Source organism: Chiloscyllium plagiosum, unplaced genomic scaffold (assembly GCF_037043375.1).
Source record: "Chiloscyllium plagiosum isolate Xiang-an unplaced genomic scaffold, Cpla_swu_hap1 HiC_scaffold_27, whole genome shotgun sequence".
Lineage (NCBI taxonomy): Eukaryota > Metazoa > Chordata > Chondrichthyes > Orectolobiformes > Hemiscylliidae > Chiloscyllium > Chiloscyllium plagiosum.
Genome location: NW_028270165.1, coordinates 80613603 through 80685691, shown reverse-complemented (window position 1 = coordinate 80685691; position 72089 = coordinate 80613603). Strand labels below are relative to the sequence as shown.

Here is a 72089-nt window from a genome sequence, read left to right as displayed (position 1 = left end):
CCTTCCTATTGTTCTCTCTCTGAGCTGGCGGCAAACACAGCAATGTACATCGGAGACTCTGAGCCAGCTGAAACTTGCTCAGTGTGAAGTACATTCCACGTTGCTGCAAGAATTGCAAGCAGCAAAGCGTTTCCAGAACATCTGCTTGTCATTCTGTCCCCGGGGCAGAATGCCCACTTTGTCTCATCCCCAGGAACTGGACTACCTCCACTGGTGGATAATTAAACCATTTCATTTCTACTTGCACGTTGTTTTGGGGGATGGGACGGGGTTTAGGGCGGGGGGCGGGTAGAGTCCATTCGCTCTTCTGCTCTCTCTATCTCTGAAACCCTTGGGGTGAGAGGTCTCAGTTACGTTAATGCGGGGAACATGAACAACTTTGATTGTGAACTTTCTCCAAGGGTCTGTTATCGGAGAGATAGAAAGATGCTGTGCTGGCAGGACAGAAAGAAATGGACACCGAGGACTCTTCACCCACGTAAATTCACATTGTTGTGCAGCCTTCTTGGTGTTCAGAAATCGTCTTCACGCAGCAATCTTACGGAAAGTCTATTGCAAAGTGGGCATCGCTTTCTTTGCTGCGACCGCGCAGCAGTTAACATCTGAGCCCCAAGTGTCCCAGATGAAGAGAATCCGAGTGAAACCTTCACTCACTGAGAGTCATCCCCACGGCTCTGAGCTGAGGGACTGCAGGCAGTCCAACACGGAAGGGACGGTTAAAAATGAACCAGTTTTGCCCCCTCAGCCTCTCCGTCCCAGAGACAGGCAGTGGGACGGCATAAACACGTAGCATCATTCTCGCGCAGACAGAAGCCGTTCAGCCCATCGAATCCACGGCGACTGTCTGTCACTTGTCTCTCTCTCTGAGGTTATTCACAATCAGTGGTATCCGTCCTATTAGTAGGGGACTATGTCTGAGTCGTGATGCGGTTTCTGACATGCTTGTCATTCTCGTCTGGACCAGAGTGGTGAATTACTGCAAGGAATGGACGAAACCGCAAGGCATGTGTTTCACCTTTACCAGCTGATTGGCATCGCAGAGAACTGGGTTTGCGATTCAGTTCAGAGGAAACAGACGAAGTACAAAATACCACTGAGACCTCTAAAATCATGCCACTTGAATTGAGTGGATTTGGTGAGTGCATCGATATGCGACATTTGGACACTCGGAAAGTAGACGCAAAGGCAGCTTGCAGAAGAGAGCACCGATCCAAAGGAAAACAGCTCGAGGTGACACTAAACAATAGCAGAAGATGGTTTCGATCCATCGACCTCTGGGTTATGGGCCCAGCACGCTCCCGCTGCGCCACTCTGCTGCTGCACGCGCCGCCCCTTCCACAGAACACTTCAGGTTTCCGTCTGGCACGCGGCAGGCACGTTCGAGCCTCATGTCAAAGACCTCCACTGCTGCCGTGTAAGATGCTGTTTCGCAGACGTATGGAGGCTGTGTAAATATAAACTTATTTCTAAATTCCCACATTCTGTTGGTCGAACTGTGATTTCACACTGAATCACAACATGTGTCACAGCGCAGACGGAGGCCATGCGGCCCACCTTCGCTCTGCTGGTTCTACACTTAAGTAAACGTGTGTCTCTATTCGTTTCATTCTCTCGCCTTCTCAGCGTAAATCTGCACATCTGAACGTGACCACCGAATTCCCTTTTGTGTCTATTGAATCTTCCTCTTTGTCAATGACAGACAGGGACTTACTGACCCTACCACTCCCTGTACGAAAACGTTCTTCCGAATGTCACTTTTACTTCTTTTCATTGTGACTTTAAAATTCTGCCGAATTTTTGAGGTAGAGGTAAACAGCCAAAGATAATCACCGTCACTGCTTTCCTTCCATCGATCCAACTTTGTGAAACAGTATCTTTCACTGGCAAATAAAACACCTTTGTCCTCAGGTGCCTGCCTCATTTCGACCACGACTTCATGCCCCTCACTGTTCTCGTCTCATTTCCAAACACTTGGCTCATATCCTCAAAAGCAGCTCTGCGGATATCTGTTTGTTCCACCCTGACAGGCAGTGGGTTGCAGATTCCCGACCAGTCCCAATGTGATTGAAATATTTCAACCCCTCCACTGGTTTGCATCTTTAAAAAAGCCGTGGAACAATCTCCCTTTCCTTTTGACGACAGTTCTCAACTGTAGTCGGCAGGGTTCACACCTGCGTGGGGAACCCGCAATGGATTTCATGTCCATCGCATTCACCTCTCAGCCCACCAATACAGAACCACACTGACAGCTTCATTTCCCAGGTCTCTCTGCCCGTGGAGCTGAGAAAGAGTGAATCATTGCAGAGTTTGTTTGAATCCAATCATTTCACAGGTTTCGAAAGGGTTAAATATCTGCAAATGGCGAGTCTGAAAGATGAAATGGACGTTCAGTTAAAAAGAAATACAGAAATTGCAGGAGCAACTCAGCATGTCAAGCAGCATCTGTAGAAAGAGAATCAGAGACAACATTTCAGAACTTTTTTTTTCCTCATCCAGGTACAGCCAAACCTACTGAGTTGCTCCAGCAGTTTCGCTTTCTGTCTCGGACTGTCAGCATCCGCATTCCTTTACGTTAGAAATTCAATCAATTCAGAAACCCCTTTGTGCTTCCTCAGTGGAAAAGATTTCCGTTTGGGAAACATTTTCCTGACACCATTAAAACGCGCAACTTTGCGGTCAAGAAAGCGGTTGGAGCGTGAACAACAAACACGCCGGCCTTGCGTAGTCTGGAACCATGAACAGTGCATTTACGAGCCGAGCGCGCTGACCAATTGCGCCACAGAGACAGGTCCGAGCATCACTCGCACAGTCTCGTTGAGGAAGCTACTATTCAATTCATAATTCAACCTGCCCCGCCCAGAATTACCATTGTCTTCTCTCAGTTCAAACACAGCGAATACTGCAGAAAGCCAACGGGTCGAGCTGCATCTGTGGGAAGGTAAACAGAGCCGACGTTTTGAGTGTGTTACGGTTTTTGTTCAGAACTCAGTGTTTTGCCTCTTCCCGAAGTTGGTCCAGGTCTGTGTCTCAATTGGCAAACACATGGCAAGTGCAGTGCCGCAATGTGAAGTTATCGCCTTGGCTGTTTTAAACAAAAGCAGTGCATTGTTTAAATGGTGATATATTGGAATGTGGAGAAAGTGAGGACTAGAGGTGAAAGTCGAAAAATGTGGCACTGAAAAAGCAGAACAGGTCAGGTAGCATCTGAGGAGCAGGACAGTGAACGTTTCGGACACAAGCCCTTCATCAGGAATGATGTATTGATGTACAAAGGGGTCTCAGAGTCCCCCCACACCAGTCAATGCCAGTTGTCGGGCAGATGCAGCAGGCAATGAGCGAGGCAAGTGGTATATTACGAAGAGGAATTCAGTTCAGAAGTGGGGTCATTGAACATATTCAAGGCTAAATTCATCTGAGTTTTGAACAACAAAGAAGTGGATGGTTATGGGGTGGAGGTAAGAAAATGGTTTTAAGACCAGTACAGGTCGGTCACAGAGTATGACAGCACTGAACAGACCCTTCATCCAACTCGTCCATGCTGAGTATGTTCTCAAACTAAACTCGTCGCACCTACCAGTGTTTGGCCCATAAACCTTCGAACCTTTCATATTCATGTACTTATCCAAATGTCTTTTAAACGTTGTAACTGTACGTGTATAAAATCATGAGGGGTATGGATAGGATAAATAGACAAAGTCTTTTCCCAGGGGTGGGGGAGTCCAGAACGAGAGGGCATGGGTTTAGCATAAGAGGGGAAAGATACAAAAGAGATCTAAGGGGCAACGTTTTCACGCAGAGGATTGTACGTTTATTGAATGAACTGCCAGAGGAAGTGGTGAAGTCTAGTACGATTGCAACATTTAAAAGGCATTTGGTTAGGTATATGAATAGGAAGGGTTTGGAGGGATATGGGGCCGTGTGCTGTCAGGTGGGACGAGATTGGGTTGGGATAGTTGGTCGGCATGGACAAGTTGGACCAAACAGTCTGTTTCTGTGCTGTACATCTCTGTGACTCTATGACTTCTTCTGGACGTTCATTCTGCACTCAGACCACTCTCTTAAAAACGATCCTTGTTCTGTCTTTATAAAATCTTTCTCTACTCACCTCAAAATATTTGCTCCCTGATCCTGAAACCCCCAGCTGAGGGAAAGGACACCTGTTGTTCACCTCATCCGTATCCCTCATGATTTTATAATCCTCTATATGCAGTGTGTAGTGGCTCATTGAAATAATGTCCTGATGCAGCTTCGTTTGTGGGTGTTGGGATGATTGCTTCGGTGGTTAAGCACTTGGTTTGCGTGTGTTGTTTTTCTGTAGACGCTAGTGTGAAGTTCCCTATTGACTGTTCGCTCTACTGTGACATCTAAGAATGGCACTTTGTTGTTGTTCTCCTCCTCTTCAAACCAGGAGCCCCCCTCAGGCCATAGTCTCACTACTTGGAACACCAATATACAGACTAGTCAAAGGCCTCCACTGAAGACTAAAACACCAAGTCGAAGATTCACGCCACTCCATTTATTCCATCCAAGAATTCCTGAAGACCAAAGACACTAAGTTAGAAGAGGATGGAATAATGATGTCCTTTGACATAACAGCCCTGTTCACATCCATTAACATCAACGTGGCCAAAGAAAACTGAAGACACTACTCGAAGAACCAAAGACACAAATACAGCACCAACTTCATCAGCAAAGATAGCACTATCCACCTTGTGGAACTGTGCCTTAACCACCCACTTCATATTCAGTAACAAGCCTCAAACAACTCAACGAAACACCCATGAAACCACCAGTATCAGGATTCCTAGCAGAAGCAATAATGCAGAGTCTCAAACCAACAGCCCTTCCAACGATCCAACCCAAACTTTGTGTCCGCCACAGTGATGACACTTTTGTCATCAAAAAATGAAGCAAATTAGAGGAAACCTACAACACCATCAATAATATCCTTACTGGCATAAAATTCACAAAAGAGGAGAACAACAACAAAGTGCCATTTCGAGATGTCACAGTAGAGCGAACAGTCAATGGTAAATTCAAAACAGCGTCTACAGGAAAACAACACACACGAACCAAGTACTTAGCTACAGAAGCAATGATCCCTACACATACAAACAAGCCTGAATCAGGACACTATTTCAACGAGGCAATACACACTGCAGTAGCCAGTCACGACGAAGACCAAGAAGGAACTGCACAGCGCATTTAAGGAGAATGGGTAGGCAAAGGATCCACTGAGAAATACTTCCCTGACCGGGAATCGAACCCGGGCCGCAGCGGTGAAAGCGCCGAATCCTAACCACTCGACCACCAGGGAGACAGCGGTACTCCCTCACAGCTCTAATGTAAATTGCTTCCCTGCCCGGAAATCGAACCTGGGCCACGATCGTGAGAAGGCTTCCACCAATGTCATTGCTTGTATCCATTGCTCCCGATGCGGTCTCCTCTACATTGGGGAGACTGGAGACTCCTCGCAGAGTCAAGTCACAGCGCTTGAGGGAACATCTCCAGGACACCCGCACCAATCAACTCCATCACCCTCTGGCCCAACATTTCAACCCCCCTCCCACTCTGCCGAGAACATGCAGGTCCTGGGCCTCCTCCATCGCCGCTCACTCCCCACCCGATGCCTGAAGGAAGAACGCCCCACCTTTCGCCTCTGATAAATTCAACCCCAGGACATCAATGTGGACTTCACCAGTTTCCTCATTTCCCCTCCCCCCACCATACCTCAGTTCCAACCTTCCAGCTCAGCGCTGTCCTCATGACCTGTCCTACCTGCCAATCTCCCTTCTCAACTGTTCGCTCCACCCTCCTCTCTGACCAGTCACCTCCATCCCCACCCCCATTCACCTATTGTACTCTTTGCTACCTTCGGCCCAGCACCCCCCAATTTATCTCGCCATCCCTGGAAGGATCCTGCCTCTATTCCTGAGGAAGGGCTTAAGCCCGAAATGTCGATTTTCCTGCTTCTCGGAAGCTGTCTGACCTGCTGTGCTTTTCCAGTACCATTCTGATCTAAACTCTGGTTTCCAGCATCTGCAGTCCCCACTTTTGCCTACCCAATAAACCCAGTGTGACGATTTCACATCAACAAACTGACACTAGCAGACACAACGTCTGCAGAAACCCTAGCCACATTACTTTACATTAAAGACATCTGTGAAATGATTTCCAGATAACTCAACTCTCTCAGCATTAAACAACGGCTAGTGAACCTTAAATACAAACAACCCGCGAACGAATGTTATTTACAAAATACCATACAAGGAAATTTATACATGAACTCTGCCGCACAGTTCTTTGTGGCAAGAAATGCTGGGATGAGAGAAGGAAGATTTTTTTTCAGCCAAAACGAATCGGCACTAACTGGACAGCCATTTAAAATCAACGCTGTCAGGCCAGGATGGAATATTGGAAGGGACAATTAGTTCTTCTTATTTCCTGAAGATTTACAAAGCTGAGACTGGGTTTTGGTGTTTGTTCCCTTTCCACTCCCAGAAGCCGCAGTGGTTGGGGCGGTGAGTTGGGGAAAGTGAAATGTGCCCGTGAGCAGCGTGTGGGGATCTTTCAGCTTCCCCTCCTCTGACAGCGCTGTGACGTGACTTTGATGTTCTCAGGGACACTTACTGACGCGAGCCAGTGAAAAGAGTCTCGTTCCTGCAGATCAGGAATTCAAACCGTATGCCGGCTTCAGGACTATGAGAAAGATTAATTGGGGTGTGTGAAGAAGCTGTGAGCTGCATTTCAAACAGGTAGGTGGAGTCAGATGCGTCATCCATTGCGCCCCTGGCACTGTGCGGACCTGACGCCGCCATGCTGCAGAGTTCTGACGTTATACGGACATGGGCAGCAATGGGAACATTCACAAGGTGAACAGCCAAAGATAATCACCGTCACTGCTTCCCTTCCATTGTACCAAATTTGTGAAGCAGTATCTTTCACTGGCAAATAAAACACCTTTGTCCTCAGGTGCCTGCCTCATTTCGACCACGACTTCATGCCCCTCACTGTTCTCGTCTCATTTCCAAACACTTGGCTCATATCCTCAAAAGCAGCTCTGTGGGTATCTGCTTGTCCCACCCTGACAGGCAGTGGGTTGCAGATTCCCGACCAGTCCCAATGTGATTGAAATATTTCAACCCCTCCACTGATTTGCATCTTTAAAAAAACCGTGGAGCAATCTCCCTTTCTTTTTGACGACAGTTCTCAACTGTAGTCGGCAGGGTTCACACCTGCGTGGGGAAACCGCAATGGATTTCATGTCCATCGCATTCACCACTCGGCCCACCAATACAGAACCACACTGACAGCTTCATTTCCCAGGTCTCTCTGCCTGTGGAGCTGAGAAAGAGTGAATCATTGCAGAGTTTGTTTGAATCCAATCACTTCACAGGTTTCGAAAGGGTTAAATATCTGCAAATGGCGATTCTAGGTGTTTCATCCCGAAAGATGAAATGGGCGTTCAGTTAAAAACAAAACCAGAAATTGCAGGAGCAACTCAGCAGGTCAGGCAGCATCTGTAGAAAGAGAATCAGAGACAACATTTCAGAACTTTTTTTTCCTCATCCAGGTACTGAGTTGCTCCAGCAGTTTCGCTTTCTGTCTCGGACTGTAAGCATCCGCAGTCCTTTACGTTAGAAAATATATCAATTCATAAACCCCTTTGTGCTTCCTCAGTGGAAAAGATTTCCGTTTGGGAAACATTTTCCAGACACCATTAAAAACGCGCATCTTTGCAGCCAAGAAAGCGGTTTGAGCGTGAACAACAAACGCGCCGTCTCGGGGTGGTCTCCAACCACCAACCTTCCGGTTAACAGCCGAACGCGCTGACCAGTTGCGCCACAGAGACAGGCCCGGCCCTTCCTGCACAGTTTCCTTGAGGAAGTTACTATTCAATTCATAATTCAACCTGCCCCGCACAGAAGTGCCATTGTCAAAGCACTGATAACATGGTAGTCTGGTGTCAGCTCGATTTCAGGTCCTGATTTCTCTGTCCTCTGGTCCCCCTGTTCCCACAGAGTAAAATGTTGTCTGTTCTCAGCTCTACTCGATTTCTGCTGAATCTTTGACCCCCTTTTACACCTTCTGGAGCAATAAAATATTCTGAGCCTCCAGGAAATGACACCTTATTTTTCCCCCTCCTGATTTTAAAAAACTATAAAGTTATCTGTCAACTTGCTAGGCTTCGTTGGAAAAATGTCCCAGCTTCTTCTTAACTCAAACCCTCCATTCCCAGCAGCACGCTGGTAAAGTAGGGAATAGGGATTTGTATCAAATCCCATAAATGTACTGTCTGAAAAAATCTGGCTGTGTTCTTGCCTGAGATATTGAGAGTGCCTGGTGTAAGTAATTACGAATGCAATTATTTTGGTCACAGAATTGAACAATCATTTTGCAACAAAGGGGTCTACTCTGATAAGGAGATAGCGGTCATTTCTAGGGTAACTGAACAGTTTGTAGATCAGGGAGATGAAGTTCCAGACACTTGGGAAAGGCAAGAAATGACTGTGATAAATAAGACAAAGAACTGTGGATGCTGGAAAACTGAAACAAAAACTGACAACACTGGAAAAACTCAGCAGGACTGGAAGCATATGTGGAGAAAAAGCAGAGTTAAGGTTTCCAGTCCAACAACTCCTCTTCAGGATTCTGAAATAGTTTGTGAGAACCTCTTAAGACTACTGCTCCGCTTTAAGACAATAATACACAGGAGCAGGATGAGGCCATTTGGCCCATCGAGTCTACTCCACCAGTCGATCATGGCTGATATATTTCTCCATCCCATTCTGCTGCCTTCTCCTCATAACCCTTGACCCCTTACTAATCAAGAACCTATCTCTGTCTTAAATGCCCTCAATGGCTTGGCATCCTCAACCCTTCTCCTAGTGGAAACATCATCTCCACATCCACACTATCCGGTAATAGAGTGGCACAGCGCTGCCTGACCCACTGTGATCTTCAGCATTTGTTGTTTTCAGGAAGGATTCCAGCATCTACAACAACGCGCTTCTAAATTTTGTACCCAGTTGGTTAGCTCTCCCTGGATCCCGTGAGATTTAACCTGACTCAACAATCCACTGTGTGGTACAATTAACAAAGTTCCCAGGCCCCACCTCCTTTTGCACACGTAAGTAGCACAATCAGTGGTGAGCACTGCTGCGTTACCGCACCAAGCACCAGCGTTCGATTCCAGCCTTGGGGCGACTGTCTGTGTGGAGTTTGCACATTCTCCCTGCCGTGTCTGCGTGGGTTTCCTCCGGCTGCTCTGGTTTCCTCCCAAAGTCTAACGATGTGCGGTTTCGGGAGAAGTGACCATACTAAATGGGCCCAGAGTGTGCAGTAAGTGTAGTGTAGTGTAGTGTAATGGGATAGGGGAAATTGTATGCATGGGTTACACTTTGGATGGTCTGCGTGGACTTGTTTGGCTGAATGGCGTGTTTCCACATTGTAGGAATTCTACGTGGCATTCCCCCAACTCCAGAGTCTCAGCACTCTTGGCTTTTCCCATGGACAGTGTTGGGGAGGGAAACAATGTTTTACACGGGAGGGAGGTTCAGCGAGTGTGAAGCTAAAAGTACACGCAGTGCATTACTTGAGCTGTTTTCCCCGGTATACCAGAGGCTGAGGGGTGACCTTACAGACGTTTATAGAGTCATGCGAGGTATGGATAGGTTAAATAGACAAAGTCATTTCCCAGGGATGGGAGAAGTCCAGAACAGGAGGGTAGTATGTTTGGCGTGAGGGAGGCAAGTGTAAGGCATGATCTGCCGGAGGAAGTAGTGGATGTAGGTCCAATTATAGCATTTAAAAGGCGTCTGGATGGATATATGAATAGGAAGAGTTCAGAGGGATATGGGCCAAGTGCTGGTAAATGAGACGAGATTAATTTAGGCTATCTGGTCGGCACGGATGAGTTGGACAGAAGGACCTGTTTTTGTGCTGTGTATCTCAATGACTCTGGCTTGCCCGTAATGTTTGCCATGCCTGTATGTTCAGTTCCTGTCTGGTGTCGGTGCCAATGCCTTGATATCTCATTTCCTCCACCTCCCCAGATGTTAACCATTCCGTGTCTGGTTGTTTCTCAAGAAGCTGCATTGAAGGTTCATCCTGAATTGGTACTTTTTTTGCTTCCCAAAATCAGACTTACTCACTGCTTCATATCGTGAAAGATACTAACTTTCAGGTGGATGTATCCAAAATTCAGAGGTGTCTGTCTTGATGTTTTCACTTTTCGGTCTCTGTAAGATCCTGAATCAGTACCATGCGGAGAATTAGTTTGAGCGGAGTGAGAATAGAGGAGTGAGAGGGGGTGGGATGGTGCTTTCAATTTTGTGGAAAAAGAAAAGAATGTTCTGCAGAAAGTAGAATTGCTTGTTTGGAATTTCTCACCTGGACTGACAGTGATGATTTTTGTAATCTCTTTTTACAGATTATTTGAAGATCTGAAGACGCAAGTTTCAATATCAATAGCTGAAGGGCTTTGCCTGAAACATTGACTCGACTGCTCCTCGGATGCTGCCTGATCTGTTGTGATTTTCCAGCATTGCACTTTGACTCTGACTCTCCAGCATTTGCTGTCCTCAATTTCACGTCAATGTCTGACAGTCACTGAATCCATCGGGACTATAACAATTTTCGACCATGATTCTGTGAGAAGGAACCAAGCGTTTTAGTTCCTGTTTCAGTACTTTTTCGGCATCAGTGAGACTGGAAGAGAGACCCTACTGTTGCAGCACTTTGGTTGTGGAGCCAGTAAATGTTATACAGACTGGGAAGAGGAATTCACGGCAGAGAGGTGCTGTACACGCGTTTGTGTGCAGGTGAAGCTTCGGTCATGGAGAAACCTAAGGAATCCCGTCCCGTGGAGAAACCGTGGAAGTATGGCGACTGTGGGAAAGGCTTCCGTTTCCCATCTGACCTGGAGACTCATGGGCGCAGTCACACCGGGGAGAGACTGTTCTCCTGCTCTGAGTGCGGAAAGGGCTTCAGCAATTCCTCCCGCCTGCTGAGCCATCAGCGGGTCCACATTAGGGAGAGACCCTTCAGCTGCCCTGAGTGCGGGAAGACCTTCAGCATTTCCTCTGTCCTGCAGAGGTAGCAGCGGGTCACACAAGCGAGAGGCCATTCTCCTGCCCCGAATGCGGGAAGGCCTTCAGCTATTCCTCCGTCCTGCTGACCCACCGCCGGGTCCACATATTGGAGAAGCCCTTCAGCTGCTCCAAGAGCGGGAAGGCCTTCAACGATACCTCTGCCCTGCTGAGGCACCAGCGGGTCCACACCGGGGAGAGCCCGTTCTCCTGCCTCAAGTGCGGTAAGGGCTTTAACCAGGCATCCCACCTTCGGGTCCATACCGGGGAGAGGCCCTTCCCCTGCCCAGTGCGGGAAGGCCTTCAGCAATTCCTCCCACCTGATGAGGCACAGGCGGGGCCATACCGGGGAGAGGCCGTTCACCTGCCCCGAGTGCAGGCGGAGGTTCTCATCATTCTGCACCTTGCAGAAGCACCAGCGGGCACACCAGTGCTCCCAACAATCTGATTCTGCTGGTGAAACTGCTGTGGGTCACTGCCAGGACTGAACCCCTGCCCATTCTGACAGTGCTTATAGCGGGAGAGTCGGTCGGATTTTTTTGTTTTATGCCGTCGTGCTCCCCACCCCCGCAACTTTGCTTCCAGTGGGCACTGCTGCTCGTTGAGACCAGGAGCTGTTCTCTCTAGTGTTTTCTGTCCAGTTAAAGAATTATTTGCTCTGTCTGGGAACGAGCCCCAGTCTGTAAGAAATAGCTGAATACTTCAGGGTGTCCATTCACATTCAGCAGTGACTTTGAAATTAAATTTACGGTTATGTGCCTGTGAAAAACTCATCATCGAAGAATTGCCCAACGGGTTGGCAATCCATTGTTGGGAATTGATTGCTTCAATTGATAATTTAAAAAATTCTCTTCCATAATTTACCCCTTAATTTTGTGTCTATGGGATGGTGGAGGACTTGATCATAACGCTTAAATCATCGCTATTAACTGGATTATCTTGTTTAACTTTGCCCTAGTAAATTTGCGGTATTCATAATTGTTTGTTCTTGTTTAAATTATAATTCTGGTGTGCAAGATGTGTTCATCAAGTGTGGTCCTCTTGATGAAACTGCTGTGGGTCACTCCCAGGACTGAGCCCCTGTGCATTCTGACAGTGTGTTTGTGCAGTGGGAGAGTCAGTGGGCTTTTTTGTTTTATGCCCTTGCCCCGCCCTGTCCCGCCGCCAACTTTGCTTCCATTGGGCGTTGCTGCTTGTTGAGCCCAGGAGCTGTTCTCTCTAGATTCTACTGTCCATTTAAAGAATTGTTGGCACTTTCTGGGAATGAGTCCCAGCCTGTAAGAAATAGCTGAATACTTTGGGGTGTCTATTCACATTCAGCAGTGACTTTTAAATTGGATTTACAGTTACGTGTCTGTGAAACACTCATAGTCCAAGTATTGCACAAAGGCTTGGCAATACATTGTTGGAAACTGTTTGTTTGAATTGGTAAGTTTTTAAAAAAAATTCTTTCTTAACTTGCCGCTGAAATTTCTATTTCTGAGATGATGGGGGACTTGATCAAAGGGTTTAATTCATTGCTATTAATTAGATTATCTACTTAACTTTGGCCTAGAAAAGTTGCCGTATTTATAATTGTTGGTTTTTGTTTAAATTATAATGTTGATGTGCAAGATCTGTTCTTCATCAAGTCTGGTTAGGAACAGTTGAGAAATTGAGGGACATTGCATGTTTTAATTTCACTGTGTTGTGAATCTGGTGAGAGTGACATTCATTTGTATTTGGTTGCTTACCCTTAGTTGTAATGTCTTTCACCCCAACTATTCACTATAGGAGTGAGTTCCACAGTCTCACCACACTCTGAGGTTTTTCATGAAATCTTTAGTCCAGAATTGGAAGGGAAAATGTTGACGAGGGCAGAATATAGGGTCTTAAATGCAAAAGCCAGGAAGTCATTCGACAAAGTAAAACCATGACAATGTAGGGACAAATAAGGAACTTTGACAGCAATGAAGAGGTCACACGTCAGATTTCAAGATAATGGTCGTGACAAAAAGAAAAAGTACTCTGCTGATATTGGATATTGTAATTAAGCAAGTTTCGAGATGCTGCAGTTGGTTGAATATGATGGCGTAAGCGATAAAATAACCAAAACCACGAATGTAATTTGATGCCGGTAACCATAAAGCAAGAGTATACTGTTGCTTGATATAGGTCAATTGCGTGCAAGTAGGCCATTCAGCCCATCGAGTCAACATTGACTGACCGTCCCACCCAAAACCAGTTCGTTACTCTATCTCTGTAACACTGCATCTCCCATGGTCAATCTACAGTCACCTGCACATCCTTTGGACTGTGGTAGGAGGCCAGAGAACCAGAGGAAACCAACGCAGACACAAGGGGAGAATGTGCAAACTCCTCACAAAGGGTGGGTTCAAACTCAGATCACTGATGCCGTGAGGCAGCAGTGCTACCCACCGTGCCACCACCACATGCTGCTTTCTAAAGAAGTGAATTTCAAAGACTTGGGAACACTTGAGAGAAAAACAAAACTCTCCTATCTTAAATGAGAGGCTAGTCTCTGGCTAGAAATGAGTGGACATTACATTTACATTCAGTCCTCTCCAGATGTTATACAGCTTCATCAGATCATCTGTTTCTTCTAAACGCAAATTGATACAAGCCCAGCCTGACATCTCCTTGTCCCCGATTATAAGTTGAGTAAATCAGCGACCCTCGACCTCACTGGCATGACACAGGATGCCCTCAATCCAAGTTGACCTTAATTGTCTAACCTCTTGACGCCCACGCCACCATGTGGTCAGCCGCAACTCAGCCCTGAACGAGAGCAGAGGAACTGAATAGACAGCAGTGAGGTGGACATTGCATTCCCAGAGAATATTGTTCAAGTGAGAAAGTTGTTCAGCTCACATTCAGATCATTGCAGGGATCATATCTCCTCTCATTTAAATATCTTAGATCCCAATAACGGTCTAGTTTTGTTGTACATTGTGTGTGTTTTACCTGATTTTCTGTTGCTGCCATTCCCTTTGGGTGTGTGAATTCAGTACCAGATAATAGGCTCAGTTCTGAATTATCCTTGAGGATTGGTGTAGAACGTACAAAGTGTCAGTCATAATGGAAGAAGCTCTACTGTTCATTTAACCCTTTGCTGTCATTGTCCAGGGACTGAATGAATGGGGAAGTATAGAGGGAGTTTTACTCTGTATCTAACCCAATGCTCTCTCTGTCTTGACAGTGTTTGTTGGGGACAGTGTTGAGGTAGCTTCACTTTCAATTTAAGGGTAGAGGAAGCTTTATTCTGATTGTAATCCCATGCTGTCCTTTTCCTGGGAGTGTGAGATGGCATCTGTAATTGAAGTGAATGCAGACTTGCTGTGGGAGTGGAGGGTACTTCTACCTGAGCACACCCATCTTTGAGATTGCTGTGCTAATCAAGACAATCTCAGACACCTTCATTCACTTTTCCAACCAACCACAGGGTGGTTAAGGATGGTATAAATGCAAGCATTGCCAGCGATGCCCACACACCATGCATGAATAAATACTTTTTGTTTAAAAGTTACATTCACGTTTCAAACCCTCTAATGTATGATTACTTACATGGAAAATTCCTGTCAGTTTGGAATATCATTTTAAAACATAGGAATGTGTCAACCATGTAGAAATATAACAAGAACAACAAATGGAGAAGTTAACAGGTAATGAGCAGGACCAGAATGCTGAGTCAGTCTGACCTCCATGGCTGAGAGAGTTCTCCCAGATGTTGAAGTTACACCAGTGCCTTTTACTCTTGCAGCTTGCCAAAAGTTTGTCCCCGATGTAAGATCATTCAATGAACCGAAGAACTAACTGTTTTTATCTCCATAGCTGCTGCCAGACTTGCTGAGTAATTCCATCCCTTCTGTTTTATTCTTTTATCGGATTTGAGCTTCCCTAAGTCAGTGTAATGAAGAACTGCAATGCTGGAGATCTGAAACACAAAAATGCACCAATTGCTGGAGAAACTCAATAGGACTGGAAGCACAAGTGGAGAGAGAAGCAGAGTTAGCATTTCAAGTGCTGTGACCCTTCTTCACAACTGTTCTGGGCGCATGCCAGGATATTGACTCTGTTTCTTTCTCTCTCTCTCCACCGGTGTTGCCAGACTGGCTGAGTTTCTCCAGCACTTTCTGTTCTGACACTTTCACAAGGTTGATGGTGTATATCCATCCCTAAGTGCAAGGTGTCTTGCTTATGCCAATTCAGAGGGCAATTTAAGAGTCAACCACATTGCTGTGTGTCTGGAGTCACATGTAAGCCAGACCAGGTAAGCATGGCAGTTTCCCTCCTGAAAGGACATTGGTGAACATGGGCTTTTATGACAATTGACGTCAGTGCCATCGATACCATACTGAGACTAATTTTGTGTTCCCCATTTATGATTTGAATTATTCACATCTCACCTCTTGCTGTGGTGGGATTTGAACTCATGTTCCCTGGATTACTCATCCTGTGACATTATGTCCACACTGTTGTTTCCCATCTTTTGCTATTTTGTGTTTGCTCTTTACGTCTTTATCCTCAGATGTTTGGAAAATTGAACCTGTTTAAAAGATTGCCCTAAACCTGCCCCTTTGACCAAGTCTTTGGTCACCTGTCCTAATCTGTGCTCCACTCTTGTGATTTTTAAAGGAATTTTCATTACGTTCACGTGAAGCACTTTGAGATAGTTAACTGTACCACAGGTATTATTTGAATGCAGCTTGTATCCCTATCTTAATATCTGAAAATAGAGGGTCATATTTTAAAAGTAGAAGACAAAAATGAGGATGATTTTTTTTCTTTCTCATGGTTGTGTGTCTTCCTCAAAAGGCAGTGAATTCAAAATCTTTAAGGCAGAGGTAGATAGGTTCTTGCTAACCAAGTGGGTGACAGATTGTCGGGGATGTGGAGGAATGTAGAGCTGAGGTTGTATTCAGATCAGCCATGATCTTATTGAATGTTGCAGCAGGCTCGTAGGGCCTAGTGGCCTACTCCCGCCCTTTGTATCAAGCAGTCTGTGTCTCCCCTCTTATAGCTATGAACTGGATAATTCCTTTCCAATATTGCGCCTTGCAGACAGTTAAGTGAACACCAGATGGTCTCCTATTGGGAGCAGGCATATTGTAGCAATTGCAATATTTCTTGTGTTAATTTTGTTGCTTCTTACTCAGTATTGCTGAGAATCATCTAAATAAAAACCAAAACACTTCTATAATTATCGCACCAATGGAAGTGTTGGTTTGGATGTAACATTATTGAATTAGCCATTCCCATCTTTTCCAGAATTCTATATTTAAAGCCCTCGAGTCTGGTTTCTAGCCCTGAAACAGTTCTTATCAAGGTCATATTTGACATCCTTTGTAACGGTGACAGGGATGAACATTCCCTCGTCGACCTGCGGACAGCCTTGATCAGGGTTAATGACAGTACTGACCCTCTCCAACATCGCTGTATCCTCTGGGAGAGTCTGCTTTTAGCGTCTTCCGTTCTTATTTGTTTAACCGTAGCTGCTGGTGTTGGCATCTATACTGATGATATCCAACTGTGCCTGAACACCACTTCTCTCCCGACTCCTCTGTCATTCATAATTTATCAATAATTTCATCTGAATGCCTGCCCAATTTCCAGCATTGGATAACCATAAACATTCCCTTAGTTAAATATTGTGAAGTGTGAAGCCATTGTTTTAGTCCCCAAGTTCGACCTGAGCACCCCCCGCCCCTCCCCCAACCCCAGTAACTCTGTTGACATCCTTCTTGTCACATTTAAAACTAGGATCGATAGATTCGTGATCAGTCGGGGGATGAACAGTTACAGGGAAAGGGCAGGAAAGTGGATGTGGGGAATGCCAGATCAGCCACGATCCTACTGAATGGAGGAGCAGGCTCAAGAGGCTGAATGGCGTATTGCTGTTCCTATTTCTTGTGGATCCCGAGCCCTTACCTCTGATACAGGACACTGACTTCAGTTTGTGCCATTACTGAGAGTGCTGATGTTCCCTTGTGTAATATCAACAACTTAGCAGCTGCTGAAACCTCTTGCTCCTTTGTTACCTCTGAACACAATAAGCCAATGTGTTCAGGGGAGGCGATGGCCACTTTATTGTCACCAGACCATTCACCCAGGTAATGTTCACGGGATTTGGGTTCAAAACCTGCCACGGCAGATGGTGGAATCTGAATTCAATATAAATCTGGAATTAAGAGTCAAATGATGAAATCGTTGTGGTTTGTTGTAAAAACTTATCTGGTTTCCTGCTGTCCAAACCTGGTCTGATCTACATGTGATTCAGATCCACTGTCAGCTGGTTGAATCTTCACTGCACTTTCAATCAAAACCTCCAGGCGGAAGTTCACTATAACCTCCCTACTTTTATATTCCATTGAAAGGCCAATCTCCCTTTTGCCTTCCCGATTACTCACTGAACTTGGATGAAGAGTTCATGTCATCCTCACCACCTGCATTCTAATCAACTGTCTCTACTGCAGTCCTGGCAATAGTACATTCACTTTACTTATCCAAGTAATTCATATAAATATAGTAAATAATTTTGTGCCCCAGCACTGATCCCTGTGGAACGTTGCTAGTTATAAGTTGCGATCCTGAGCATGCCCCTTATCCCTTCTGTATCATTGGTTAGCCAATCATCTATCCATGCGATTAGACTGTTTCCAATATCATGTGCATATCATTGGCTCTGCCAGCAAGTCTTCCCAAACTGTCCTTGAAAAAGTGGTGGTGAGCTGCCTCTTAAATTACTTCACAAATATGATGTGGTTTATAATAAAGGTTCAGGAGCGAGTTCCAGGATTTTGATCAATAACATCGAAGCAATGCGTATATGTCACAGTTGGAATGTTGTGTTCACACTTATCTCCTCTTGCTGGTTGAAGTGATAGAGTGGAAGTTGCTCTTGAAGAGCCGCCACTCATATAATCAAGCCAGACAGATCAATTGTGGCCAGAGACACTGCCATTTTGACTTCTCATCAATCTACATTCTTTCCATCCAAGTTTTAGTCACATCAAACTGCCTCGCAATGCTGTATGGCCACAGTAAACTATAATAACGTGAAGATCGCTGGGATGATTTTCTACATCCGACTGCAATATAATCACAAAGCATTGTTTCCAGTTTTGGTGGAACAAACGACATCGTATTGGTGGATAATTACAGTTAGTGCAAACATAGCTATCCATCGATATATAGTAATTCTGATCACTTCAATGGCCAAATTTCAATTCAGAAACCAAGTGCACTCGGCTGCTTGTAACACAGACAACATGACAAAATGGCTCATAGGAGGAGAAATGGGACATTCAGGAGGAGTGTAATGTTTGCTTTTGGTCACCTCCACAATTGTTAGAAAAACAGGTTGAAAGGATTCTTAAAAGGTGGCTGAAGTAATAATGTGGCATAACACTTCAGACAGCGCAAAGTGGAAGATCACTTTCTAGTGGAAGAATAAGACATATCTTATTTCTGAAAGAACTGGGAAACAGAAGAGGGAATGAAATCTGACTTGGGAGCCATTTCCTAATTGTTGAGAATGTTGTTTCATCACAGTCTTGGTTTAGAGCATAAGCTCTTCATCAGGAATAAAGGGTGGCCCAAGGGGGCTGAGAGGTAAATGGGAAGGAAGTGGGGCTGGATGAATGGCAGCTGGGAATGCAATAGGTAGATGGAGGTAGGGATTGATGGTAATAGGTCAGAGATGAGGGTGGAGCAAATAGGTGAGAAGCAAGGTGGACAGGTATGACAGGTCAAGAGGTTGGTGTCGAATTGGAAGGTTGGATCTGGGACAAGGTAGGGGAGAGGAATGAGGAAACTGATGAAATCTACATTGATACCATGTGGTTGGAGGGTCCCAAGTCAGAAGGTGAGGTGTTTTTCTTACAAGCGTCGGGTAGCAAGAGTTTGGCAGTGGAGGCGGCCCAGGACTTGCATGTCCTTGGCGGAATGGGAGGGCGAGTTAAAGCGTTCAGCCACAGGGCGTCGGTCGTTTAGTTTTAGTGTCCCAGAGCTGTTCCCTGAAACGTTCCGCGAGTTGGCGTCCAGTTTCCCCAATGTGGATGAGACCATATTGCAAGCAATGGACATAATCTTATAAATAGATTGCATAAATCTTAGCCTGCCAGAGCTCTTTTCTTTAATTAAATTAAAGAAAATTTTAACTAAATTGGGTGACTGCATGAAACGGTTTGTTGGTCAGATTTGAATCATCACTCCCAAATGAGACAATGCCATGAATATCAGTGAACTGCTCTTTTTATTAAAAACCACAAGTTCTTGATGTATTTTCACAACTTACTGGTATTCACATCTGCACATTCAATGTCAAACTCTGACATCAGAAATGAAATTACACCATTAATTTTGACTTTCAATATTCGAAGAAGCAAATTAATAGCACACAGTCAATACCCAGTCTGAATAATATGAAATTAAATTTGACCAAAAAAACATAAAACCAAGCTGGGAGATAAGAAATGGGGGAAGGGCATAAAGCAAGAAATGCAGCATCATAGAAGGTGCTCCTCCAGGGAGTGTATTTTACCAACTACCGCTGCTAAATATAAACACTCTGATATGATCCTCCGGTTTTAATGTAAACCATAGCCCCATACAGTAGGTACCATTTAAATGAGTTAAAATAACAAGCCTTGAGCAAATCCAGCCTCCAGCCTTACCCCCCGCTTCTTGGAGCTTGGACCTTCCTCAAGCTCCGGCGGGTCGTTGAACTCCTGGGCTCCAGCTGCCACTCCTCCACTGAAGAAGCTTTGGGAAGCAGATGCAAAGGCAAGATACAGAACAGAGCACCTTTGTAAATGAAAGCAGCTTACGGAGACATTGGGCAATAGCATCACATGGTTTTTACCCATCGACCTCTGGGTTATGTGCCCAGCACACTCACGCAGCACTACTCTGCTTCTGGGCTCCCAGTAGCTGGATTGTGGATCAGTTTAAAGTAGGTCCTATATCTCTGACAACATCGGTACACAAGGCAGTGAAGAAAGATTTCAGCACACTGGCCTTCATCAATTAGGGAATTGAGTATAGATGTTGGCAAGTTATGTTGTAGTTATACAGGACGTTGATGAGGTTGCACCTGGAATATTGTGATCAGTTTTGGTCCCCTTGGTGTTCTGACTTCTTCAACTCTGGGTTTGTGTTGAACTTGATGGGATACTTTGTCCAACTTAGCATGTTTAAACAGTATCGCTCAGATGATTGATTTGAAACTTTTCAGGAAGTGAGCTCAATAAGATTGAACTATTCAAAGTTACTTGGACCCTATTTTAAAATTACATCAGGACCAGTAGTCAAAGACACGTACAGCATGGAAACAGACCCTTCGGTCCAACTTGTCCATGCTGACCTGATATCCTAAATTAATCTAGTCCCATTTGACAGCACCTGACCCATATATTCTGGCAGCTCATTTCATATATGTACCACCCCCTGCATGAAGACGTTGTCCCTTTAATATATTTCGCCTCTCACCCTAAACCTATGCCCTCTAGTTCTGGACTCCCCCACCCCTGAGAAAAGACCTTGTCTATTACCCTGTCCATGCCCCTCATGATTTTGTAACCTCTATTAGGTCACTCCTCTGCCTCCGATGCTCCAGGTAAAACAGCTCCAGCCTTTTCAGCCTCTCCCTGGAGCTCAAACCCTACAACCCCCAGCATCATTCCCATAAATCGTTTCTCATGGAGAAGTTAACGTTTCAGTCCTGAAGAAGGGTTAATACCCAAAACGCTGACTACTCCACATTCTGAGGTTGTATTCTCCCAACCTCCTGCTTGCAACTTCGGGTTGCAATATGTAGTGGCTCAGTGGTTACCACTGCAGCCTCACAGCGCACGGGACCCAGGTTTGACTCCAGCCTTGGATAGCTGTCTGTGAGGAGTTTGCACAATCTCCCAGTGTCTGCATGGGTTTTCTCTGGGTGATCCTGTCTTCTTACATAAACCAAAGATGTGCAGGTCATGTTGATTGGCCATGCTTAATTGCCCATAGAGTTAGGTGCATTAGTTAGAGGGAAATGGGTGTGGATGGGTTACTCTTCGGAGGGTTTGTGTGGACTTGTTGGGACAAATGGCCTGTTTCCTGTCGCTAATCTCATCTGCACTAATTTTGTCTCTAACGAATGGCAGAGTAGACTCGACGTGCCCAATGGCCTAACTTCTGCTCCGATGGTCTTGCGGTCTGAGGTTTATTTGGATCATTTCATTGGCAATGTGCAGTCCCTGGCTCAATGAGCAGCAGTGCCCCCGCTGGTGCTTCCGCAAGTTGCAAGCAAACATGAACCTCTTCCCACACTCGGGCCAGCTGAAGGGCTTCCCACTGCTGAAGAACACACAGGTGTTTCAGCAGGGTGGAGGAATTGCTGAAGGCCTTCCCGCACTCAGGTCAGCAGAATGGCCTCACCGCCCCCCCCCCCCCCCCCCGCCCCCGTGTGGACCAGCTGATGCTTCCGCAGTGTGGAGGAGCGGATAAAGCCCTTCCCACACTCGGGGCAGGAGAACGGCTTCTCCCCGGTGTGGACGGACTGGTGCCTCAGCAGGGCTGAGGAATTGCTGAAGGACTTCCTGCACTTAGGGCAACTGAACGAACACTCCCCCATGTGGACTCACCAATGGGCCAGCAGGTCGGAGGAAAGAGCAAAGCCCTTCCTACACTCGGGGCAGAAGAACGGCCTCTCCTCAGTGTGGACCCATTGGTGTCTCAGCAGGTGGGAAGAACTGCTGAAGGCCATCTCGCACTTGGGGCCGGAGAACAGCCTTCCCCGGTGTGGACCAACTGTTGCGGCAGCAAGCAGAGGAATCACTGAAGGCCTTCCCACACTCAGGGCAGCAGAAGGGCCTCTTCCCCTCTGTGGACCCACTGGTGCTTCAGAACCCTTTCAAATTTCACAGTATCCTTCTGATAGGAGACCAGAATTGCACACAATATTCCAAAACTGGTCTAACCAATGTCCTGTACAGCCACAACATAACTTCCCAACTCAAATACTCAGTCAGAGGATTGCGAAAGCTTTCAAAACCCACAAAAAACAAACAGGAAAGAATGGAGGGACAAACGAATTTTTGAAAGTCAGCTTGGAAGCATCACTGAGAAATCGGCGGACTGGGTTTATTGGAGACCCGTTCTCCTTAAATACACTATATACGTATTCCTCTTCTGCTCTTCGTAGTTTCTCTGTGCTGCAGTGTGTAGTGGCTCGTTGAAATAATGTCCTGATGCAGCAACGTTTGTGGGTGTTGGGATGATTGCTTCTGTGGTTAAGAATTTGGTTTGTGTGTGTTGTTTTTCTGTAGATGCTAGTTTGAAGTTCCCCATTGACTGTTCGCTCTACTGTGACATCTAAGAATGGGACTTTGTTGTTGTTCTCCTCTTCAAACCAGGAGCCCCCCTCAGCCCCAAAGCCTCACCATTTGGAATACCAATATACAGACTAGTCAAAGGCCTCCACTGAAAACACCAAGTCGAAGATTCACGCCACTCCATTTACTCCATCCAAGAATTCCTGAACACCAAAGACACTAAGATAGAAGAGGATGGAATAATGCTGTCCTTTGACATAACAGCCCTGTTCACATCCATTAACATCAACGTGGCCAAACAAAACTGAAGACACTACTCGAAGAACCAGAGACACAAACACAGCACCAACTTCATCAGCAAAGATAGCACTGTCAACCTCGTAGAACTGTGTCTTACCACCCACTTCATATTCAGTAACAAGCCCTCCAAACAAATCAACGAAATACCCATGAAACCACCAGTATTAGGATTCCGAGCAGAAGCAATAATGCAGAGACTCGAACAAACAGCCCTTCCAACGATCCACCCAAACTTTGGATCCACTACAATGATGACACTTTTGTCATCAAAAAATGAAACAAATTAGAGGAAACCTACAACACCATCAACAATATCCTCGCTGACATAAAATTCACAAAAGAGGAGAACAACAACAAAGTGCCATTTCTAGATGTCACAGTAGAGCGAACAGTCAATGGTAAATTCAAAACAGCGTCTACAGGAAAACAACGCACACGAACCAAGTACTGAACTACAGAAGCAATCATCCCTCCACATACAAACAAATCTGAATCAGGACACTATTTCAACGAGCCACGACACACTGCAGCACCCAGGAACGACTATAAATAATTACACAGCGCATTTAAGAAGAATGGGTAGCCTGCACCCCTGAAAATGGTTTCCCTGACCGGGAATCGAACCCGGGCCACGGCGGTGGGAGCGCCAAATCCTAACCACTAGACCACTAGGGAGATGCGGATTCCGCTTGTCAGCTCTCCTAAAAATTACTTTCCTGCCCGGAAATCGAACCTGGGCCGCGGTCGTCAGCAAGCTTTCACCTGTGCATCCAACAATGTCATTTCTTGTATCCATTGCTCCCGATGCGGTCTCCTCTACATTGGGGAGGCTGGAGACTCCTCGCAGAGTCCAGTCACGGCGCTTGAGGGGATATTTCCAGGACACCCGCAACAATCAACCCCATCGCCCTCTGGCCCAACATTTCAACACCCCCTCCCACTCTGCCGAGGACATGCAGGTCCTGGGCCTCCTCCCTCCCCACCCGATGCCTGGAGGAAGAACGCCCCATCTTACGCCTCGGATAAATTCAAACCCAGAACATTAATGTGGACTTCACCAGTTTCCTCATTTCCCCTCCCCCACCTTACTTCAGTTCCAAACTTCCAGCACAGCGCTACCCTCATGACCTGTCCTACCTGCCAATCTCCCTTCCCACCTATCCGCTCTACCCTCCTCTCTGACCTTTCACCTCCATCCCCACCCCCATTCACCTATTGTACTCTTTGCTACCTTCGGCCCAGCACACCTCCACCCCCCAATTTATCTCTCCGCCCTGGAGGCGTGCTGCTTCCATTCCTGATGAAGGGCTTTTGCCCGAAAAGTCGATTTTCCTGCTCCTCGGAAGCTGTCTGACCTGCTGTGCTTTTCCAGCACCACTCTGATCTAAACTCTGGTTTCCAGCATCTGCAATCCGCACTTTTGCCTACCCAATAAACCCAGTGTGTCGATTTCACATCAACAAACTGACACAAGCAGACACAACGTGTGCAGAAACCCTAGCCACATTACTTTACATAAAAGACATCTGGGAAATGATGTCCAGACAACTCAACGCTCTCAGCATCATGGTAGCCCACAAACCTACCAACACACTTAAACAGCGGCTAATGAACCTGGAATAGCCTATACAAACAACCCGCAAACGAATGTTATTTACAAAATACCATACAAGGAAATATATACATGAACTCTGCCGCACAGTTCTCTGTGGCAAGAAATGCTGGGATGAGATAAGGAAGATTTTTTTCAGCCAAAACGAATCGGCACTAACTGGACAGCCATTTAAAATCAACGCTGTCAGGCCAGGATGCAAGATCCAACAGGATGAACAGATTTCTTATTTCCTGAAGATTTACAAAGCTGAGACTGGGTTTTGGTGTTTGTTCCCTTTCCACTCCCAGGAGCCGCAGTGGTTGGGGAGGTGAGTTGGAGAAAGTGAAATATGTCCATGAGCAGCGTGTGGGGCGATTTCAGCTTCCCCTCCTCTGACAGCGCTGTGACGTGACTCTGATGTTCTCAGGGACACTTACTGACGCGAGACAGTGAAAAGATTCCCATTCCCGCAAATCAGGAATTCAAACCGTATGCCGGCTTCAGGACAATGAGAAAGATTAATTGGAGTGTGTGAAGAAGCTGTGAGCTGCATTTCAAACATGTAGGTGGAGTCAGATGCCTCATCCATTGCGCCCCGGCCCTGTGCGTACCTGACGCCACCATGCTGCTGAGTTCTGACGTTAACACGGACATGCGCAGCAATGGGAACATTCACAAGAGGAACAGCCAAAGATCATCACCGTCACTGCTTACCTTCCATTGTCCCAACTTGGTGAAGCAGTATCTTTCACTGGCAAATAAAACACATTCGTCCTCAGGTGCCTGCTTCATTTCGATCACGACTTCACGCCCCTCACTGTTCTCGTCTCATTTCCAAACACTTGGCTCATAGCCTCAAAAGTAGCTCTGTGGGTATCTGCTTGTTCCACCCTGACAGGCAATGGGTTGCAGATTTCCATCCCCTCCACTGATGTGAATCTTAAAGAAGAAACCGGGGAACAGTCTTCCTTTCTTTTTGACGACATTTCTCAACTGTCGTCGGCAAGGTTCACACCTGCGTGGGGAAACCGCAATCGATCTCAAATCCATCGTATTAACCACTCGACCCACGAACAAAGAACCACACTGACAGCTTTATTTCCCAGGTCTCTCTGCCTGTGGAGCTGAGAAATAGTGAGTTATTGCTGGGTTTGTTTGAATACAATCACTTCACAGGTTTCGAAAGGGTTACATATCTGCACATGGCGAGTCTGGTTGTTTCATCACGAAAGATGAAATAAACTTTCAGTTAAAAGCAAAAACAGAAATTGCAGGAGCAACTCAGCAGGTCAGGCACCATCGGTGGAAAGAGAATCAGAGACAATATTTCAGAACTCTGTTTTCTCCCACAGGTACTGCCAAACCTGCTGAGTTTCTCCAGCAGCTCCTCTTTGTGTCTCTGATTCTCAGCATCCGCAGTCCTTTACGTTAGAAATTAAATCAATTCAACCTCATGTGCAGGAATGAGAATCCTTTCAATTTCCCAAAAAATTGTCAGAGATTTCAAGGCATTTGGTAAAAAAAGTAAAAGTGACATTAGGAAGAACACTTTCTTGTCCCTGTCCGACCGTGACAAGGAGGCAGATTCAAGAACACAAAAGGGCATTCGGTGGTCATGTCCAAAGTAACAATGTGGAGATTTACAGGGCGAAGGCAAGAGAATGATACGAATAGAGACTCTCATTTACTTGCTGTGTAGAACCAGCAGAACTAATGTGGGCCTCAAATTGCGCTGTGACACGTGTTGTGATTCAGAGTGAACTCACAGTTCAATCAACAGAAGGTGGGGATTTAGAAAAGTTTATATTTATACAATCTCCTCACGTCAACGCAACAACAAAGTGGTTTAATTATCCGCCAGTGGAGAGAACCCGGTTCCTGGAGATGGGACAAAGAGCTGGCTCAGGGATATCAATCCACATTGCTCTCTTTGCCACTAGTTCAGAGGGAGAACATTGGAGGGACAAAGGAGAGAATAACGATCTGTGTCGGGTTTGATTAACTGTTCATGGCGAACAATAAGTCGTGTGTAACAGCAGACGATGTGATAACACGGCCTCGTGTGGGTGTGGTAGGGATCAAGGGCATGCGGGAGTTCGGATCCAAATAATATTGAACTCGATCTTGAAGACTGGAGGATTCCAAACGGAAAATGAGGCGCTGGTCTTCCATCTGGAGCGGAGCTTTGCTGGAACACTGCTGCATGCCTGAGACAGAGATGTTGGCCAGGGAACAGGGTGGCGTGCTAAAGAGACAGGCAACCAGACGGTCATCGCCTCTGGGTGTGCTCGAGCCACCAACCTTGCGGTTAACAGCCGAACGCGCTGACCAATTGCGCCACAGAGACAGGCGATGATATGGGTTGCGCCATCACTTAGGGGAGGCTATTAGTGAATTCATAAGTCAGCCTCCCGGCCTCGAATTCCAGTTGTCTTCTATCAGTTTTACTTTTCCATAATAAAGCCTGGGAGATTTATTGTGGAGACACCGGGGACAGGCTGGAGACACATCCATGTCAGGAGGAACGAGCTTTCTTACTCCGGGGCCGTCGCCCTTCGAGCCTTTCCCGAGTTCTCTCATTGGCTCGGAGGCGAGAAGGGGTTTGAATTCCTGATGTGCAGGAACGACAATTCTTTCAATGTCTCAGATCAATTCATGTCCCGAGAACATCAGAGTTAATCTCCCGGCCTCTTCAACAAGGGGACGGTGTCTGGACTGTCTCTACTCAGTCGGACAGTTCATCTTTCATTCTCCTCTAAATACGCTTCCCAAAGAGTTTCTAAAGATTCACAAAGCTGGAGACTGGGATTTCTGTTTTCCATTTCGTAACTGACAATATTTTGCCAAAACCTCTTCCCAATTGTACGCCATGATTCATTTCCAGAGATGAGGAATTTCCATTTTGGAGAGACATTCCCAAGGTTGGGAATGTTTGCTTTGGAGCAAAGAAGGTTAACTGGAGATTTCCTGGGGCTGTTGGTAATGATGGGAGAAGAAGCGGTGGGAATGGGCAGATTAATGATCAGAAGAATCAATTGCCACTGACCAGAGTCAGTTACCAGAGGACAGGGATTGAAGTTCTTGAATGAAAAGCAGCACTTGTGCCGATTAAACACAGAGAATACTGCAGAAAGCCAACAGGACGAGCAGCATCTGTGGAAAGGTAAACAGAGCTGACGTTGTGAGGCTGGTACGTTGTTAGTTCAGAACCCGAGGTTCCTGCATGGCAATCAATTCCCAGACATGAGAAAACGTGATTTTATCGAGACGGGTTTTGTGAAGTTTGAGCGATAATGCAGCCAACAGGAAGTCATTTAAAATCGCCAGTGAAGAAAGCATAGTCAGCAGGTTACCACCCTGGGCGGGGGAGCCCCAAAGGATCTCTACGCCAGCACCTTAAGTGTTCGGCCACAACTACTCGCCCAAAGTTGTGGTCTAAAATTTCTCATGGAATGGTTCTATCAGGAAAGGTGAGTACTGGGCTTTTCCTGTCCGCGCCATAGTCCCAACGTATTCTGTTCCCCTGGATTTGATCAGGACAGAGGAGGCTGATGGGAGATCGAACTGAACTACACACATTGATGAGTGATAGAACGGGTGGGAAGGATCCATTCCCATGCATAGAGAGATTAATAATCAGGGCCGAAAATAAGGAGCCACTTCAAGAAATTTGGGGTACATTCAGCAAAGCTAATGTGGAACTGTTCACAGAAAATTGTGATGAAAGTCTCTCGAGTTATTTTGATGAGAAGTGTTGATGATGCTCATACAATCGGTAGGATGAACGTAGATTGGTAAATGTATTTGGCGACAGTTCTGTTCTAGCCCTGTGAGCGAAACCTGGATCTGAAGGAATAAAAGGGGAATTAACAACATCGATCTGAAATTGGATACGTGACAAGAAACAGAGCCATCATTAACAGTTGGCTTTTGAACTGGAGAAGGTTTCTCGTGAAATTAGCTTGAGGCTTGAGGTATGCAAGGTCAAGATAATTTAGGTAAAACACGGAAACGCTATCCTCATTAGCAGACAGTGAAAGGATTACAAGACGCAAATTCAACATTTTCAACAAGTGATACAGGGGACTGGGAAGATAAGTATTATAAACTGTGAACAACAAAGTTCTGGAGCACAACACTTACATTCAAAGACCGAAAACATCCAGGTCCTGATTAATCAGATTGCATTGTGGTGCTTTTCTGCAAAACATCCACTTGCAATGTCCTACAAAAGAGTGACAAAACCCATCCCTGTCAGCCCAAGATAGAAAATCCGAAGGGATGAACGTTTGCTGATTTTCTGAAGATTCACAAAGCGAAGACTCGCTTTTGGTGATTGTTTCCTTTCCACTCCCAGGAGCCGCAGTGGTTGGGGCGGTGAGTTGGGGAAAGTAAAATGTGCCCGTGAGCAGCGTGTGGGGCTATTTCAGCTTCCCCTCATCTGACAGCGCTGTGACTTGACTCTGATGTTCTCGGGGACACTGACTGACGCAAGACAGTGAAAAGATTCCCATTCCCGCAGATCGGGAATTCAAACCGTATGCCGGCTTCAGGACAATGAGAAAGATTAATTGGGGTGTGTGAAGAAGCTGTGAGCTGCATTTCAAACAGGTAGGTGGAGTCAGATGCGTCATCCATTGCGCCCCGGCCCTGTGCGCATCTAACCATGCTGCATAGTTCTAACGTTAACACGGACATGCGCAGCAATGGGAACCTTCACAAGGTGAACAAAGATAATCACCGTCACTGCCTCCCTTCCACAGGCCCAACTTTGTGAAGCAGTATCTTTCACTGGCAAAGGAAACACCCTTGTCCTCAGGTGTCTGCTTCATTTCGATCACGATTTCAAGCCCCTCACTGTTCTAATCTCATTTCCAAACACTTTGCTCACGGCCTCAAACGAAGCTCTGCGGGCACCTGCTTGTTCCACCCGAACAGGCAGTGGGTTGCAGATTCCCGACCAGCCCCAATGTGAGTGAAATATTTTTCCCCCTCCACTGATTTGAATCTGAAAGAAGAAGCCGGGGAGCAAGCTCCCTTTCTTTTCGACGACATTTCTCATTTTGTACTCGGCAGGGTTCACACCTGCGTGGGGAAACCGCAATGGATTTCAAGTCCATCGCATTAACCAGTCGGCCCACGAATACAGAACCACACTGACAACTTCACTTCCCAGGTCTGTGTGCCTGTGGAGCTGAGAAAGAGTGAATAATCGCAGAGTTTGTTTGAATCCAATCACTTCACAGTGTTTCGAAAGAGTTAAATAACTGCACACGGTGTTTGCAGATATTTAGGTGTTTCATCCCAAAAGATGAAATGAACTTTCAGTTCAAAACAAAACTAGAAATTGCAGGAGGAAATCAGCAGGTCAGGCAACATCCGTGGAAAGAGAATCAGAGGCACCATTTCAGGATTCTGTTTTCTCCGACAGGTACTGTCAAACCTGCCGGGTTTCTCTTTTTGTCTCGGCTTCTCCGCATCCGCAGTCCCTGACGTTCGAAATTAATTCAATTCAGAAACCCCTTTGTGGAGAAGATTTCCGTTTGGGGAACATTTTCCTGACCCCATCAAAAGCACACAGCTTTGAAACCAAGGAATACCAGCGAACACACCGCCCCTGGGTGGGCTCGAACCACCAACCTTTCGGTTAACAGCCGAACGCGCTGACCAATTGCCCCACAGAGACAGGGGTCAACGAGGGTTGCGCCATCGCTTTGGGGAGGCTATTAGCGAATTCGTAATTCAGCCTCCACGCCTAGAATCACAATTGTCATCTATCAGTTTTACTTTTCCATAATAAAGCCTGGGAGATTTATTGTCGAGACACCGGGGACAGTCTGAAGACACATCCATGTCAGGAGGAACTAGCTTTCTTTCTCCGGGGCCGTCGCCCTTCGAGCCTTTCCGTGTTTTGCCTGTTCCCGAGTTCTCTCATTGGCTCTGAGGCGAGAAGGGGTTTGAATTCCTGATGTGCAGGAACGACAATTCTTTCAATGTCTCAGATCAGTTCATGTCCCGAGTACATCAGAGTCAATCTCCCGGCCTCTTTCACAAGGGGACGGTGTCTGGACTGTCTCTACTCAGTCGGACAGTTCATCTTTCATTCTCCTCTAAATACGCTTCCCAAAGAGTTTCTAAAGATTCACAAAGCTGGAGACTGGGATTTCTGTTTTGATTCATGAACATTTTTCCATTTCCTAACTGACAATATTTTGCCAAAATCTTTTCCCAATTGTACCTCTTCCGTCATGTCCAGAGATGAGGAATTTCCATTTTGGAGAGACATTCTCAACGTTGGGAATGTTCGCTTTGGAGCAAAGAAGGTTAACTGGAGATTTCCTGGGGCTGTTGGTAATGATGGGAGAAGAAGCGGTGGGAATGGGCAGATTAATGATCAGAAGAATCAATTGCCACAGACCAGAGTCAGTTACCAGAGAACAGGGATTGAAGTTCTTGAATGAAAAGCAGCACTTGTGCCTAATAAACACAGAGAATACTGCAGAAAGCCAACAGGTCGAGCAGCATCTGTGGAAAGGTAAACAGAGCTGACGTTGTGAGGCTGGTACGTTGTTTGTTCAGAACCAGAGTTACCTGCATGGCAATCAATTCCCAGACATGAGAAAGCGGGACTTTATTGAGACGGGTTTAGTGAAGTTTGAGCGATAATGCAACCAACAGGAAGTCATTTAAAATCGCCAGCGAAGAAAGCATAGTCAGCAGGTTACCACCCTGGGCGGGGGAGCCCCAAAGGATCTCTACGCCAACACCTTAAGTGTTCGGCCACAACTGCACGCCCAAAGTTGTGATGTAAAATTTCTCATGGAATGGTTCTAACAGGAAAGGTGAGTACTGGGCTTGTCCTGTCCGCGCCATAGCCCCAACGTATCCTGTTCCCCTGGATTTGATCAGGACAGAGGAGGCTGATGGGAGATCGAACTGAACTACACACATGGATGAGTGATAGAGCGGGTGGGAAGGATCCATTCCCATGCGTAGAGAGATTAATAATGAGGGCCGAAAATAAGGAGCCACTTCAAGAAATTTGGGGTTCATTCAGCAAAGCTAATGTAGAACTGTTCACAGAAAATTGTGATGAAAGTCCCTCGAGTTATTTTGATGAGAAGTGTTGATGATGCTAATACAATCGGTAGGATGAACGTAGATTGGTAAATGTATTTGGTGACAGTTCTGTTCTAGCCCTGTGAGCGAAACCTGGATCTGAAGGAATAAAAGGGACATTAACAACATCGATCTGAAATTGGATACGTGACAAGAAACAGAGCCATCATTAACAGTTGGCTTTTGAACTGGAAAAGCTTTCTCGTGAAATTAGCTTGAGGCTTGAGATATGCAAGGTCAAGATAATTTAGGTCAAACACGGAAACGCTATCCTCATTAGCAGACAGTGAAAGGATTACAAGATGCAAATTAAACATTTTCGATAAGTGATACAGGGGACTGGGAAGATAAGTATTATAAACTGTGAACAACAAAGTTCTGGAGCACAACACTTACATTCAAAGACCGAAAACATCCAGGTCCTGATTAATCAGATTGCATTGTGGTGCTTTTCTGCAAAACATCCACTTGCAATGTGCTGCAAAAGAGTGACAATACACATCCCTGTCAGCCCAGGATCGAAAATCCGAAGGGATGAACCTTTGCTGATTTTCTGAAGATTCACAAAGCTAAGACTGGGTTTTGGTGATTGTTTCCTTTCCACTCCCAGGAGCCGCAGTTGTTGAAGCGGTGAGTTGGAGAAAGTAAAATGTGCCCGTGAGCAGCGTGTGGGGCTATTTCAGCTTCCCCTCATCTGACAGCGCTGTTTCTTGACTCCGATGTTCTCGGGGACACTTACTGACGTGAGACCGTGAAAAGATTCTCATGCCCGCAGATCGGGAAGTCAAACCGTATGCCGGCTTCAGGACAATGAGAAAGATTAATTGGGGTGTGTGAAGAAGCTGTGAGCTGCATTTCAAACAGGTAGGTGGAGTCAGATGCGTCATCCATTGCGCCCCGGCACTGTGCGGACCTGACGCCGCCATGCTGCACAGTTCTAACGTTCACATGGACATGCGCAGCAATGGGAACCTTCACAAGGTGAACAGCCAAAGATAATCACCGTCACTGATTCCCTTCCGCAGGCCCAACTTTGTGAAGCAGTATCTTTCACTGGCAAAGGAAACACCCTTGTCCACAGGTGCCTGCTTCATTTCGATCACGATTTCATGCCCCTCACTGTTCTAGTCTCATTTCCAAACACTTTGCTCACGGCCTCAAACGAAGCTCTGCGGGTATCTGCTTGTTCCACCCGAACAGGCAGTGGGTTGCAGATTCCCACCAGTCCCAATGTGAGTGAAATACTTTACCCCTCCACTGATTTGAATCTTAAAGAAGAAGCCAGGGAGCAAGCTCCCCTTCTTTTCGACGACATTTCTCATTTTGTACTCGGCAGGGTTCACACCTGCGTGGGGAAACCGCAATGGATTTCAAGTCCATCGCATGAACCACTCGGCCCACGAATACAGAACCACACTGACAACTTCACTTCCCAGGTCTGTCTGCCTGTGGAGCTGAGAAAGAGTGAATCATCGCAGAGTTTGTTTGAATCCAATCACTTCACAGTGTTTCGAAAGGGTTAAATATCTGCACACGGTGTTTGCAGATATTTAGGTGTTTCATCCCAAAAGATGAAATGAACTTTCAGTTAAAAACAAAACTAGAAATTGCAGGAGGAATTCAGCAGGTCAGGCAACATCCGTGGAAAGAGAATCAGAGGCAACATTTCAGGATTCCGTTTTCTCCGACAGGTACTGTCAAACCTGCCGAGTTTCTCTTTTTGTCTCGGCTTCTCCGCATCCGCAGTCCCTTACGTTAGACATTAATTCAATTCAGAAACCCCTTTGTGGAGAAGATTTCCGTTTGGGGAACATTTTCCTGACCCCATTAATAGCGTACAACTTCGAAGCCAAGGAAGACAAGCGAATACAACGCCCCTGGATGGGGTCGAACCACCAACCTTTCAGTTAACAGCCGAACGCGCTGACCAATTGCCCCACAGAGACAGGCGACGACGTGGCCTGTGCCATCGCGTAGGGGAGGCTATTAGTGAATTCATAATTCAGCCACCCCGCCTAGAATTACATTTGGCGTCTATCAGTTTTACTTTTCCATAATAACGCCTGGGAGATTTATTGTGGAGATACCGGGGACAGTCTGATCCGACTCTCTGGAGACTCATGCACGTCAGGAGGAACTAGCTTTCTTACTCCGGGGCCGTCGCCCTTCGAGCCTTTCAGTGTTTTGCCTGTTCCCGAGTTCTCTCATTGGCTCGGAGGCGAGAAGGGGTTTGAATTCCTGATGTGCAGGAACGACAATTCTTTCAATGTCTCAGATCAGTTCATGTCCCGTGAACATCAGAGTCAATCTCCCGGCCTCTTCAACAAGGGGACGGTGTCTGGACAGTCTCTACTCAATCGGACAGTTCATCTTTCATTCTCCTCTAAATACGCTTCCCAAAGAGTTTCTAAAGGTTCACAAAGCTGGAGACTGGGATTTCTGTTTTGCTTCATGAACATTTTTCCATTTCCTAACTGACAATATTTTGCCAAAATCTCTTCCCAATTGTACCCCTTGCGTCATGTCCAGAGATGAGGAATTTCCATTTTGGAGAGACATTCTCAACGTTGGGAATGTTCGCTTTGGAGCAAAGAAGGTTAACTGGAGATTTCCTGGGGCTGTTGGTAATGATGGGAGAAGAAGCGGTGGGAATGGGCAGATTAATGATCAGAAGAATCAATTGCCACTGACAAGAGTCAGTTACCAGAGAACAGGGATTGAAGTTCTTGAATGAAAAGCAGCACTTATGCCTAATAAACACAGAGAATACTGCAGAAAGCCAACAGGTCGAGCAGCATCTGTGGAAAGGTAAACAGAGCTGGCGTTATGAGGCTGGTACGTTGTTTGTTCAGAACCAGAGTTACCTGCATGGCAATCAATTCCCAGACATGAGGAAGCGGGACTTTATTGAGACGGGTTTAGTGAAGTTTGAGCGATAATGCAACCAACAGGAAGTCATTTAAAATCGCCAGCGAAGAAAGCATAGTCAGCAGGTTTCCACCTTGGGCGGGGGAGCCCCAAAGGATCTCTACGCCAACACTTAAGTGTTCGGCCACAACTGCACGCCCAAAGTTGTGATGTAAAATTTCTCATGGAATGGTTCTAACAGGAAAGGTGAGTACTGGGCTTGTCCTGTCCGCGCCATAGCCCCAACGTATCCTGTTCCCCTGGATTTGATCAGGACAGAGGAGGCTGATGGGAGATCGAACTGAACTACACACATGGATGAGTGATAGAGCGGGTGGGAAGGATCCATTCCCATGCATAGAGAGATTAATAATGAGGGCCGAAAATAAGGAGCCACTTCAAGAAATTTGGGGTTCATTCAGCAAAGCTAATGTAGAACTGTTCACAGAAAATTGTGATAAAAGTCTCTCGAGTTATTTTGATGAGAAGTGTTGATGATGCTAATACAATCGGTAGGATGAACGTAGATTGGTAAATGTATTTGGTGACAGTTCTGTTCTAGCCCTGAGAGCGAAACTTGGATCTGAAGGAATAAAAGGGACATTAACAACATCGATCTGAAATTGGATACGTGACAAGAAACAGAGCCATCATTAACAGTTGGCTTTTGAACTGGAGAAGGTTTCTCGTGAAATTAGCTTGAGGCTTGAGGTATGCAAGGTCAAGATAATTTAGGTAAAACACGGAAACGCTATCCTCATTAGCAGACAGTGAAAGGATTACAAGACGCAAATTAAACATTTTCGACACGTGATACAGTGGACTGGGAAGATAAGTATTATAAACTGTGAACAACAAAGTTGTTGAGCACAACACTTACATTCAAATACCGAAAACATCCAGGTCCTGATTAATCAGATTGCATTGTGGTGCTTTTCTGCAAAACATCCACTTGCAATGTCCTACCAAAGAGTGACAATACAAATCCCTCTCAGCCCAGGATAGAAAATCCGAAGGGATGAACGTTTGCGGATTTTCTGAAGATTCACAAAGCTAAGACTGGGTTTTGGTGATTGTTTCCTTTCCACTCCCAGGAGCCGCAGTGGTTGAAGCGGTGAGTTGGGGAAAGTAAAATGTGCCCGTGAGCAGTGTGTGGGGCTATTTCAGCTTCCCCTCATCTGACAGCGCTGTGACTTGACTCCGATGTTCTCAGGGACATTGACTGACGCAAGACAGTGAAAAGATTCTCATTCCCGCAGATCAGGAATTCAAACCGTATGCCGGCTTCAGGACAATGAGAAAGATTAATTGGGGTGTGTGAAGAAGCTGTGAGCTGCATTTCAAACAGGTAGGTGGAGTCAGATGCGTCATCCATTGCGCCCCGGCCCTGTGCGTATCTAACGCCACCATGCTGCAGAGTTCTGACGTTAATACGGACATGCGCAGCAATGGGAACCTTCATAAGGTGAACAACCAAAGATAATCACCGTCACTGATTCCCTTCCACAGGCCCAACTTTGTGAAGCAGCATCTTTCACTGGCAAAGGAAACACCCTTGTCCTCAGGTGCCTGCTTCATTTCGATCACGATTTCATGCCCGTCCCTGTTCTAATCTCATTTCCAAACACTTTCCTCACAGCCTCAAACAAATCTCTGCGGGTATCTGCTTGTTCCACCCGAACAGGCAGTGGGTTGCAGATTTCCACCAGTCCCAATGTGAGTGAAATACTTTTCCCCCTCCACTGATTTGAATCTTAAAGAAGAAACCGGGGAGCAAGCTCCCCTTCTTTTCGACGACATTTCTCATTTTGTAGTCGGCAGGATTCACACCTGCGTGGGGAAACCGCAATGGATTTCAAGTCCATCGCATGAACCACTCGGCCCACGAATACAGAACCACACTGACAACTTCACTTCCCAGGTCTGCCTGCCTGTGGAGCTGAGAAAGAGTGAATCATCGCAGAGTTTGTTTGAATCCAATCACTTCACAGTGATTCGAAAGGGTTAAATATCTACACTTGGCGAGTCGAGGTGTTTCATCCCAAAAGGTGAAATTTCCGTTAAAAACAAAACTAGAAATTGCAGGAGGAACTCAGCAGGTCAGGCAACATCTGTGGAAAGAGAATCAGAGACAACATTTCAAAATTCTGTTTTCTCCGACAGGTACTGTCAAACCTGCCGAGTTTGACTTTTTGTCTCGGCTTCTCAGCATCCGCAGTCCCTGACGTAAGACATGAATTCAATTCAGAAACCCCTTTGTGGAGAGGATTTCCGTTTGGGGAACACTTTCCTGACCCCATTAAAAGCGTGCAGCTTCGAAGCCAAGGAAGAACAGCAAACACTGCCACCCTAGTTGGGCTTGAACTACCAACCTTTCGGTTGACGGCCGAACGCGCTGAACAAATGCGCCACAGAGACAGGCGTTGGCATCCGCTGTGCCATCGCTGAGGGGAGGCTATTAGTGAATTCATAATTCAGCCACCCCGCCGAGAATTACTGTTGTTGTCTCCCGCGCAGTCTGGCGAGAGATCCCGGCTTTCTTAACTTGACTTGTGCAAAAATGCCCGATTAAACTTCTCAAAAAGAACCTTCGTGAAACGAGGCTGGGCTCCCTGGAGTACGAATGGGACAGGAAGTGAAATGATTGGAGATAGCATTGAACAGGTTGACGTGTTTACTTCCCTAATTTTCTTATCCCTGTGCCAATTGGCACGTGACTTGGGAAGTAATGTTATTACACATACTGGAGCAGTGGGATTTGAACCTGAGCCTCAGGGCTCTATGGGTGACTACAGCTGCACCACAAAAAAAAACCTCTAGTAAATAGGTCCTCTTTTGTTGAATGAGAGGAAACAGCTTCCTCCTCAACATGAGACACGACCAGTGTACCCTCCGTGCCCATTACAATAAATTGAGCCGCCTCCTGTTGAATGAATGAGTGGGAACCCCTCTCCGAGCTCCAAGAAGCGGGGGGCCCGGCTGGAGGCTGGATTTGCTCAAGGCTGGTATCTATTAACTTATTTAAATGGTACCTACTGTATGGGAGTATGGTTTACATTAAAACCGGAGGATCATGTCAGAGTGTTTGTTTATATTGAGCAGTTGTAGTTGGTAAAATACATTCCCTGGTGGAGCACCTTCTATGATGCTGCATTTCCTGCCTTCTGCCCTTCCCCCATTTGTTATCTCTCATCTCGATTTTACATTTTCAGTCAAATTTAATTTCACATTAATCAGCCTTGGTATTCACTGTGTATTATTAATTAATCTGTTGGACTTTTGTAAAACAAAATTAATGATGTAATTTCATTTATGTTGTCTGAGTTTGACATTGAATGTGCAGGTGTGAATGCCAGTAAGTTGTAAAAACAAATCAAGAACTTGTGCTTTTTAAACAAAAAGACGAGTTCAATGGTATTACTGGCATTGTCTCCTTTGAGAATGATGATTATAGTCTGACCAACAAACCATTTCATGCAGTCACCCAGTTTAATTAAAGTCTTTTGGAAAATAATTCTGGCAGGCAAAGATTTATACAACCCCAAATACGGTTGGTAATCATGTGTATTCTTATCTTTTAAGCCGTAACAGAAAGCATTGCGTGGCGGTTTGAGACTGAAACTTCACTGGAAAGAATGTAGATTGATGAGGGAAGTCAAAATGGCAGAGTCTCGGGCCACAATCTATCAGTCTGGCTTGATTGCATGAGTGGTGGTGGTTCAAAAGCACCTTCCAAGTCATGACCTCAACCACCAAGAACAGACAAGTGTGAACACAGGCTTCCGACTGCAAGATATATCGCATTGTTTCTTTGTTATTGACCAAAATGCTGGAACTCACTCCTGAATTGTTGCAGTCCACATCATATTTGTGAAGCAATTTAAGAGGCAGTTGAGCACCACCTTTTCAAGGTGTGTTTGGGAAGAGTTGTTGGCACAGCCAATGACATTCACATCTCATGAAATAGTAAGCAAACAGCCCACAGTGTTGGGAGGCTGTATGTTAGCATGGATAGAGGATTGGCTAACTACCACAGTTGTGGTAAGGGGCATGTTCAGGATGACAACTTGTAACTCGTGGTGTACCACAGGGATCAGCGCTGGGGCCAACATTATTTACAATATATATACGAATTACTTGGATAAGTAAAGTGAATGTACTATTGTTAAATTTGTAGAAGAGACAGTTGATGTGAAAGCAGGTGGTGAGGATGACATTAGATATCTGGAGAGGGATATAGATAGGTTAAGCAAATGAGCGAAAGCTTGGCAGATGGGAAAATGAGGTAATACAGTTTGTCAGGAGGTGAAGAAATGAATATTAATGGAGAAAGCTTTAGAATAGAGGGATTTGGAATCACGTCCACGAATCTCTTCATCCAATTTCAGTGAGTAATAGGGAGGCAAATGGGAGGTTGGCCTTTTCAATAGAGTAGAAAGGTAGGGAGGTTATAGTGAACCTATGTAAGGCATTAGTCAGGCCACAACTGAATACTGTGAACAGTTTAGGGCCCTTTACCTGTAGGAAAGATATATTGGCATTGGAGGCAGTCCAGAGAAGGTTGACCATGATGATACCAGGGATGGAAAGAACGTCTTATGAGGAGAACTGAATAGTTTGGGCCTGTGCTTATTAGAAGTTGGAGAAGTAGAGGTAACCTTATTGTCACGTACAAGATTCTGAGGAGACTTGACAGGCTCGACGTGGAAAAGTGGGTGAGTCTGGAACCAGAGGAAGTAACCTCCAAATAAGAGATTGCATGTTTAGGAATTTCTCCTGAGGGCAGTAAATCTGTGGAACTTGATACTACAGAGGGCTGTTGAGCCTGGGTTGTTACGTGCATTCAAGGCTGAGATAGATTTTTTTTTAATCAGTAAGCGAATTGAGGATTATGGGGAAATGGCAGCAACATGGAGTAAATGTTTCCGAGAATAATCGTGATCTGAACAAATGGCAGAGTCAACTCAATGGGCTGAATTGAATAGTAAATAGTAATTCTGTTCACCGAGCTGGAAGTTTTTGTTGCAAACATTTCGTCCCCTGGCTAGGCGACATCATCAGTGCTTGGGAGCCTCCTGCGAAGCGCTTCTTTGATGTTTCCTCCGGTGTTTATAGTGGTCTGACCCTGCCGCTTCCGGTTGTCAGTTTCAGCTGTCCGCTGTAGTGGTTGGTATATTGGGTCCAGGTCGATGTGTTTGTTGATGGAGTTTGTGGATGAATGCCATGCCTCTCGGAATTCCCTGGATGTTCTCTGTCTGTCTTGCCCGATGATAGTAGTGTTGTCCCAGTCGAATTCATGTTGCTTGTTGTCTGCGTGTGTGGCTACTAAGGATAGCTGGCCGTGTCGTTTCGTGGCTAGTTGATGTTCATGTATGCGGATTGTTAGCTGTCTTCCTGTTTGTCCTATATAGTGTTTAGTGCAGTCCTTGCATGGTATTTTGTACACTACATCCGTCTTGCTCATGTTGGGTATCGGGTCCTTCGTTCTGGTGAGTTGTTGTCTGAGCGTGGCTGTTGGTTTGTGTACCGTTATGAGTCCTAGGGGTCACACAACAACGAGCACCCGAGCTACAAATCTTCGCACAAACTTTGAGTAAATAGTAAGGAGGAAAAGGATGCAACTGTCAATTACAGACCAGTCAGTGTTGGAAGCCTAGAGATTGTAGGGGGTTGGTGGCATTTGGGCATTGTTACTGGATTTAACATCTGGAGTTTCAAATTGATGCTGCTATGGCCCCGATGCAATTTGAAATCAATTTATGTATCTGGAATATAAACTTATCGCTGCTTTAGTGATCTTATCAATTATCATAAGTACCTATCTTGTTCACTAATAACCTTTTTTTAAGGAAGGAAATCTTCAGTCCTTTCCCAGTTTGGTGAATGTGTCACTCTTGATCCAAAGTCATGTGGTTGACTCTTAACTGCCCTCTGAATTGGCACTTGGTTATTTTTTGGGAGACGAAGTGTCACGTTCCATGAATGAATAAAGAAAAATATTCAGGACAAGATTGTCAATGTCACTGTCAGTGAAGGGAAGATTGCGATCTAGTGATACTGGTTAAGTAGCCCAAAGATCTCGGTCTTCTGAGAACAAAAATTAAAATCCCATCATGGATGCTAGTGGACTTTATTTTCAACGAATAAGAAGATCTGGAAATGAGAGTTTGTCTCTGCACTGGCAACCAGGAAACCATTATTGGCTAAGACAATGAATTGCAGCTGTTGGAGATCAGCAACAAAAGGCACAATTGCTGGGGAAATGCAGCAGGTCTGGCAGCATCTGTGGAAAGAAAACAGTTAATGTTTTGAATCCAGCCTAATTTTGAAAGGCCACCGGACTCAAAACAGTAACACTGTCGTCTCCTCATAGATGCTGCCAGAACTGTTATTTTTGTCCAGTCATGACAGAGTGTTGTGAAAGTGTTCTTTTAGGGAGGGAAATCTACCACTCACAACTCTACACACGCGTGCACACGCTCACATCATGTGACTCCAGACCTACTACAATGTGGTTGACTCTCAACTGCCTTTTCGCAGGAAGCCAATCGATCAGTCCAAAGGCCATGAGGGATGGGGAGCAAATGTTGGACGTGCTAGCAACAATGCCATCCCTCAAAATATTTTCTTATATATTTTAAAGCATAGGTTAATGAAGGACAACCAAAACAAACTGCTTTGGGAAAGTCGTGCCCAACTAACCTGATTTGCTTGTAGTTATAAATATTGTTTTAAAATCCTCTTCAGAGAGGACATTGGTTCCATCATTGTTGCAATGCTGCATGCAATTTCTGTGCTTTCTGCTACAGGAAGGGTGTTGTGAAACTTGAAAGGGTTCAGAAAATATTTACAAGGATGCTGCCAGGGTTGGAGGGTTTGAGCTACAGGAAGAGGTTGAATAGATTGGAGCTATGTTCCCTGGAGCTTTGGAGGCTGAGGGGTGACATTAAAGACATTTATAAAATCATGAGGGGCATGGGTAAGGTAAATAGGCAAGGTCTTCTCCCTTGGGGTGGGGAAGTCCAAAATTAGAGGGCATAGGTTTAAAGTTAATGGCAAATGGAGTTTAATATAGATAAGTGTGAGGTCTTACATTTTGTATAGTCAAATCAAGGTAGGAATTTCATGGTGAATGGTAGGACCTTAAGGAGTGTAGTGGAACAGAGGGATCTTGGAGTACAGGTTCACAGTTCTCTGAAAATGGAGTCACAGGTAGAAATTTTTTGGCACACTGGCCTTCATCAGTCATGGCATTCAGTATAAAATACCGAATTAGATTTGAGATAAGCACCAAATCTGTTTCATATGCAGTAATTCAAACCAAGAGATGTAAGGGTGCAGGTTCATAGCTCCTAGAAAGTGGAGTCATGGGTAGACAGGTCGGTGAAGAAGACTTTCGGCATGCTTGCTTTCATCAGTCAGAGCACTGAGTACAGGAGTTGGGATGAATTGTTGCAGCTGTCACAGATTCCACACAACAACACAAGACGTGACCCTGCCCTCCCCTGACTGACTGTCCCTTTGCATATCAGGGGGAAGACACCCCTTTAATTGTGATGATCAGACAACATGCCATCCTTCAAAACAAGGTCTGCGTTCACAAATATTTGGACAGAGGAAAGAAGTTCTAGTCTGGGTGAAGATCAATCTTCATTGCGTGAGAGAGAGAGAGAGAGAGAGAGAGAGAGAAAGAAAGAGCAGCAGCAGCTTCAGGCGTTCATGGTCCAACTTCTGAAAAGACCTTGTCTGATTTGCAGTTGTTTATGGGCTTGTAATAGTGAACTGCAGCATATTGTAGATCTTCAGTAAGCCCTGCCAGTGCTTCTATGTGGTCTGAAATTTATCGTACAATTCTTGTATTCCCTATGTATCTGTATCCAGCTTCACCTTAATTGTATTCCCCTCTTTATCTCTTTTCCCCCATCCTCACCCCTCCACACATCAGCATATCATTAGACTATAGGAGCAGAAATTATGCCATTCAGCCCATTGAGTCTGCTCCACCATTCAGTCATGGCTGATAAGTTTCTCAACCCCGTTCTCCCTATAACCTTTGATCCTCTTGATACTCAAGAAAATATATTCAATGATCTTACCTCCACAGCCTTCCGGGGCAGTGAATTCCATCGATTACCACTCTCTGTCTGAAGTTTTCCTTATTTCTGTTCTAAAACGTCTTCCCTTTACTTTAAGCCTGAGGAGGAGGCATAGAGGAGCGTGGTGCGCACTTGTAAACTCCAGAACTTCCCAAACTTCACGAGTCAACAATAACGCTTTCTGGAGCAAGAAATGAAAGGGCTGACGAGAAACTGTGACACCACAGGAAGTGAAATTAGGCCATTCAGCCCATTGAGTCTGCTCCACCATTCACTCATTCTTGAGTATCAAGGGGCTCAAACGTTACGGGAGAATGGGGTTAAGAAACATATCAGCTATGATTGAATAGCAAAGCAGATTCAATACGATAAATGGCTTGTTAACCATCCCTGGGAAGAAGGAGGCAACACAATAAGTTGTTTCTTGGGACAGGTAAGATAATGTTATTTTACAATGGTGTGACAAAAGGACAATTAATTCTGCCTGTGGAAGGAAAGCCCTGACATAGAGGGGTTAATTGCAGGGCAGGCTGTTTCAAACAGACAGCTAACCCTCAAGGATAAGAAGGTAAACTACAGACCTGAGGTCTCCAGCAATGTGAGGTGATGTTAGAGTCTTAAAAAAAAGTCACACCACAGATTTGAAATTGAGGAAACGCCACCAAAATTCAACTCCAGAATGATAAAGCAGCAGCAGTACTTAAAAGAATAATACTGCATCAAACCCCTGGACACTTCCAGAGATGGGCACTGTCGGTGGAAACCCAGTTAAATTCAGCCATCAACTGGGTGATAGCCAGGTTTGGGGGGGGGGGGGGGGGTGGTGAAGCTGAATGAACTTGAGCGGTTTTATTTGTGGTTGCTACGTGCAATAAAGTGCAAATAATTGTTTCAGCATTTGATTGTCTGTGCGGTTTCTGAGTCAGGAGCCAAATTAAGGTGATTCACCCACAACCACACCAAGAGGCTGGGATTAGTATTGACTCCATTGCATTCAAGAGAATGTCATCAATACTGTTACAAAGCGAAGGCTGAAGCCCGCCCCACCACTCTCCAAGATCTCAAACCGAAACGTCCAAAGAGTGGCACGTTGCCCTTTAATCTGTAAAGTCAGTGTGATAAGTGGTGTAACCTGCTGTAGTGTTAAAAGTAAATCCCTGACACTTTACAACCGACAATCAGCAATTTATTTAACCAACTCTCACGGTGAACAAATGAACAAAACTACTAACAAATTGAATAAATCCTTCCTAACTACTGAGTATTCTGGAATAAATCAAGATTCTTCTGGTATGCTGTTCCAATCAATGCATGTCCCACTCAGATAACACATAATAGAATTTAATCTCTCAGATTACAACCAGGTTATGTGTCTTCCGGAATATTCTGTGCCATCTTCTGTCGGGGATGCCTCCTCCGATTTCTCTGTCAGGAATGCCCTTCTCTATTTTTCTAAATGATGCTTTCTCTCATACACAGATGACTGAGAGCACCAATTCTTTATGATAGGATTGGTCCTGTTGTCAAAACTTTAGGATTTAAATTTAATAAGTTTTTGGTAGCCAATGGGGCTGATTTAAATTGATTGGTGAAATTGCAAATGTGTTTTCTTGTCCTGCTAACTGTACAGCCTTTTGATACAAATGTTTCAGTTCAGGTGCTTTTTGTTGTGATCATGCTGCTCCTTTAAGAAGATGACGATGTTGGTTTATTTTCAGGAGGGGTTGTAAATGGCTTCCCATTCATCCAGGTTTAAGGTTTTCGCTAATGGTTAACAGATACTGGCTAAGGCAACAATCCGGGAAAAGGGTTTGACACTTTTTTTTCTAAAACTCTTCTACAATGAAAGGGCAGTTGTCCCATTCTTTTCCCCTGCTTTTGGTTTTAGCAAGCAGTCTGTCTGAAGCTGCTGCAGGAAGAGATGTTTCCTGATTCAACAGATGTTTCTGGCTGACTCTAAAGCTTCAGGGAAAATAGTACCAGCGTATTCAGCCTCTCCCTGTTGCTCTAACCTTGCAACCCGGGCAACATCCTTCCAAACCTTTTCTGAACCCTTTCAATTTTCACAATGTCTTAAAAAGACGTCTACTTTGCTCGACTAATGTGGGAGAATTTTCTGCATGACGCGTTGTGTCTGAAAGAGCCCTCCCCTGTGCTGTGACAGAGCTGCAGTGACTTTCAAAAGCCTGACAAATGCGGTTATCAGTCAAAGATTCATTGGGAGAAGCTTCTCAATCACATCTGTAAATGGAGAAAGTGTTTTTAATAATGAGACATGAATAAAGGGCTGCATTAATCTTTTGTTCTGAAGATTTACTCATACATCTCAAAACAGAGCATATGAACCCGGTCACAAGAAGTCTACGGGAATATAAGACACCAATGCCTATTTCCTGACCAGGACCGACTTTACACAGAAAACATGGACATTTTAAATGAATGGGGTGCCATTCGTTTTAAGATCAGGTGAACTTAAGAGGCACAGCATTGGCTTAGAAATGAGAGATCCTTGACACACACACAGCCAAAATCATCACTGCCATTATTATCAAATTAGAATTTAGGCTGGATAGGCTGGGATGTTTTTCCACTGGAGCAGAGGAAGTTGAGAGGCAATATTTTCAAACCATGAGGGGTAGATTTGGGTTAATGGTAGCTGTCTCTTCCCTAGGGGGAGGATTTCAAGTCCAAGGACGCGTTTTTATGGCGAGAGGAGAAAGATGGAAGAAAAAATGTGGGGCAAAATATTTACAGAGTGTAGTTCGCCTGGGGAAACAGCTGCCAGTGGAAGTGGTTGAAACAGGTACATTAACAATATTGAAAAGGCGTTTCAACAAATACATGGGTAGGAAAGCTTGAGAAGGATATGGGCCAAGTGCAGGGAAATGAGGTTAGTGTTGACAAACATTTTGGTCAGCATGGACCAGTTTGAGCTGAAGGGCCTGTCTCTGTGCAAGAGTACTCTGTGACTGGCGTCTCTTCGTAACTCTGACAATGTTGAGTTTTCACATGAACCAGGAAAAAGTGAGGACTGCAAATGCTGGAGATCAGAGTTGAGAGTGTGGTGCTGGAAAAGCACAGCAGGTCTGACAGCACCCGAGTAGCAGGAGAATCGATGTTTCAGGCATAAGGGCAGCCAGATGAATATCTCACTAAATCATGCTGAATAAAATCTGATCTCATTCGTCAACTCTGATGTGGAGGTGCTGGGGGTGGACAGGTCAGAAGTCACACAACACCAGGTGACAATCCCAATAGATTGATTTGAACTCATGAGCTTTCGAAGCACTGTTCCTTCATCAGGTGAAGTGATGAAGGAGCAACACTGATGAAGGAGCAATGCTCCCAAAGCTTGGGATTTCAAATAGACCTGTTGGACTGTAACCTGGTATTGTGTGACTTCTGACTTCAACTTCTTCAACTGCGCATTCATGTTGAACTTGATGGGATACTTTATCCAACTCGGCGTAGTTAACTCATATCGCTTGGAGGGGTTCATTTGAAACCTTTCAGGAGGCGAATTCAACAAGATTGAATTATTCAAAGTTACTCAATTCTAAACTTACATCAGGACCACTAGTCATAGAGAGGTACAGCTTGGAAACAGATCCTTCAGTCCGACTCGTCCACGCTGACCAGATATTCTAAATTAATCTAGTCCCATTTGCCAGCACTTGGCCCAAATCCCTCTAACCCTTTCTATTCATGTCCCCAACCAAATGTCTTTTAAATTCTACCAACTTCCTCCACTTCCTCTGGCAGCTTGTTCCATACACGCACCACACTGCATGAAAAGTTTTCCCTTTCGGTCCCTTTTAAATCTTTCCCCTTTCACTCTAAACCCATTCCCTCTAGTCCTAACAACATCCTGATAAATCATTTCTGATGGAGTTGTCAACGTTTCGGGTAGAACCCTTCTTCAGTCCTGAGGGATAATACCTGAAATGCTAACTTCTCCACCTCCTGGTGCTGCCTGCCTTGTTGTGCCCAGCCTCCTGATTGTCTATTTTAGATTCCAGCATCTGCAGTTTTTTATTTTGTCTCTAACAGATGGTGGAGCAGATTCGATGGGTCAAAATATCCTAACTTCTGCTCCAATAGTCTTGTGGTCGTAGGTTTGTGCGGGTCCTGGGCTCAATGAGCAGCAGCGCCCACTGGAAGCAACGTTCACAGAATCATAGAATCACTACAGTGAGGAAACAGGTCCTTCTGCCCAACAAGTTCAGAGCGACCCTTTGAAGAGTAACTCACCCAGATACATTTTCCTACCCTATCACTCTGCTCTACCCCTAACTAAGGCACCACACCTACACATTCATCAACACTATGGGACTATTTAGCTTGGCCAATTCGCCCAAACATGCGCACGTTTGGACTTTGGGAAGACACTGCAACATGCAGAGGAAACCCACGCAGACACAGCGGGGAATTACATGCAAACGCCACACTGACAGTCACCCTGAGGATGGAATTAAATCTGGGTCCCTGGCGCTATGAGGCAGCAGTGCTAACCACTGAGCCAGCACCCCCACTCCCCCAGTAGAAAACAAAAAAGCCTACCAACTCTCCCACTACCCCCACTGTCAGAAAGGGCAGGAGGTTCTGTCCTGGGGGTGACCCTCAGCAGCGTTACCGGCAGAATCTGATTGTTAGGAGCATTGGTGCCTCCGCTGGTGCTTGTTCAAGCTGCAGGACATTGTGAACCTCTGCCCACACTCGGGGCAGGCAAACGGCCTCTCCCCAGTGTGGACCCGCTGGTACATCAGTAGAGTGGAGAAGACAGCAAAGCCCTTCTCGCACTCGAGGCAGGTGAATGGCCTCTCTCCAGTGTGGACACACCGGTGTGTCAGCAGGTGGGAGGGTTGGGTAAAGCCCTTCCCGCACACAGAGCAGCTGAAGGGCCTTTCCCCAGTGTGGACCCGCTGGTGCTTCAGCAGGTCGGAAGAGCGTGTAAAGCACTTCTCGCAGACAGAGCAGGTGAATGGTCTCTCGCCGGTGTGGACCCGCTGGTGGGTCAGCAGGTCAGAGGAATCGCTGAAGGCCTTCCCACATTTGGGGCAGGGGAAGGGCTTCTCACCGGTGTGGACCCGCCGGTGAATCACGAGGTGGGAGAAGCGAGTGAACACCTTCCCACAATCGGGGCAGCGGAAGGGCCTCTCCCCTGTGTGCACCCACTGGTGCCTCATCAGGGCGGAGGAATCGTTGAATGCCTTCCCACACTTGAGGCAGCTGAAGGGCCTCTCCCCTGTGTGAACCCGCAAGTGCCTCAGCCGGGCGGTGGAATCGCTGAAGCTCTTCCTGCACTCAGGGCAGCTGAAGGGCCTCTCCACTGTGTGCACCCGCCGGTGCCTCAGCAGGGCGGAGGAATCACTGAAGGCCTTCCCACACTCAGGACACGAGAATGGCTTCTCCCTGGTGTGACTGCGCCGATGTGTCTCCAGGGCAGACGGGACATGGAAGCCTTTCCCGCAGTCGCCACACTTCCATGGTTTCTCCATGGCCGAAGCTACAGTTGCACACAAACGCGTGTATGTCCCCTCCCTGCCTTGAATTCCTCTTTTCAGGCCAGATAACTGTTTCAGGCTCGACACTCAGTGCGTTGCTGCAACAGTAGGGGCTCTCTTCCAGTCCCACTGATGCTGAAAACGTACTGAAACAGGAACCAATTGGATCACAGTTGAAAATTGTTGCAGTCCTGATGGATTGAGTGACTCACAAATGCTGGAGAATCAGAGTCGAAAACTGCAGGTCAGGCAGCATCTGAGGAGCAGGAGAGTCAATGGTTCAGGCATATGCCTTTCATCTGTTGATTTTGAAACTTCATCTTCATATCAAATATCCTGAAAAGAGATTACAAAAGTCATCACTGTCAGTCCAGGGTAGAAATTCAGAACATGCAATTCTACTTTCTGCAGAACATTCTTTTCTTTTGTTATTCCACAAAACTGAAAGCACCATCCTTCTCTCTCTCTCCCTCTATTCTCACTCCATTCTAATTCTCCTGAAAGTGCTGATTCAGGATCTGACAGGGACAGAAGAGCAGAACAGTCATAACTGACATCTTTCTGAATTTTGGATCCCTCCACCTGAAAATTAATATCTTCCACGACATTGGGATCCTGTTGAGAGTGAGCAGGTCTGATTTTTGGTAGTAATAATTAGAGTGCGTTACATTGTGGAAACAGGCCCTTTGGGCCAACAAGTCCACACGGCCCCGCCGAAGCGCAACCCACCCATACCCCTAACCTAACACTGCGGGAAATTTAACATGGCCAATTCACCTAAACTGCATATTTTTGGATTGTGGGAGGAAATCGGAGCACCCGGAGGAAACCCACGCAGACACGGGGAGAACGTGCAAACTCCACCGAGGTCTCTGGCGGTGTGAGGCAGCAGTGCTAACCACTGTGCTACCGTGCCGCCCTTGCGTGTAGTGTGTAAATTCAGGATGAACCTGCAATGCAACTTCTTGGCAATCAATCAGACACAAAATGGTTAACGTGCCCCCACAGGAGTTTTAGAATGAAACATCAAGGCTATGACACCAGAGAGAAATTGAACAGATTGGCGTGGCAAACCAGAGTCATCTAGATATACAGCACAGAAACAGGTCCTTTGGTCCACTGGTCTATGCTGACCAGATATCCTCGCTGAATCTGGTCTCATTTGCCAGCATTTGGCCCATATCCCTCTAAACCCTTCCTATTCATAAACCGATCCAGATGCCTTTTAAATGTGTCATAATTATACCAGCATCTACTACTTCCTCTAGCAGCTCTTTCCTTACACGTGCAATCTTCTGCATGAATTGCCCCTTAGGTTCCTTTTAAATTCCTCGCCCCCTCCCCGGGCCACCTCACCCTTAACCTATTACTCTATAGTTCTACACTCCCAGAGAAAAGACCTTGTCTATTTACCCTATCCATCCCGCTCTTGATTTTATAAACATTGGAAGCATCAACGGCTGAGGGCGGGGATGGGGAGGCGGGGTGGGGAAAGGAAGCCGAATGTGCTGGAGCCAACGCGGAAGAAGAGGACACAAAACCTTGAAGCTGCAATGGGGAATACTGCATGTGCTGTACTTGTACCTGTTGATTTTATTTGTGGGAATCAAGTGCATTTTAAAAATAAAAACAAACAAGATATCTATCCCTCCCCTTTCACAATCTACTAATGCTGTCCTGGAAACAGAGTGAGAGAATTGGGAGCAGGTGTTGGCCATTTGAGCCTGCACCAACATTGAACACATCATAACTGAATATGAATATACCTACAGCCAGGTGGATAGATTGGGTTTTCTTTCACTGGAGCAGAGGAGATTGAGTGGTGACCTTATAGAGGATTATAATATCATGAAGGGTACAGATGAGGTGAAAGGCAGGTGTCCTTTCCCTAGGGTGGGGCTTTCAAAATTAGGGAGAAAATTTTGAAGGGGAGAGGAGAAAGATTTTAAAAAGACATGAAGAGCTCCATTGTTTTCACACAGAGAGTGGTTTGTGTGTGGAATGTGTGTCCAGAGGAAGTAGTGGATGCTTGTACAGTGACAATGTTTAAATGACATTTGGAAATGGACATGAATAGGAAAGGTCCAGAGAGATATGGGCCAATCACTGGCAGATGGGACTAGTTGGGTTTGAGAACATAGTCAGCGTAGACCAGTTGGACCGAAGGGTCTGTTTCTGTGCTGTATGACCCTGTAGCTGTTCTGTACTGGTCTTAAAACCATTTTCTTGGAAACCCAAGATGGCGGTGGTTTAAGTGGTCTGCTGTGTTGGGCTCTGTGCCATACCCCCGGACATTTACACCTCCCCCCACCTCATTAACCATCCGTAGGAGAAAACAATTGCTAATATAAACTTACTGAACGTCTGGAGCTGCTATAATTGTGGTTTGACAGCTTTAGGACCAGAATGAAAGCAAATGAAGGAAAGGGGCCGACAGGGGTGCAGCAGGCAGGGCACTCCCCTACTGCATCAGGGGCGCCTGGAGCCATTGCTCAAACTCCCAGGGCAGCCCCTTTGGGTTTAGTGGGGCAGCAGTTACTCTCGGAGTTTGCCAAACTCTGAGAAAAGATTGAAGCAGCGGTGGAACCACTATCTGCCACGCTGGAAAAGCTTAGTCAGGAAATTCAAATGTTGGCCCGAAGAGAATAGGCAGTGGAGGAGAGGACCGTGGCATCGGAGACCATGGCGGAGGTCTCAGGAGGAAGGATCCAAACGCTGGAAGACCAGGTTCAGGTCCTTCAGGAGCAAGCGGACGACCTGGAAAACTAAAGTAGAAGAAATATGTTACAGCTCGTGGATCTTCTGGAATACGAGGAAGGCGAAGACCTCGTTGGATTCCTGGGGCTGGAGTTGGAGTCGGGCCTGTTGAGTGTGGAGAGGGCCCACCGGATCGAAATGCGCAGGTCCGGATCGGACCTGCAGCCCCGCGTGGTCATAGTGCGCCTCCTGCATTATAAAGAAAAACAGTTAGTGATTGAAACAGCAAGAAGACTGGGAAGAGATCCACAGGCTTTAATGCACAAAGACTCAAGAATAATATATTTTCAGGACTTCTCAGGAGCCTGGATTAAGAAAAGGGCATTTGATGAAGTTAAGAGAAAATTAAGGGATCTGAATATACAATATTCCTTGAGGTCCCTGACCGTATTGCGTTACACTCATGGAGGGACGGTATATAATTTTGATTCAGCAGTAAAGGCAAAGGACTTTGCGAATTCTCTGAATTAAAGAAATCGAGTCGGGGTGAAGGCGGGAGGGACATCATTTCAGACAACGCTACGTTTTTGCCCCTTTTTTGTGGTTATTGGCTTTATACGAACTGCCTTGACAAAAAACTGGAATTATTTAGTGTATCGGTCAGTTACATATTGTGTGGGGCCTTTTTCTTTTACTGCTGTCCTTTTGTTTTTGGATTGGGGGTGGCTATACCTGTGCTTAAGATGTATGGAGAAAGGGGTGTGGGGAGATAGGCAACCATTGTTAACTCTCAGAATGTAAATAACATGTTTTTTACAATCTGTGAATTGGGGCACAGCCTCAGTGGAAAGGAGCCAGGATGGTGGCAATGGTGGGGTTTGGGGAGGGTGGGGATAAGAGATCTCTACATAATTGAGGGTTATTTGAACGTTTGCTTAAGTTAAATGTGGTGGTTAGATTTTTATTTATTGTAGTTTTTAATAGGAGCAGTTTTTAGACTTTATAGAGTTAATGTCTTTGTTGCTCACTGCACCTCGGATAAGCTTCCTCCTCTTGGGAAACCACGGGCTGCCCTGGATGACCATGGCTACTGATTCGTTCAGGTGGTGCCCCTGGAATGTAAAAGGGAGCCATTCCCCCGTTAAAAAGAAAGACGGTGCTGTCAAGCCTCAGGAAGGAAAAGGTGGACATCGCCCTGCTGCAGGGGACACATTTAACTGATAAGGAACATGTGAAACTGCAGCAAGGAGGTTATGATAGGGTATTCTTCTCCTCCTTTAGCTCCAAGTGTAGAGGAGTGGCTATACTGGTAAGAAGGAACCTCGGTTTGCAGGTAATAGAGCAAATTAAGGACAAACATGGGCTCTAATACATGGAGAAGAGTATGGCGTCCTGAATGTGTATTGTCCCCCGGTGCACCCTCTTAAATTTCTAATTGATGCAGTTGCTAAATTAATGAGTCTTGGGGTACGCCACATGATCATTGGAAAGGATTTTAATCGCCTAATAGATCCCGAGGTAGACAGGATGCCAAGGGGCCAGGCAGGGACACCTGCGCAATGTAAGCAGTTGGTGGGCATGTGCGAGGAGTTGGGATTAGTGGATGTGTGGAGGCATCTCCACCCTAATGGAAGAGACTTTACTTTCTCTTCCAACCCACACAAGTACCACATGGGAACTGACACTTTTTAATGCCATTCGATTGCTTGGACAGAACATTGGCTTGTGAAATTGGCAATATAGCTGTCTCGGACCATGTGCCAGTGTATTTATATGGTAAAATCAAGAGTGGTGGAATGGATGCACAGCACTGGTGCATGGACCCATTCCTGTTAAGGGATAGCAAATTTGTTGAGTACATCACAAGAGTTCAGAGCCATCTGGGATATCAACTCGGGTACGGCCAGTAATCCGGAAATACTGGAGGAGGCCACTAAGGCATATTTATGAGGCCTGATTATTTTTTATTCAACGACTAGAAGGACAGAAGGATGCAGAGGAAGGAGTAACAACAGATGCTGAAGACCCGTCTGCAGATAGCTGAGGAAGTATATTATAATAGGCCTTCACTGGTCAAGCTGCAGCTCTCCGGGCTGCTCCCAACTCATTGCACACACTGGGAAAAAAACGTCTGCTTTGCTCAACAAAGATTGTTTGAATTTGGAGATGAGCCACGTAGATATCTGGCTAGAAAGAAAAATGCTTCCCAATCTATTATGTCTGTTAGATAGAAGGTTGGCACAGTTACCCTTGAGTTAACGAAGATTAATGTTAGATTTAGTGAATACTTTGCAGAGTTCTATCAGTCAGAGGGAGATGAACACAGTGCAGCGAGAATGCAGGCCTTCTTTGAGATCCTGCACCTCCCTAGTATAAATGCGGAACAGGTTTCCTGTTGAATGGGCCTATGACAATACAGGAGGTGCAGGAAGCAATAAAGCATCTCCAAGGTGGCAAAGCACTGGGGTCAGATGGATTCCCAAGTAAATTCTATAAGGAATTAATAAATGTGTTGGTGAGGCAAACACTGGGGTCAAATGGATTCCCAAGTGAATTCTATAAGGAATTAATAAATGTGTTGGCGGAGCCACCTCTGAGGATGTATAGCTATTCATATGCACAGGATTATCTTCCGCCCTCTCTTAGTGAGGCTAATATTTCCCTCATTTTAAAGAAGGAGAAAGAGCCCGAAGAATGTGCTTCATACAGACCCATTTCACTGTTGAATGTAGAATTTAAAATTCTAACCAAGACGCTGGCCCTGAGGTTGGAAAAGGTGTTGTTCTGTGTTGTGAAAGAAGATCAGATGGGTTTTGTAAAGGGCCGTAGCTCCTCCAACAATATCAGGAGGGTACTGAACATGGTGCAGGTATGCCAGCAAAGGTTGATCCTGGGTTCAGCGGCCTCCCTAGATGCAGAAAAGGCATTTGACCAGATAGAATGGCTATACCTGTTTGGGGTCCTCAAGCGCTTTGGTCTGGGGACAACCTTTGCTAGATGGGTGGTGGTGTTGTATAATGATCCGAAGGCAGCAGTCATCACAAACGGCAATAAGTCAGATAAATTAAAACCTGGGAGAGGTAGTCGCCAAGGCTGTCCTCTTTCACCGCTGCTATTTACCTTGGCAATTGAGCCATGAGCTGAGGCTATCAGGAGGGACCCTGAAATAGTGGCGCCAGGAGTGGGAATGGGGGAACATAAGATTACCCTATATGCTGATGATGTCCTTTTGTTCTTGGCCAATCTGGAGGAGTCCGTTCCTCGATTGATTCAAACAATTAATTTATTTGGCAGATTTTCGGGCTGCAAGATCAAATTTACAAAATCAGAAGCTATGCGGATGGGGGAGGGGAAGAATTAGTGGAGGTGCCTGATCTGAAGGATGGAATGCAGTTCCTGTTTAGATGGTCGTCAAAAGGGTTTTTGTATTTGGGAATTTTTATTACCCCTGCCTTCCACCAGCTGTATAAAGTTAACTATGTACAATTACTCGAGAGGATAAAGCAGGATTTGCAGCGGTGGGACGGATTACCATTATCATGGTTAGGCCGAATAACTCTGATTAAAATGAATGTTCTTCCTCGCCTGTTGTACCCCATGAGAATGCTCCTGTTGTTGCTACCCAGATGAGTATTACTGAGGCTCAATGGTTGGCTAGGTTCTTTTATTTGGTGTCGCAGCCGCCCCCTAATTAAGTTTACCAAATTGCAGTTCTCACAGGGTGAGGAGGAGTGGACCTTTTGGACTTGAAGAGATATCAAATAAGCGCTTTCTTAGCATATGTGTGTGACTGGGCACGAGGGGACTTGGGTAGATTTTGCTTGACGTTGAAGCATTGCAGTCGAGATGTCCCCAAGTTAATCTATTATTCATTGATCAAGATGAAATCCGAGACTGAGCAGTGTAAGAGTACAATCATTTTAAATACAGTGAAAGCCTGGAGGATAATGAGGCAAGACAAGGGCAATTGGCTGAAGACCTCACTGATTACCCCACTGGTGGCAGCCCAAGGATTTAAACCTGGGGCAATGGACTCTGGCTTTAAGTCATGGGAGAATAAAGGAATCTTCTGTCTGGGAGATTTATTCCAGGGTTAGGTCTTGATGTCATTTAGCCAGCTAAGTCAGAAATATGCATTGTCTAATAGGGACCTTTTCCGGTACTTTCAGCCAACGGATTATATACAGAGGAATACCACGCTCCTGGCTCAGCATTACAGGTCAAATGTGGAATAAAGAGTACTCTGGTGTTCAGGTGCTCTTTCAGTTAGTACGTTGTATCATTTACAGAAGGGACGTACCTTAGGGGATGTGGAGGGACACTCTAGGATGTGGAATCGGGAGCTAGGATAGGATATTTCATTAGAAGTATGGCAAGATATATGGGAAAATGTAAGGAAAATTTCAATATGTAACAAAGCACAGGGCATGCAATTGAAGATTTTACATAGGACTTATGTGGTGCCAGAGAGGCTAGCTAAGTTCAAGATAGGCACATCACCAGGGTGTCCCAAATGTAAAATTAGTATAGGCACTCACACACTGCTATTGGTCATGTTGTAAGATCCAGAGATACTGGAGTGCTATAGTAAGGGAGCTGAAGGGCATCCTGGGGGATTAAAGTTAAAGTGAATCCGGTATTTCTTCTTCTGGGGTTGCCAAATTTGCCTTCTCTCGGAGAACACAGGAACAGACTGTAACATTCTTATGCACTGTGCAAGGAAGAACATTTTAATTAATTGGACGTTGGAAAACCCCCAGGGCTTATGGGGTGGCACATGCTGGTGATGGAGCATCCCCCCCAAGATGACCTCACAAATATGGTGCACCACAAAACAGTAGTTTTACAAGACGTGGCAGCCCTTTCTAAATTATATTGATGCAGACTGATCAGCAATATTAATTAGAGCCGTGGTATAGCTGTGGGAATCAGTCTGGGCGCTCATGGGGCCCTGGGAGGGCAAGGCTGGGTGATTCAGGAGATGAGTGACAGTAATAGGGTGGTTGTTATGGGGGACTTTAACTTTCCTGATATTGATTGGGAAAGCTATAGCTCAAGTTCGTTAGATGGGTCAGTGTTTGTTCAATGTGTGCAGGAGAGTTTCCTGACACAATATGTAGACAGGCCAACAAGAGGTGAGGCCATACTGGATTTGGTTCTGGGTAACGAACCAGGCCAGGTGTTAGAATTAGAGGTAGGTGAGCACTTTGGGGATAGTGACCATAATTCGGTGATTTTTACTCTCGTGATGGAGAGGGATAAGTGTGTACTACAGGGCAAGAGTTATAGCTGGGGTCAGGGAAATTATGATGCGGTGAGGCATGACTTAGGATGTGTGGCTTGGAAAAGTAGACTCCAAGGCAAGAGTGTAAATGATATGTGGAGCTTGTTCAAGGAGCAACTATTGAGTGTCCTTGATAATTATGTACCTGTCAGGCAGGGAGGAAAGGGTCGTGCGAGGGAGCCGTGGTTTAATAAGGAATTGGAATCCCTTGTTAAATGGAAGAGGGCGGCCTATCTCAAGATGAGACGTGAAGGTTCAATTGGGGCGATTGAGAGTTATAGGGTAGCCAGAAAGGACCTGAAGAGAGAGCTAAGAGCAGCAAGGAGGGGACATGAAACGTCCTTAGTCGGTAGGATTAGGGAAAACCCTAAGGCTTTCTATAGGTATGTTAGGAATAAAAGAATGACTAGGGTAGGAATAGGTCCAGTCAAGGATAGTAGTGGGAAGTTGCGTGTGGAGGCGGAAGAGATTGGGGAGACACTGAATGAATACTTTTCTTCAGTATTTACTCAGGAACAGGGGATTGTCGTCGATGCGAACACTGAGTCACAAATAAGTAGAATGGATGGCTTTGAGGTATGTAGAGAAGAGGTGTTGGAAATCCTGGAAAAGGTGAAAATAGATAAGTCCCCTGGGCCTGATGGCATTTATCCTAGGATTCTCTGGGAAGCAAGGGAGGAGATTGCAGAGCCATTGGCCTTGATTTTTATGTCCTCTTTGTCTACAGGAGTAGTGCCAGAAGACTGGAGGATAGCAAATGTGGTTCCCTTGTTCAAAAAGGGGAGTAGGGATAACCGTAGTAACTATAGGCCGGTGAGTCTCACTTCTGTTGTGGGCAAAGTCTTAGAGAGAATTGTAAGGGATAGGATTTATGCACATCTGGATAGGAATAATGTGATCAAGGATAGTCAGCATGGTTTTGTGAAGGGCAGGTCGTGCCTCACAAACCTTATTGAATTCTTGGAAAAGGTGACGAAGGAGGTTGATGAGGGGAAAGCGGTAGATGTGGTATATATGGATTTTAGTAAGGCGTTTGATAAGGTTCCCCATGGTAGGCTACTGCAGAAAATACGGAGATATGGCATTGAGGGTGAGTTGGAGGTTTGGATTAGGAATTGGCTGGATGGAAGAAGACAGAGGGTAGTAGTTGATGGCAAAGTTTCTTCATGGAGTGCCGTCACTAGCGGTGTTCCGCAAGGATCTGTTTTGGGACCATTGCTGTTTGTCATTTTTATAAATGACCTGGAAGAGGGGTTAGAAGGTTGGGTGAGCAAGTTTGCGGATGATACGAAAGTCGGAGGAGTTGTTGACAATGAGGAAGGATGTGGCAGGTTACAGCAGGATATAGAGAAGCTGCAGAGCTGGGCAGAAAGGTGGCAAATGGAATTCAATGTAGCTAAGTGTGAGGTGATTCACTTTGGGAAGAATAACAAAAAGATGGGGTACTGGGCTAATGGTCGGATACTTGGTAGTGTGGATGAGCAGAGGGATCTTGGTGTCCATGTACACAGATCTCTGAAAGTTGCCACCCAGGTAAATAGTGCGGTGAGGAAGGCATATGGCATACTGGCTTTTATTGGTAGAGGAATTGAGTTCCGGAGTCCTGAGGTCATGATGCAGTTGTATAAGACTCTGTTGCGGCCGCATCTGGAATATTGTGTGCAGTTTTGGTCGCCATACTATAGGAAGGACGTGGAGGCACTGGAACGGGTGCAGAGGAGGTTTACCAGGATGTTGCCTGGTATGGAAGGAAGATCGTATGAGGAAAGACTGAGACACTTGGGGCTGTTTTCATTAGAGAAAAGACGGTTTAGGGGTGACTTGATTGAGGTGTACAAGATGATTAGGGGGTTAGATAGGGTTGACAGTGTGAACCTTTTCCCGCGTATGGAGTTGGGTATTACAAGGGGGCATAGCTTTAAATTCAGGGGGGGTAGATATAGGACTGAAGTTAGGGGTAGGTTCTTCACTCAGCGAGTCGTAAGTTCATGGAATGCCCTGCCAGTAGCAGTGGTGGACTCTCCCTCTTTATGGGCATTTAAGCGGGCATTGGATAGGTATATGGAGGATAGTGGGCTAGTATAGGTTAGGTGGCGCAACATCGAGGGCCAAAGGGCCTGTACTGCGCTGTATTCTTCTTCTTCTATGAAAAGAATACGGGTGCAATAACTGGTGCTCCCATGGATGGGAGCCTTAATGGAGGTGTGGTGAGTGAAATAGAATTAAGTAATGTGATAGAATTCAAATTAACTTAAATTATGTTTAATTTTATTTTTATTCAATTTGATTGTAGTTTAGTTTAAGCTAAGTTTGTTCCAGTAGAATAATAGGTAGCTCATTATTAATAGTATCATAATATGACATTGTTGTACTGCTATGTTTCTGTATTTTGGTATTGTTCTTTTTTGTATATGGAGGTGTTGTGAGAGATTTGAAAAAGTTTCTAATAAAAGTATATATTTTTTAAAATTTCTTGCCTTCCCCCATAACTATTTTTGACATTCAAAAGTCAGATGAACTCAGCTTTGAATATATTCAATATCTCCCTAACTACAGGAAGGCATCCCCACTTTGAACTGAATTCCTCTTGCTAACATACCACTTGCCTTGCTGATTGCTTGCTGCACCTATGTGACAACTGGCATTGACTGGAGTAGAAAGCCTGAGCAGAAGGTAGCTGAGGCACGTTTGTACATCCACACATCATTCCTGGTGAAGGGCTTTTGCCCAAAACGTTAACTGTTCTGCACCTCGGATGCTGTCTGACCAGCTGTGCTTTTCCAGCGCCACATTTTTCGACTCTGATTTCCGTTATCTGCAGTCCTCACTTTCTCCACATCCCAATATATCACCATTTAAACAATGTACCTCCTTCCTGTTTTTATTTCATAGGAAAGGCTATCACTTCACACTGCGTTACTACATTTACCATGTGTTTGCCAATTAAGACACATACCTGAACCAACTTTGCTGCAAGTCAAGAACTGAACACCAGAGTGAAAATATAAAATGGAAAAGGGGGTGAGAAGAGTGTGTTGTACTCACAGATGTTGGACAGAGGAAAGAAGTTGCAGTCTGGGATGAAGTTCAATCTTCATTCATAGAGAGAGGAGCAGCAACACCTTCACAAGCGCATGGTCTAACTTCCGCATTCCGACATTAGAGGGGAGGCTCTCAATGGCAGGAGGACCACACTCCTTCCCGTCCTTCAGGGCTTCATTGGTCGATCAAGAATGTTGCGTGCCGTTTCCGCTGACAGCAAAGAGCATGCGGAGTATTTTGCTGACACCAGCGTACATGTGCAATGCTTCCTGACATCGAGAAGCATGCGCAGTATGCCCAGTGGAGATGCTGGTCCAACTGCCAATCGGAGAGAAAAAAAAGCTGGAGTCAGACTTGTTTGTTTCCCTGAGGCTCAACAGTTTATTCCTTTTGCATTTTGTGTGGCTGCTAAATTTTTGAATGTCTTTTCCCCAGGGTAGAGGAAAGCCAAAACTGGAGGGGCATAGGTTTAGGGTGAGAGGGGGTTTAAATGGGACCGAACTCGTAACGTTTTCATGCAGAGCGTGGTATATGTATGGAATGAGCTGCCAGAGACAATGGTCGAGGCTGGAACAATTACAACATTTAAAAGGCATCTGGATGGGTATATGAATAGGAAGGGTTGAGAGAGATATGGGCCAAATGGTGGCAAATGGATTACCAGATTAATTTAGAATATGTGGTTGGCATGCACCGAAAAGTTTGTTTCCCTGCTCTGCAACTCTATGACTCTATTTCTAATTAATCTGAACCAACTTCGCAAGACGAGGAATTGACCATTCCAAATTTACAGCTTGTCCTCAACTGTGGCCTAATTGCACAGATTTCAATGCAAGTTTCAGAAAAATGCAGCTTTTAAAAAAAATTGAATTTGCTTTCAAACTTTACTTATGGTTTTGAAAGTATCATTTTCGCGATTCTCAATGTTAAAGATCAGCCATTTCTCACACCACACCCTCCCATCTCGCAGGTAGAGTCATCACCATCCACGCTCTCTCTATCCTTAGAAGGGCTGATACAGTGATCAAAGAGGGCTCGACGCACAAGAAAGGATGAGAATGGGGGTGCAGGTAGAGAAATTGGACGGGAAACAGAGGCTGGGCGTAGAGAGAGAGAGAAATCGACCCGGGGACAGAACATTGGAGTGAGAGAAACACTGGGGGTGCACAGGGTGGGGGCAGAGCGTTTGACAGAGAGAGAGAGAATGGGTGTGCAGAGTGTGGGGAGAGAGAATGGATGTGGGTCAGTGCGTGGGGAAAGAATGCAAGGGGGCAGAGGGTGGGGGAGAAAGAGAGCAACAATGAATGTTAGGAGAGGGTGAGGGAAGAGAGAGGGAATGGATGGAGAGCAGAGGGTGGGGAAAGAGAGAGAATGGAGGGGAGCAGAGAGTGGGAGGAGAGAGAGAATGAGTGTGGGGAGAGGGACTGGATGGAGGAAGGCAGAGGGTGGACGAGAGACTGGACTAGACAGGGGGAAGAGGGTATGGAGATAGAATGGACGGAGAGGATGGCATGTGTGTGAGAGGGGGGAAGCGAGATAGCGAGAGAGAATAGACAGGGGGCGCTGTGGGCATGATTGGATCTTGATTGAATGGGGAGTTGGTGAATGCGTCCCACCCACTCCCATCATCCCCTTCTTTGCACATGTGCAGTGCAGATTTTTGTGAATGATGCGAGAGAGAATCTGGAGCGTGAGCGCAATTCCCCTCAGATCCTGGCATCAGCAAACCACTGCTTTTCTGTTTTAAAAACTAAATAAAGATGTGGGCAATATACTGGGAATGGCAAGAAGTGACTAAGAAACTGAACCGAGAGTCAGCGCTTTCCGGTGAGGGGAGCTGGGCAAAAACAGGAGGATGGAAGGATAAATTCGAGTTGGAATCCATTGAAAGGTGGAGGAAATGGGAGACAGAGATTTCGGGTAGGAGATAGGGAAGGCTGCTTGGTACAAACTAGAATTCTCTTATCCTATTTCCTGCCCTGCACTGACAGCAATGATCTGTTTTCTCAAGGTATTAGCAGAGGAGGATTTGCTGTTCAGGCGTGCACAAAAAATTTACTCAGGGCCTGAATATCAGCAGCGTTTGAATCGAGGAGGGGAAGTTACTTCAAACATCAACGTGACTTGAGAAGCCCCGTGATTCCACACAGCCTGCGTGGGAGTGTTCCAGGGTTCTGACTGTGCAAAGAACTTTAACTCTGTAGCGAAATGTGGACTAGTGTTCTCGCTGTAGACGAGCCCTTCTTTGGATCGTTGAAGCTGCTGAGACGCAATGACCCTGTACCGTGGAAACTCTGTGGAAGCAAATTCAATTCCCCAAACGGGCTGGAGTGTCACCAGGACTGGCATGAAGCCAATCGATTCCTTCAATCCTGGAATGAAGTCCATCGATTCCTTCAATCCAAGACTGTGGGCGGCGCGGCAGTAGCTCAGTGGTTAGCACCTCTGCCTCACAGTGCCAGGGACTTGAGTTCGATCCCACCCTCATGGTGATTGTGTAGAGTTTGCACTTTTCTACCCTCCCCCCTCCCATCTGTGGGTGCTCTGGTTTCCTCCCAAGGTCCCAAAATGTGCAGCTTAGAGTGGATTGGGCATTCTAAATTCAGGGATTAGCTGTGGAGGTTATTAGGTGGGATGCTCTAACGGGGGTCAGTGTGGATTGTTGGGCCAAAGGGCCTGTTTCCACAGTGTGGGGGTTTGATGATTCCCCCATCGTGTCTGCAGCCTGGCTTCCAGCTGCATCTCTTTGAGCCGAAGGTCCTCCAGCATGTTTTCCCGAGTTTCCAGCACCCAGAACTTCACACCTTCTGCAAATCGAAAGACAAATCCCACCCTGCCCTCTCCAATGTGTGCTAAGTAACTGCTTATTCAGTTTTAGTGGCCCAGCAGAGGCTGGAAGCCAAGTTCAGAACACATGAGGATGGCCTCAACCAGGACCTTGGGTTCATGTCACATGACAGGTAACCCCACTTCACTGTCACGCTCTCTCACACCCACACAAAGCATACACTCTCACACACGCTCACATTCACACAGATCACTCTCTCAGACACACACACACATATACACCCTCTCTCAGGCTGATACTCTATCACTCACACACTTTATCAAGCACACACACACATCCTCTCATGCATGCACACTTACATATAAGGCTTTTGTGTGATTTTGAATTTGCAGAATTATATTTGCAGATACATTGTGCGCTTTTTGAGCAAAATACAATCTACAGGCAGTCAATCCATGTGAGATTTTATAAATTCCTACTTTGAAAATAGAACCAGTCTCACTCAAGATTGGGATAGAGACCTTAAGTTGTCTCGAGAATGTGTCTTCAAACAAGTTCTGGGATTTACATATTAATGAAACAAAACCTGCAACCTATTCTAAAAGATGAAAGACTTCACAACAATCTAAGTTTGTTCTATATCATTTCTGTTGCATGAAACTGCGATCTTTTGCGATAAATTCTCCTATGATCCTGCGCCACAAACACCTGATGAAGGAGCAGTGTTCCGAAAGTTAGTGCTTCCAAATAAACATGTTGGACTATAACCTGGTGTTGTATGATTTTTAACTTTGTTTCTCATGAATACATCCCACACTTCCCGGTGCTGCCAGTAAACGTTACAATGTCGATGAAATGATGCAATACCTGCAGAGATGAAAAATTTACAATTTCTAACGATATTAGCTACTCATTCACTGCTCCTTCTGATACATGACATTGGAAACTTAGTGCAAGAGGTTGAAAAGAGTGAGCAGCTTTAAAACAAAAACCTATTGGATCTCATAGCTTTCATTGACAGTCTGAGACCAGGGTTAAGTTCAAGTAACCTTTATTGCCACCCAACTTTGTTACAGCTTCAGATCTCCCCAGCAAAAAAAAGTATATGAAAAGAAGCTTTTTTTTTAAACATCTCAAAGCTCACACACTCCTCCCAACTCCACTTCCTTTACTGTTGGTCAGCGCCGAGTTGTCCCTTTATAATTGGATCCTTGGTACAGCCTTAAGCTAAAGGAAGTATTGCCTCACTCAGCAATTTAAACCCGCACACTGTATTCATTTAAGTTACTCCACTCATTTGCCATGGGATGGGGGTGGGGGCAGTCAAGAGTCAACCATGCTGCTGTGGGTCTGGAGTCAGGTGTAGGTCAGACCGGGTAAAGGATGCAGTTGAGATGACTGAGTGAATCCTTTCCCACAATGGCAGTTTCCTTTCCTAAAAGGGACATAAGTGAATTAGATGGCAGTTTCTCCCCCCAAAAATGGATTCATTATTAGATTCAGAACTCCAAATTTCTGACCGAATTCCAATCTCACCATCTGCCTCGGCGGGATTCAAACCCCGGGAATCCCCGGAACTGGGTTGATAGTCCAGTCGACAATGTCACTCAGCCGTCGCTCCTTCAATCCCCCTGCAATGGCACATGAACTCAATAGACAATAGGTGCAGGAGTAGGCCACACAGCCACCACTCTCTGGGTGAAGACGTTTCTCCTCATCTCTGTCCTAAATGGCTTACCCCTTATTTTTAAGCTGCGTCCTCTGGTTCGGGACTCACCCATCAGCGGAAACATTTTTCCTGCCTCCAGAGTGTCCAATCCTTTAATAATCTTATACGTCTCAATCAGATCCCCTCTCAGTCTTCTAAACTCAAGGATATACAAGCCCAGTCGCTCCAATATTTCAACATACGATAGTCCTGCCATTCCAGGAATTGACCTCGTGAACCTACGCTGCACTCCCTCAATAGGCAGAATGTCTTTCCTCAAATTTGGAGACCAGAACTGCACACAATATTCCCGGTGCCGTCTCACCAGGGCCCTGTACAGCTGCAGAAGAAACTTTTTGCTTCTATACTCAATCCCTCTTGTAATGAAGGCCAGCATGCTATTAGCTTTCTTCACTACCTGCTGTACCTGCATGCTTGCCTTCATTGACTGGTGTACAAGAACACCCAGATTTCTTTGTACTGCCCCTTTACCTAACTTGACTCCATTTAGGTAGTAATCTGCCTTCCTGTTCTTGCCACCAAAGTGGATAACCATACATTAAACTGCATCTGCCATGCATCTGTCCACTCACCTCACCTGTCAAGGTCACCTTGTAATCTCCTAGCATCCTCCTCATATTTCACCCTGCCACCCAGCTTTGTATCATCAGCAAATTTGCTAATGTGACTATTAATACCATCTTCCATATCATTAATATATATTGTAAAAAGCTGCGGACCCAGCACTGATCCCTGCAGTAGCCCACTGGTCACCGCCTGCCATTCTGTAAGGGAGACATTTATCACTAGTCTTTGTTTCCTGTCAGCCAACCAATTTTCAATCCAAGTCAGTAGTTTGCCCCCAATACTATGCGCCCTAATTTTGCCCTCTAACCTCCTATGTGGGACTTTATCAAAGGTTTTCTGAAAGTCCAGGTGCACTACATCCACTGGATCTCCCTTGTCCATCTTCAGAGTTACATCCTCAAAAAATTCCAGAACTCGCTGGTGGCTCCGCAGTTGGGAGGAGCGGGTGAAGCCATTTCCACACTGAGAGCAGATGAACGCCCTCTCCATGATATGGACCCTTTGGTAGATTACAGTGTTGATGTCTGAGTGAACGCCTTCCCGCACACAGAGCATGTGAACGGCCTCTCCCTGGTGTGGATCGGCAGGTGCCTCCACAAGTTGCCCACATGACTGAAGCTCTTCTCGCACTTAGGGCAGGTGAACGGCGCCTCTTTGCTGTGGACCTGCTGATGGGTCAGCAGGGTGTAAGAATCGACAAATCCTTTCCTGCACTCAGAGCAGGTGAACGGCCTCTTCCCCAGGTGAACCCGCTGGTGTTTCAGGACGTGGGATGCATCGACGAATCGCTGCCCACACAGAGAGCAGGAGAACGGCCTCTCCCTACTGTGAACCTGCTGGTGTGTCTGCAGGTGGGACAACTGAATGAATCATCTCCCACAATGGTGGCAGATGAACGGCCTCTCCCTGGTGTGAACTCGCTGGTGTGTCTGTAGGCTGCACAGCCAACTGAATCCCTTCCCACATACTGAGCAGGAGAACAGCGTCTCCCCAGTGAGAACGCATCTGTGGGTGTCTAGCACCAATGGGGAAGGGAACCCTTTCCCACAGTCCCCACATTTCCATGGTTTCCCCATGAGGGGAGCATTCTTTGTGTCGCGCTGGGTTTGAAATTCAAAACAGAATGGATACATAGTCTCTCCCCACTGTGCGGGTTGAGATTTTGATCCCCCAAGCTGAGTAAATTGTTTGACGCATTTTTCACAGACAGCGTACTGAATCTCCCTCACTCGGATGTCTCAGTATTATTCCTGCCATACGAGTGTTCAAAATCTCTCACACAGACAAAAGCAAACATTTCTTCTTGAATTGAATGGCTGCTGATATTCAAGCCCCAATGATTCAAGTGGCTCTGTCAGAAGATGACGTATCATTTGTTTTCAGATTTCTTTCTGCATGTCTTCCTCCAAAAAAAAAATCACAAATTGAGTGATCACTGTCAGTACTGTTAAATGAACATAACATCGGTGGCAATTCCTGTATATTGCCAGATGAGTGCTGACCATATATTATGCAGGACGCAGAAAACCCTCATGCAACAAGATAGCCTTCAGTGTGTTTGGAGGAAAACTTAATTTAGATTGCAATAACCTGGAACAAGCTGTCGACAAAGGTGCTGGAAATGGAGCTGAATCACGAATATGATAATGAAATGTCAAGACTGCTTGGGAAAAGAAAGCCAGTGAAGTTACTGAATGACTTCCTGCTGTCCTAGTAAATACAAAAGAGACAAGAGATATAGAACGTAACTCTATTTCTGCATTAGAAGGTGAAAAATCATAGCCACAAAGTTTTTATAACAGCCAACAATATCAGATATACACCATATGAAGCAACAGATGTCTACATTTGAAATCAATGTGCCAATCCCTTAAATACTGCTCAGTTCCATGAGAAACGACCCTTATAATTTTGAACATGAGGAAAGAAGTAAACCTTTTCCAGGGTGCAAACTCTATACTTGCCAAACCGAGGGAATACACAAGGAAAATGTCTTTGAGAAGGACAGAGAGCATCTGAGCACCTTTGGAGAGCCTGCTCCCTCCATGGAGTCACTCCAGTTGCTACATGTGAACAGTCTCCACCCAACACAACCCCCCACCCACGCCTCTCTCTCTCCCCCTCCCAGGATGAGGAATAGAAAGGGGGAGACGTTGCTATGCTCCCAGATGTTGCCCAGAGGGAGGGAGTTTCACTCTGAAATTGACAGGGCTACCTCCACGTTGAGGCGTCCACAATGGGGGAGAGAGGGCACATTGGGAGGGGAGGACACTTTGCAAACTCCTTTCGCTCTCCTCCACGTCAATGCAGTTTGAGTTCAAGCAAAGCACCGGGTATAATTTTAGCTTTAAACTCTCAGAAAAACCCCACCTCTGTGAATCCAACACTTTACTCCCCCCTCCACTCCATGGAAATATCGATTTGAGAGATTCCAGAGTTGGAGTTGCTACCATACCTGCTGTAGGGGGTTTGGTAGAAGCTGTTTATTTTAATGAACCATTTCATTTCAACCTCATGCTTGCCATTCAAATACTAATTTTACATAGAGGGTGGTTGATGTGTGGAATGAACCTCCTCAGGAAGCGGTGGATGCGGGTACAATAAAAAGACATTTGTTTTAGTACATGAACAGGAAAAATTTGGAGGGATACAGGCTAACAGCAGGCAGGAGAGACTGATTTAGTTTGGGATTATGGTTGGCATGGACTGGTTGGACCAAAGGTCCATGACCATGCTGTATGACTCGATGGTAAGTTCATAGTTCCTTGAAAGGGGAGTCGCACATAGACAGAATAGTGAAGAAGGTGTTTGATATGCCTGCCTTTATTGGTCAGTGCGCTGAGTGCAGGAGTCGGGAGGTCATGTTGCGACTGGAGAAGACATTGGTTAGGCTACGCTTGGAGTATTGCAAGCAATTCTGGTACCACCGATCCCACCCTGACACACCATAAACCAGAGATCGTGACTGAAATTGACTCTGATACAAAATCAAATCATTAAATCGCTCCAGTGCAGAAAGAGGCAATTTGACTCGTTGAATGCATTGAGTACAGGATTTGGGAGGTCATGTTGTAGCTGTACAAGACATTGGTTCACCCACTTTTCGATTCTTGCATTCGATTCTGGTCTCCCTACTGTAGGATAGGAACGATGTTGTGAAACTTGAAAGTGTGCAGAAAAGATTGATAAGGATGTCGCCAGGGTTGGAGGGTTTGTGGTATAAGGAGAGCCTGAATAGGATGGGGCTGCTTCCCTGGAGTGTCAGAGGCTGTGGGGTGATCTTATGGACATTTATAAAATCATGAGGGGCACGGATAGAGTAAATAGGCTAGAGGAAGTGGTGGAGGCTGGTACAATTACAACATTTAAAAGGCATCTGGATGGGTGTGTGAATAGGAAAGGTTTGGAGGGATATGGGCCAAATGCTGGCAAATGGGACACTAGATTTAAATAGGACATCTTGTCAGCTTGGATGTGTTGGATCAAAAAGTCTATTTCCGTGTTGTATATCTCTATGTTTATTTGATGACAGATGCTTTATTTCTGTTGATGTAAATATTGTTAGGGAAAGAGAATTCCTCTAGTAGGGGACGATAAGAATCCTGGGAGACCCCCAATTCTGGTTTACGATCTAATGAACACACTTTAAGCACCAAATGTGCATTTATGTCTCATTTTGTTTCATTTTTCTTGTTTTATTCCCTGCTCCAATGACCCTCTCAGTCTGGATGGTTCTCAGGCTGAGAATATTGTGGATTGGGCCTTGATCGACTGAATGTTTTATTGCTCTGGAAAGTGTAAAAGGGGCTCAAAGTTTCAGCAGAAAGCCAGCTGAGCTGAGAACAGACAACATCTTTCACTGGGAACAGGGAGAAGAGGACAGAGAAATCAGAACATGAAATCCGAGCCGACACCAGAGTACCATGTTATTAGTGCTTTGATTAGCAGTGCCAACCCTCGACCTTTACCTCGCTTCCTATTCAACTTGAATGCCACGTACCCCCTCAATATTCAGATCCAATCCTTGTCATCCTGAAGCCACGTCCCTGTAAGGAGTCTCAGATCATAATTATTCTCTTCAATGTGTGCAGTCAATTCATTCAGTTTTGTGACATTGCAGCACACATTCAGCCATACAGTCTTCAGTTTCAATTCTTGTGTTCTGTAGAATCCAGTTTTGATTGATTAGATTAGATTCCCTACAGTGTGGAAACAGGCCCTTCGGCCCAACAAGTCCACGCCGACACCCTGAAGAGTAAGCCTCCCAGACCCATTTCTTTCTGATTAATGAACCTCACACTATGGACAATTTAGCATGGTCATTTGACCTGACCTGCACATCTTTGGACTGGGACATTTAATTTCCGTGTCCCTTTCTATCATTCTCTGATGTTCATTTCCACATCACTACATTGCTCACCTGCCTTGATACGGATTGGCCATAAAAAATGCATGTTCATACATTCCCAGTAATAGAAGCAGGAGTAGGCCATTTGGTCCATCAAGCTACTCCACCATTCATTAAGATCATGGCTCATCTATCCATCGTCTCAGCTCCTCTTACCTGCATTATCCTGACTATCCTAAATTCACCTACCATACAAAATCCCATTGAACTATGTCTTGAATATGGCTGCTTCTACTGCTTCCTTGGGCAGAGAATTCCAATGATTCACCACTCTCCGGGAAAAGCAGTTCCTTCTCCTCTGACTTAAACCTACTCCCCCTAATCTTGTGACCTAGTCTCACTCACCATAGAAACAACTAGATAGGGTGGGTCTGGGTGGCATGCTCGTCGGATGGGTCAGTGTGGACTTGATGGAATGAATGGCCTGCTTCCACGCTGTAGTGATTCTATGATTTACCGCAGTTGTGTTTGCCATGGACCACAGCACCAGAACCTCCCACCTTCTGCAAATCGAAAGACAAGTCCCACCCTGCCCTCTTGTACATGTGTTATCTAACTGCTTAATCATTTCTGGTGAATCCAGCCCACGCCTCCCGCTGCTGCCAGCAATCTTTACAAAGCTGATGAGACAATGCTATACCTGCAATACTGAAAATCATAAGGCTTCTAACGATACCAGTTGCTGATTCACCACTCCCACTGATGGACAGCATTGGAAATACAATGTTGGAGGCTGAAAGAAATGAGCAGTTTAAACAAAAACTCACATAACCCTACACTAGGCTCCCTGCTCAGCACACTTTACTTAAATCACTTCAACTCCGCATTGCAACAAATTCCCACTTTCCACCAATATCCTGAATGTCCTCACTCACTCAGTTGCTGTCTCACAAATGAAAGATTTCATTGTAGCTTCTGCTCCCAGTCAGGACAAAACATCTTTGAAAGCTGCTCTGAAAGTCCAGTCTTCACAATGACACTTCTGCTTTCCTTCAGTCCAAATTGTCCGTGCTGACCAGATATCCCAAATTAACATAATCTCATTTGTCAGCACATAACCCATACCCCTCTCAATTCTCCCTATTACCAGATGCCTTTTGAAATGCTTTAATTATACCAGCCTCCACCACTTCCTCTGGCAGCTCATTCTATGCACACAACACCCTCTGCGTGAGAAAGGTGCCTGCAAAGTTCCTTTTAAATATTTCCCCTCTCACCTCAGACCTATGACCTCTAGTTTTGGTCTCCCCTACTCTGGGGAAAACTTTTCGCTATTCACCCTATCCATGCTCCTTATGAACTTCTATAAAGTCAACCCTCAGCCCCCAATGATCCAGAGAAAACAGCCCAGCCTATTCAGCCTTTCCATATAGATCAAACCCTTCAACTCTGGCAATAGCCTTGTAAATCTTTTCCAAATCCTTACAAAGGTTCGTAACACTTTTCCTGTAGCAGGGAAACCAGAACCGAATACAGTATTCCAAAAGTGGCCTAATCAATGTCCTGTACAGCCGCAGCATGACCTCCCAATATCTGTATTGAAATGCACTGACCTATTAAAGCAAATATACCAAACACCTTCTTTGCTACCCTGTCTACCTGCGACTCCACTATGAACCAGCACTCCATGGTATGTTTATTCAACAACACTCCCCATCAAATGTGTAGATCCTGCCATGATCTGCCTTTCCAAAATCTATATTTCAAAATGGGGTCGAGAAATGTATAAGCCGTGATTGAATGGTGGAGCAGATCTGATGGACTAAATAGCTTAATTTCTGCACCTATGAACTGCTGTCCTGGACACACTGAGAGAATTGGAAGCAGGAATACGTCATTTGTCTTTCCAGCTTTCGCCAGTATTGAACAGTTCATAACTCGATATAAATATACCTGCATCTAGATGGATAGGCTAGGACTTTTTTCACTGGAGCATCAGAGGTTGAGAGGTGACCTTAGAGAGGATTATAAAATCATGAGGGGTATGGATGAGGTGAACGGCAGGTATTCTTTCCCTAGTGTGGGTGGTTCAAGATTAGGGAGCAAATTTTGAAGGTGAAGAAAGAAATATTTTAAAAAGACATGAGGGGCACCTTTTTTTTAAAGATAAAGAGTAGTTCGTTTGAGCAATCAATGTCCAGAGGAGTTGCTGGATGCAGGTACAGTTACAATGTTTAAAAGACATTTGGATAAGTCCATGAATAAGAAAGGTTCGGAGGGATATAGGTCAATCATTGGCAGGTGGGACCAGTTTAGTTTCAGAACACCGCCAGCATGGACTAGTTCAACTGAATGGTCTGTTTCTGTGCTGTATGACTCTGTAACTGTTCTGTTCTGGTCTTAAAACCATTTTCTTGCATTCTCCCATAACTTATTTGTTCTTCAAAGTCACATGAACTCAGCCTTGAATACATTCAATAATCGACCTAACTGCAGGAAGACATCCCCACTTCTGAACTCAATTCCTCTTGCTGATATACCACTTGCTTTGCTCATTGCTTGCTGCACTTTCTGACAACTCTCAGTGACTGGTGTAGAAGGACACTGAGGGCCCTTTGTCTATCCACACATCACTCCTGATGAAGGGCTAGTGCCCGAAACGTCGACTCTCCTCCTCCTCAGTTGCTGCCTGACCGACTGTGGTTTTCCAGCGCCACAATATTCAACTCTGATCTCCAGCATCTCACTTTCGCCACATCTCAACATATCACCATTTAAACAATGCACCTCCTTTCTGCTATATTTTTTACACTGCAAAGGCTATAACTTCACATTGTGGTACTGCATTTGCCATGTGTTTGCAAGTTGACACACAGACCTGGATCAACTTTTCCAGAGTCTGGCCCCTCCTTCGGTTCACTCTTGAACCCCAGAATGAAAACGTGATGAGAAAAACACTGTTGTACTCACAAATGTTAGACAGAGGAAGGAAGTTACAGTCTGGGGTGAAGTTTAACCTTATGCAGAGAGAAAAAAGTAGCAGCAGCTTCAGAGCTCACGGTCCAACCTCCGCATTTCCACAATGACCGGCTCTGATTGGCAGGAGGACCAGACTCCTTCCGGTCCTCCAAGGTTCTCCACTGCTCCATGGAAAGGAGCTCGCGCTCTCCCAAGAGTATGCGCAGTGCTTTGCTGACACTGGCGATCATGCGCAGTACTTGCTGACACCGCGGAGCATGCTCAGTGTGCAGGAATTTGTTACAAATTTTAAAGTTAAAAATTTGACAACTCACAAGGCACCAGGTGATAGTCCAACAGACTTATTTGGAGAACTAGCTTTCGGAGCCCTGCTCCTTCATCAGCTGATTGTAGAGTATAACATCGTAAGACACAGAATTTATGATCTTACGATCTTATATTCCACAACCACCTGATGAAGTAGCAGCGCTCCGAAAGCTAGTGCTTCCAAACAAGCCTATTGGACTGTAACCTGGTGTTGTGTGATTTTTAACTTCGTACACCTTAGTCCAACACGGGCACCTCCCGATCATGACAAATATTAAGCGTCCAAATGCGAATACGAGAGAAAAATGCCGAAGCTATTTTATTTTGCCGATTTTTTCCCCCTGTGCCTCGACATTTTAGATTAGATTAGATTAGATTAGATGAGATTACTTTATAGTGTGGAAACAGGCCCTTCGGTCCAACA

At 45.6% G+C, this 72089-nt stretch overlaps 2 non-coding genes and 1 pseudogene across 2 annotated transcripts; all 3 read right to left on the bottom strand.

The window, feature by feature from the left end:
* Positions 1–5245: 5245 nt before the first annotated feature.
* On the bottom strand, positions 5246–5317 carry trnae-uuc (transfer RNA glutamic acid (anticodon UUC)). The gene has a single exon. It is a non-coding gene; the product is annotated as a tRNA-Glu (tRNA).
* Positions 5318–18521: 13204 nt separating this feature from the next.
* On the bottom strand, positions 18522–47919 carry LOC148144671 (uncharacterized; annotated as a pseudogene).
* trnag-ccc (transfer RNA glycine (anticodon CCC)) lies at positions 23309–23380 on the bottom strand. Its single transcript has one exon. It is a non-coding gene; the product is annotated as a tRNA-Gly (tRNA).
* Positions 47920–72089: the final 24170 nt, after the last annotated feature.